The sequence below is a fragment of the Vanacampus margaritifer genome, chromosome 5, assembly GCF_051991255.1.
Source record: "Vanacampus margaritifer isolate UIUO_Vmar chromosome 5, RoL_Vmar_1.0, whole genome shotgun sequence".
NCBI classification, from domain to species: domain Eukaryota; kingdom Metazoa; phylum Chordata; class Actinopteri; order Syngnathiformes; family Syngnathidae; genus Vanacampus; species Vanacampus margaritifer.
Window position 1 is genome coordinate 7558234 of NC_135436.1, and position 72089 is coordinate 7630322.

General features: G+C 40.7%; 1 long non-coding RNA gene across 1 annotated transcript; it reads left to right on the forward strand.

Annotated features, from left to right (window-relative positions):
• Positions 1-24256: 24256 nt before the first annotated feature.
• Positions 24257-59863, forward strand: LOC144052616 (uncharacterized). The gene is made up of 5 exons (XR_013294259.1): positions 24257-24449; positions 37071-37177; positions 42713-42779; positions 42896-43004; positions 59675-59863. It is a non-coding gene; the product is annotated as an uncharacterized LOC144052616 (long non-coding RNA).
• The last annotated feature ends 12226 nt before the right edge of the window (positions 59864-72089 follow it).

Genomic DNA, 72089 nt, shown 5'->3' on the forward strand with positions numbered 1-72089 from the left:
AAGAGGCTGCTGTGGGCTATGGGTTCGACATAACATATTGACAGACCCTGCCATCTGTAGGCCTTAGCAATATATCTCATAAATCTAAACTCACAAGACACTGCTGTCAAGGACCCCATCCAATACAGGAGTTACCACCCTGCCTTCCTTTTATTGTCTCCTTCAATCACTTGAATAAAAAGGACAGCACATCCTTGGCACAATTTATTTTTTATGATCATTATCCCAACCAACCTTTTCCAATAAGGATTTATGAATGCTCAGCCAGTAATCTTGATCTTTAAATAGCTGTGCTGTATAACAACATGGAAAAGGGTAGTGACCTTTGGATCCAATTTAGTCTCCACAATCATTATTTTCAGCAAATGGTGCAGAAAGCTGTCTTTTATTTCCATGTCATGTTCAACTTAGTTGGTCGTGCGCCCACTAAGGCCATAGCATCCAAGAAAAAGAGTGAAAAAGGTATATCTTATTTGGAATGACAAGTGCACTGATGCATGTACAGTATGCTTTGTATCATTTTGGATCCAATCGTTGAGATTTTGTCTTTCCTATTTCACCATCTAACTCATATTATTGATTAGTCATTGTATATATGCACCTTGAGTTGCATTTTAATGTATGAAAGGTGCTATTTAAATAAAGTGTGATTTATTGATTGATATGATACCTGTTAAAACTAAAAGACTGTATAGAGGTAGTCCTCGAGTTACGGCCGAGTTCTGTTCCTACGCTGGCGATGTAACCCGAATTTCGACTTAATCGGATTTCACCGTAGAAGTTGATGTTTACATCAAAATACTTTGTACAGTAATTAAAAAAAACAAACATATTTTTGCGCGACCTGGAAGAGCCGGAACCGATATTTCGTGTTTCCGCACGGACATTCATTGCTGACGGACGGCAGAGCGAAGCTAATTCAAACTTAAACACGGAAATGTGACACGCCTGATGGCGAGCCGACTTGCTCGATAATGTCCGTTGCTGGAGGTAACAGCAACACAATTTTAAAATGGCGTGATTACTGTGGGAAATTAACAAAAAAGAAGGTTTCTACGGACGAGGCACGGGCCCCGTAGAGTCGAAACGACGTAGGTCGCGTACGACATAACTTGAGGACTCCCTGTATATGCACTGTAACAAATTTATGTAATGCCTATAATAAAAAATTATAGAATTATATATATTTTTTAATTTTACAGTATTTAACTGTATACCGCAATGCATTCTGGGGAAAACAAAGTGTATTATGGGTAAAACAAAGTATAGTAATTTGCTGTATAATTAGCGGTCAAATACAGTAAATGTTACAGCACTTATGTTTTGGCATGCATATATGTGGATTACATAAAAAAATACTGTAAAGATTTGGGATTTTGGCGGTAACTTGAGGAGAAGAAGCAAATAGCAGACCCTGTATTGTCACCGGAGCTAGGACAAGAATTCAGTGAATTGGTGAGTAATATTTTAGCCTCGTCTTCATATCGCATTTCTCCGATAAACAGGCAACATTACAGCAAACATTCATTTGTGCACTTGGCTGCAGAACGAGAATTGGCTTCCCAGTGCTGAGAGTGTGAGATCGAATCCGAGCTTCGGCCTTCCGGGGTGGAGTTTGCATGTTCTCCCCGTGCCTGTGTGAGTTTTCTCTGGGTGCACCAGTCTCCTCCCACATTCCAAAGACATGCATGCCAGGTAAATTGAGCGCTCTGAATTGTCCCTATGTAGATAAATGTACATACTAAGTTTGTTTTAGTTTAACTACATTAGAATAACTACTATTGCACTAACATGCAATACAATAATTCTCAAGGTAAGTCACAACACCCTAGGTGTGGATAGTTGTTCGTCTGTGTGTGCCCTGCAATTGGCTGGCAACCAGTTCAGGGTGTGCCCCGCCTACTGCCCGAAGCCAGCTGGGATAGGCTCCAGCACCCCAGCGACCCTTTTGAGGAATAAGCGGTTAAGAAAATGAATGGATGGAATTTACAATGACATTTACAGGAATTCCTGTAAATTAGAATACAAGAAACAGTTGTAAACTAGATTACAGTCAATTACTGTTTTCTTGGAAAAAAAAAAGGGTAAATGCATTAAGTAACTAATTTATAGACAGTAAAAAATTTCAAGATTTTACAAGAATTAACTGGCAAAAAGTTGCCAGTTATTTCTTGTAAATTTTGCAGTCAATTAGTTACAGTGTGGCATTTGGACTGTATGTATGTACTGTATTTATACTCACCACTGGAATGTTTACACATACATAGTAAGTCACATGTCCCTTGACCGATCACATGACCGACACATAGAAAAATTATTACTCACATTCTCAGCTGTATTTTAGTTCTAATTACTTTTTAGAGCAGGTTTGTTAGTTTTTTGTACCCCCCCCCCCCCCCCCCCACAAAAAAAAATACTTCATCTTAGTTAATTTTTATTAGTTTAAAGCCTTGTTTTCATCGCCGGTATCTAGTGTCCGGTGTCCTTGTGATGTCTTGAAACGTCATCAGTCACGGCCCAAGTACTGTTCTAATTGCAAGTACGCAAAAAGCCATAAGGGTCGAGCAAAGAACGGAAAGAATACCTGGATGTTATTCTTACGGTGAGCTTCCTGGTTCTGACGCATTGCCGTTACTGTGTACAACGTGACTAGATGTTATATAATAATGAGTAATTTATTAAAGAAGTATAATTTTAAATTATACATGGGATTAGTCCAATTTAGGATTATATTGTGTGTGTGTGGGGGGTAGTTCTGGAAAGACACCAATGTGAGTTGCAGGCTTTGATCTGATTCTCCTGAAATTGTAGTACATCTATAAAAAAATATCTTTAAATATATAGCAAATCATATTTAATATATATTAATATATTTATATATAATATTGTAAATTGCAGTTGTGAAACTAAGTTGTGTAAAAAAGGACTAGATTAAATATAGTACTTTACACGTTAAATATTTATTATTATTTACGCTCATAAAAGAGGAGGAATATTGTACGTACAAACGTAATGCTTGGTAGGGGGCAGCAATGCACATGCCGTGCCTAGTCTGCCGGAAATGAAAGAAGAAGAAAGAAGAAGAACAAATGTGATGCTCCTCCGCTGCAATTCGTTCCTTGAAGTATGAAATGCATCCTGGAGTATTTTCTCAGCCAAGCCTTCAGCAAGCAACAACCGATGCATCCTTGGTTTAAAATAGCAAAAAATCATCCGGGAATTCCGTGTGGTCTTGGTTTATGCATACTTCTGATTGGAACAATACTTGGGCCGCCACTGATGACATCTCACGAAATCACAAGGATGTAAGCAAGATTTTTAACCGATGTACGTTGTACAAACATCAATCAGAAATTCAAACATCTGTTCAAAGAAAATTAAATACACAACTGTGATAATGTCCAAAAATAGCTAAATATCTTAAATAAATAAAAACAATTGATAAGTTAACACAACATGGCTACACTTTTTGTTGAATTGGCATTTTTGTAGATACTTTTGTTGGCTTACATCCAAACACAGTGGATAACTTTAATCAAAGTTGGGGTGTTTCTGTGGGTTGTGATCCTTTTCAATAACTTGCTCCCAGCATTTCCAATACAAACATGAGTTCACTCCCTGTGGAATTCACAATTTACTTGAACTTTACTTTAATGTTCACAGCTCCATTTTCCAATCACCTTTCGGCTGGACTCTTGCTGTCAAACACCAAGCTGCGGTGTGCAGCAGTGCTCTGGTAGGGAATTATTAAGTGTTGGAAGGCAAACAATACTGTATTGATGATAAGGTGTGGAAAGTGAAAACCTAGGTTCCATGGTGAATGTGATCTTTGGAACTGTAAAACCAGTAGTTGGAATGTGAGTGCATGTTCCAAGGCAAATGTTTTCAGCTTGAGCATGGGCGGTTTTACGGGGTGGCAAGGGGTGGCGGTTACCACCCCACTTGCTACACATGTTGCCAATGACTCAATGCTAAATTCAAAATGTTAATATAAATGCTCCTTATAATTTCCCCATAGTGTGTATATAAAGTGTGTTTAGTATTTATTCCCATTCTGACACTTTGTTGCTGCGGCTGAGCGAGGAGGGAATGTCGGTGTTGTGCACCGTCCCATGGCGAGTCATGGCTGCCTATCGGTCGCTCGCGGTGCTTATTCAGGGACTCACCCTGGAGTCGTATGTCGTCAAATCACAAAAGTCGTACAGAGTTCCGCACGGGAAGCCTGCGTCTAGTGATGGAAAAATTAAGCTTCATGAACCACTTGCGATATTTTTTTACACCTCTAGATGGTGCTATTGGTTTAAAGATGCAGTGGAAGTGTAATTAATTTTCTTTGCACTAGCAATTATGTCTAAACTAAGAGCACCATCTAGAGGAGTAAAAAAAAAAAATCATGTTTCATGAAGCTTCATTCTCCATTACTATCTGCGCCTCCTCCGTGAAGCAAAACAAAATGTTTTGGATGAATAAAGTTTACAAAGATAAAAAAACATTACAAGTCTTTATTCTAGATATTGCTTTTTCCTCTTTTTATATCGTCGGACTTCACTTAATTGTTTAAAAAATGCATGTGTAATTCATCAGCAGAATGGAATATGTTTACATGCATTTCTTTTTGTATACAGTATTTTGAGAATTTCATAGTATTCATAGTGCAAGTGTGCATCCTGTGTACGGTAGTTGTTGACAGTTTTTGTATGGCCGTGTTTGACATGGTTATGTGGCAAACATGAACGGTGTTGTGTTCATGAACTCGTAAATAACAGCACTCAAAGTAACAGAACATAACATAATTGCAACGTCCATCCCTTTTTCTTAAAAGGACCCATGTGCAGTTGGTCACTTTTTTACTCGCGACTGCCACCTCTGGCCCAAAGCGTAACTGCAGCATCTGTGTCAGACTCGTTCATGGTGGGTGTGCGAGTACTTGCACGATCGTAAGTGCACGCCACATGTCCGCTACTCCGAGGGGATGCGCATGATGTCACCCTCCACCACTCCACTCCTCCCCTCCCCAAAGAAACCGTGGCGTATGCAGGGTCCGCACACTCTACTATAAAGGGAAGATAAAAGCTGATCGGCGCAGTCAGAGTAAAACAGTCAGGGCTCTTCGTACTCATCTGAGCATTGGTGGAGCATGCATGATATAGAAAAAGCTTTAATATTGCATTTTTAAACGGCTCAATGCACCTTTATTATTGCCTTTTCTGCGCCACTCCCTCCTTCTGCTATTTTACTTTACTTTTGACGAGTCCGGACACTCAGAGAGAGTGTATTGTTTGGCTGTTGTGTTAGCCAGCGAGCAATGAAGATGGTGGGGGAGGGGAGACAGAGTGAGCGAGAGAGAGAGAGTGTGACGCCTGCTGCGTATGATCTATTCTGTACAAAATAGCAGCCAAAAGGTCCATAATTCAGGCCGACCAAGCGGGAAAATACAGGCCACTCCAAGTTAGTCTCTCTGGGCCTGACTAGGTCTACCAAAAGCACTTTAATTGCTACTTTTGAAATTAACTCGCGGGCTCAAATAAACAGCACTCCCTGGCGGCGTGCAGGGATATTTTCCGCTGGTCTTGCCAGGCCTGCACATAACTCAGTTCATTGTGTGAAGGCTTTGACCGTCACGCATATGTTATTTGCAATGCAATGTTATACTGTAGTGATAAAAAATATATATGTTCCCCCTCCTAATCTTTATAGTAATATGTGACCCCCTGTTGTAACTCATTTTAATTGTGTAAATCAGTTAAATTCTTTTAAATTAAGCATACTATTGGAGCGAAACAAAACCCTTTGGATAAAGGTAAAATTTAATAAAACAAAGCCACAAGTGTTTATTTTAGTTTTCTATACCACAGTGAATTTTACTAATTGTTCAAAAGAGGACAGTATTGGTTCCATTTAAAAATGCACTAAACGTTAACAGCTAAAATGTTTAAGGCCACAGTATTGCCTTCAATCGACGTTACACCTTCATTTATAAAGAGGTCAGGAATGTTGCTAAAAGCGGCAAAGTTTAATCAAAGTTGAATTTACTGTCATTTTAGTTGTCTTTATTTTTAGTTTGTATGTACCTAAAAAAAAAAATCAGGCTGTAAGCTAATGATTGTTGCTTGAGAGGAACTGCTTGTTAACAGGGCAAGGCAATTTTATTTCTATAGCACATTTCATATAACCTAGCAATAGCCAGATTGATATTGTGATTCACTCAAGTGAGTTCTCCACAATATCAATCAGGAACTGCTGCACGGTGATTTGCTTGGGAAAGGCGGGACATGCTGTACAATACTTCGTGCTGATTGGACGATGCGGCATCTTGTACTCATTTGTTTTGACCAATCACGGCCACGGATAAAAATGTCTTCGTTTTTGTCAAAGGGGGGGAAAAGCACGAACATCTTCACCAGCTAAAAATGCACGAAGCGCCTCTCGCTGTTCAACATTCAACAAGGAAATGGTGAGTAATTCTGCAAGAACAAAATTAATTGCAGCGTCCATTTGTCCATGTTAGGTTTGTTTGCTTTCCCCCATCGTCGGCGCTGCCTTCCTGGTTTCGTCACAGATGCCTATCACGCCCCAAACACAATGTCGCTCCGTGCTTGGTCCTCGGTGGAAATCAACTGGCTCGGTACAAGATATATTCTCCGGAGTTTGTGAACTCACAAATACCGCGAGAATTCATTTTGCAGAGGAAGGTTACATTTCATATACAAGGCAACTCAATGTGCTTCACACAAGCAAAGACAACACCTACAATCATCAACAAACAACAGCGGAAGCAAAGCAGGGAAAACAAAAGTAGCTTACAAAAATTAGAAAAATAGCATACATTGAAAATGTTAAAAAAAAAAAAATCCTGCAACAACCATGCTACCCCGGGTAAAACTGTCTTGAACCGCCACTGAGCTTGAGTAAAGGTACATGGGGTCTGTATGCAATATCAGAACCTATCCTCATCAGAGCTTTATACTGCCTGTTTTTTTTAACTTCATTGGAGGATAAATTATACTTCCAAATTGTATTTATAAATGATTCACATAATCATACAGGCTTAATCTGAGTGTAGCCCCTATGAAGGCCCTGTCTTTGTTCATTAATTCTATACAGCTTATCCTGTTAAGGGTAGCGAGTGAGATGAAGCAAATGACAGCTGAATTCCCAGGGGTGTACCATGTACTGCTTGCCAGTCAGATGCATGACGGACAGTCCCCTCCAAAAGTATTGAAATGGCAAGGTCATTTCTGAGCTTTACACAATCAGGATTTTTGGGGCCGATCACGATCGCCGATCAGCAAGATGGAGCAATATGTCTGTTTAAATAATTAGTTTATTTACTGTTTATTTGGAAAAAATAATAATAATTGGCTGGTTGGCTGGCATCAGGATTTTTGGGGTCAATCAGCTGGTTTGGAAAAAGAAAGATACTCATGCCCCATTCAATCATTAGATGGAGAACAATATTAAGTTAAACAAATTGCATATTTAACTCTACATTCTAACCTATGCATAGCACAAATCCAGCTGTAGTTGACACACATTGAAATGCATCAGTGGGGAGGGGGTGATTGGGGGGTGGGTGAAACAAAAAAATTATATTTAAAAAAAATCGCAGATACACATTAAATTTACTATGCATAACATGTTTACAATATCTCTTTCTCTGACATTAATGGGGAAAAATATATGAACAATGCATCAATCATTCAGTTGGCTTGGGGTTTTGCTAAAACTAATATTAAAAACTTCTATCTTGGTTCAACAGTTGTAAACAAGGCCATACACCTACTTACCAGCTACATGGCTTCACATTATTATCTGATTCCCCCCTAACCACACAAGCTGAACTCAACGTTCGATATGACCATAGTTTATTTCGTATCCTTGTTTGGCAAAAGTTTAGCGCATCTGTATTTCCTCAAGCAACACATCTGCCTGCTCATTGCATATGTGATTGGCTGGATGTGCGTGGCTGGAAACTGATGCTACTTATGCTGAGTAATGAAAGCTATTTGGAATTAAAAAGATGTTGAAATTAAACAACACACATACTGTAGTTAGTTAGTTATTTTATTTGGGTTAAATGGGCTCTGGAGTGAACAAGGTTGTTTTTGAGTAATGTCTTAATTTGAGGATCTGATCAATGACATCTGATTAATCGGGCTTATTATGACATTACAGCACAGTCGATAACCTAATCTTGCATACAGTGCCAAATTAGTGTCTGATCATGATCCAGGCGATCAGATCACCATAAAGTCTAGTCATTTTCTTTATTTCATATTTGAAAATAAAGGTGATTCCCAAATAAAGTATTTCATGAACACAGTTCATATAACACAGAATCTGTGTCATCCCTGAGCTGTTTTTATATCTAGCAAAGCTGTAGTGAAGGCTCCATGGCCTCATTATAGCTAGTGTTCGCATGTTATACAGTACAAAGCGGGCTTAGAGCTTGTAAATCACCATTTGCAATTCATGTATGCGCCTTTGTCTGCGTCATCTGCTTCTTCAACATTTGGGCTTTCTCTTGAGCAAGATACTGATACCCCGAACTACGCCCCCGGCGGTTAACCAACACGGAGCCGTGTGGTTACAATGGAAGCATTCCTCAGAACCTAGTCTACCTGGTTCAAGAATGCAGGCCAAGAAAGGCCGTGACATCACTTTCATCTGATACTGCTAGAAACTCCACAGCATATCCACCTGTCGCCAAGTGATAAAAATACAGTATATACCGTACACATATTTTGGGGTTTACAACAATACTTAACCATATGTAAAATTTCGTACAGTATGTACCAATGTAGTGCTGGGCGATATGGAAAACTTTTCTATCACGATATAGGCTATTTTATATGATGATAACGACATACGCCAATATATTTTCTATTTTTCTATTTTAAAAAAATATATACAACTCACTATGATTGTTTACCTTTTCTCTTTATATTTTGAAGTGACATTAAACAAATCTGTATCAAAAGAGAAATGCATCCAGTACTGCTGCTATATACTGACATATTTTTCACAAATGTATTTGTGAATCTAAATAGGGGATGCAACAAATGTTTCAGACAGAAAACAAAAGAAAAGGTATTCACTTTGGTATATCCATTTTCTGAAAGAATTGCCGCATGGGATGCCATAACAATAACATCACTTCCTGTTTAGCTAAGTGTGTTGTATCATTTTCCTAAGTGTGTTGCATTACTTTTTCTCTTCAGAGACACATTAAAAAGCCAGCTGTTTTGCTGTTAAAAGTTCAACACGCTCCACTTTAACGCGGCACCAGCAAGAACTTTGTAAAAAGTGTAATCGACCACCCAAGCACTTAAATTAATGTCAGTTCCATAATAACGTTAGCTGATTAGCAAAGCAGTTAGCAAGGCTTTTCCGTCTTTTCTTCGTTAATCACGCCTTAATCTGAGGACTTCGATATTTGTAACTAAAGAAGTGTTTCTTATATACCAGCATGGAGGTTGGGATTTAATTTGGGAGCGCGAGCGCAACATGTTTATGTGCAACAGCCGAAGCTCGTTGCTATTCTGCGGCATAAGTAGTAGAACCGATCTCGTCTCGACTTAAGAAACCCTTCTTGTAGGTAACGTAAGCATCCCCACGAAGCCTTTGGGGGCTTTCTCCGCCCTTCAATTTTCAGAAAAACTTAAAAATAGCTAAAACAGCACATTTAGACCCACAAAGTGCTGTGCGTATTTCACACAGCTGTCACTAGGTTAGTTATTTCAATGAGCCGAAAAGAGTCCTTAGCATGCTTTGAGATGGGCTTTACTTCTTTTTTTTTTTTTAAACGTTAATAATTATGGGTTTGTTGTTTTAGTTACGTTTTTCAAAGTAGTAGTATTTGCATTTATCTACCTCGTTAAAAAAATAAATAAAATTCATAGACTACAAGCGGTTCAGATGGACGTTAGATTTTCAGTACTTTCGCACCGTAAGCTTGTAATGTATGATGACTATGTAACATTCACTGCCACCTATTACAGCTGTGTGTAACAAGCATGCAGAATGAATGTTTTTGTCTCTCTCTTCACGATAAATATCGTTATATCGCCCAGCACTATACCAATGAATGAAGTAGTGAAGTTTGCGGTAAAAAATGTCATTCACTTGAATGAAAGCGAACTCTCTATTCAAATGAATGAGAAGTCTCCAGGTCTCCAAAAGGAAGGCGTGGCGCGTCCTGTGGAACCTTCCGGATAGTCTTGACCGCGATGAAGACGTCTTCCAGCCTCAGCCTGCAGCCTCGGTGGTCCCCCGGCTCGACAATCGTGGCCCCTGCCTTAGAGGGTGGCTGTCGCGGATGGCTTTGTACACCAGAGTGTGACAATGATGTGCTGCCGGCAGGAGCGACTTGAAGAGATAAGAGTGATAAGAGTGAGCTCTCCATTCAAGAGAATGGACATAGCAACGTGTCCTCGGCTCATGAGTATTTTTTTAAAACACAATATGTATACTGCATAAACTATTCTTATATCTTGGCAGCAGATGTCGGAAATTGTTTTGTCTGCGTGAAAGCTTCTGTACATTTGATGGGCTGCAATTTGCGGCATCACCCCATCATGCATAGAGACTCGCCACTCGTGAAATCTTGTGGCAGAACTGCACATACTGCGTGTGTGCAGTGGAGGATTCTCATTTCAGGTGATCCAGCCTCAGTTTGATTGGTGTCTGTTTGCACTGGAGAAGGCCAAGCACACCTGAAGTGGTGCCGGGACAGGCTGTTCTGGAACCCTTACTGGGAAAAGCGGCGTAACAGTGTGTGTTTGCTGTTTTAAATATTGTGATGGGTCAAATGATGAGGTCAAATTTCGTGTACATGTGTGTACATGACGAATAAAGATGATTCTTCTTCTTCTTCTTTCTTGCATTTCAAAGAAGCTCTCTAGAGATTTGTCCTCTTTTTCTTCTCTTTTTCAATAAAAACCTTATTGGCCTTGATTGTTTTTTGTTGTTGTTTGATTTTGTGAAATAATCCAGGAATGACAGGGCTCAATGGCTACATTGTACAGTAAATACGTTTTACAATGATCATGCATAAACCACAATGACTGCTGCCGTTCCTCACAGGAGTATTTGCCTTCCATATGGTCTTGTGGTTTCGATTCCTGGTTTTCACCCATGCGACCTGGGTTTGACTCCTGTTATGGGAACTAAAATTTTCCGGGCAACAGCACCTCATCTGTAATATTCTGAGAAGACGGATGGCTAGAAAGAGGAGTAAGAAAGGCAATCATATGTTTGAGAAGCCATCTCTAAAATGAGGAGGAGGGGGCTTATAGCGTGCCCCATCTCCCATGTTGCAATGAGACTGAGAATAATTTAGCCTCGAAAAAACAACAACAACAATACAACCAATTTTGGCCTTAAGGTGCTACTACAAACATTGTAATTTGTTGCAACTAAATAGAATATTAATGATCTTAATTCTACCCAAATACTGTTGTTAGCAGACAGTGGTCAATGCATCTCAACGATTGTTGTTTGGCACCCAAAAGATTCATACTTTTGGTGGGTAGAGCATGTCTCCAATTTAGGGAATAAATACAGTAGTTGTGTTTCCACACTAATGTTCAGGTAACAGCAGCAGGCCTATCTAGTCTAGGGCTTGAAATGATAACGCCTGCTCAGAAGAGAAGCGAAATTTTTTCGAAGAACAACAGTCAAGTTGCAATCGATTCAATGCCCTCACAAAGAAATGATCTGAATGAATGAGAATATTTACTGGCAAACTCATCTGTAAGCAACTTGGGCTTTAAAAAAAGACAAATAGCTGAAAGTCAATTCCTGACTACTTTCTAAGCACCCTTGAGCAAGACGCTAAACCTTCCTTTGCTATTCAGAACAGATTAGATTTCAGTGTTGTCTTACTTTCCCCACTGGGCCATGTGGCGCTATATACAATTAATATATTTCAAAGTGCTCGAGAATGTGATTGAGGATATTGAAACATTTGTTTGAATTTTCAATGAAAACAATTTCAGTGCTGGAGGCTGGGCTCAGAAGTGGATCATTCCTTTTTTTTAAGCTGTTGAACCTCTGCCATGATAAGCTATTACAGAAACATAATGAAAATTTGATCCTTCAAACGTTAACATGCAAGCAAAAAAACGGCAAAAGTAAAGTATGCCACTTTTCAGCAGAATAAAAATCTCTCTCTCTCTCTCTCTCTCTCTCTCTCTCTCTCTCTCTCTCTCTCTCTCTCTCTCTCTCTCTCTCCCCCTTTGTCTTCATCACATTATCTAGCTTCCCCAGTTTCTGATGTTGTCACTGTGAAATGAAAATATGTGTGTGTGTGTTTGACATCTTCAAGGTATTAAATCTTTCACTGCCAGACGTTTTCAGAAACGGGATGTCGCCAGTGCCAGCCGATTTAAGCATTTTGACTGATCTTTCAAGGTCCACAGAAAATGTTGTGTTTGGACTATGGAAACAGACATACTACCAAATGAAAGATTGAACTCTCATCTTTCATCAGAAAAAAAAGTTTGTTTCTACCTTATTCCGTTCTTCAGTAATCAACAATAGAAAATGGTTAGTTTCACCGAAATGCACTTCTTTTTGTCCATGAATGATGCGACAAACACCTAAACAGTGCTTTACTTCTGCAAAACACTTACCACCAACAATGAAAAAGTGTTTTTAGATTGCAAAATACGTTTATTTCCATTCAACAGTGTAACAATTTGACAAAACAATTTCGTAAACTATTTACAAATGTGTGCAACTGTGGTACTATTTATAATTATGTGGATGTTTCAAATACAGTTTTTCTTTTTGTAACACTCCCCTGCGTGCAAGGAGAGGGAGCAGGATTTGCACAACAGAGTAGTTTCACTGCGATGGCCCCTTTCACGTGCAGACGTTACACTTTCTTGACGGCCTTTTTTTCCGGGGAATAGCAAGTAGCAGACTGTACCCACTCCTCCGATGAAAATGCATTGGACTCGGGGCACTCATCGTCGTCCGATTGAACGTCCGCCTAAGCATGCTCGGTTGTGCTCCGCGTTTTTCGGTGTTAGCATCGCTAGCCCGTGAACCTTTATGACGTCGTCATAGCCGCCGCGTCAGCGCTTCCAACTTCGGCGTCAACCTCGGAGTCACCATCATCATCATCGATGATGATTATCGTCGTCATCAATGTGCTCTTTAGCGTTTGTCGATGCCTTTCGTCTTTGAAAAAAATTCCCAAGTGCGAGCTGCTTGCAACCGGTCGCCATTGTTCGCTTCTTCAGCCATCTAGCTCCGCCTCACGTCTTCTACTGCCGCGTCAATGCTTCCAACCTCGGAGTCACCATCATCATCATTGATGATGATCATCGTCGTCTCATCAATGTGCTCTTTAGCGTTGGTCGATGCTTTTCGTCTTTGAAAAAAACTGCTCGAGCGTGAGCTGCTTGCAACCGGTCGCCATGTTCTCTTCCCTACCCCAGCCATTGTCCCCTCTAGCTCCGCCTCACGTCTTCTACTGACGCCTACCCAATCTTGTCAAAAGAGAGTCATTGCTGCCATCTAGGGGCCAAAAATAGTCATTAGGCTAACTAGATCTGCTGGCGAAGGCTTTCCTCCACCCGTTTCAAAAAAATAATAATTTTTTAATTGGATGACGTCTTTTAACGTCCATGGCAGTGAAAGAGTTAAAAAGGATTCTGCGGCTGTTTGAGTTTTGTCAATAGCGCGCATGCGTAAACCCCATTAAAAATGACTTCTGTTTGGCTTCGCTCTTTCAGTCCTTGTCTCCTCTGTTCAGCAATCTTAAAAACCTTCTTTCTTTTATGGCTCGGTGGTCCTGTATCCTTCTCTGCCATTGTTGGTTAACCGCGCTGGTAATCACTGTTACGCTAGAGGCCTACGCAAGCTACGTACTCGGGGCACATACGCAAGAAGTGTGATTGACAAGCCAGGAGCCAATCAATAACGATGCACATTTGTTATTGATTGGCTAGAATCTAACATTCCCCGCCATGTCCACAGTCTATGAATAATATATATTTTTTGGTAACCATAAGTACAAGTCTGTTACAGGTTTATAAAGCGATTTTTAGGTGAATCAGATAACTTAATTTGTAGTAAAATCTTCTCTAATAGCTTTAATGTATGACTATAATTTACTATACTATGACTAAACTTGGACATATAAAGAAATAATCATGTGATATACTATTTTTATTTTTGTAAACTTGAAAACAACAAAATAATATTTTACATTAGCATTTAAAATCTCCATCCATCCATCCATTTTCTTATCCTTGTCCGCACAATCTCATTTCAGTTAAAGAACTTCTACTGTACATACTAGCAATTAATCATTGCTGAACGATAGAAATTATTTAGTTAATTACCAATGCCATTAAACCAGAGCAGTGCCTATTTCAAAATTAGACTGCCATTGACCTGACATGTCTGCTTTTGTTCCAACATCTTATGTAACACAGTGCAAGAGAAAAAATTGATTTCCATCTGTCTTTCTCTGAAGTCAAACATGTTCCTGATAAAGTCTCTTTACAATTCAAAAATCTAAAGTTGAATGTTTGAACTTATGAGTATCACTTCCTCCTTACTATATCAGTTTTCCTCATTAAGGTTGCGGGTGAGCAGGTCCCTTTCCCAGGTGACTTTAAGTGAGAATTTCAGGGCGCTTATTAAACAAGGTAACGTAATATAGTATAATATATTGTCATGTGAAAGGTTCAAACAAAATAAAATTACTATGATATAGAATTTAATTAATCATGCTTTTCTTACATTAATTACTGCAAATTATGGACATTTATGAATGCCCTTCCTCCCTAGCAGGTCTTCAGAAAATGCTAACAACGGATTGGCGTTATTGTGTAGTTGTAGGTCTACTTTGTTGACTTATTTTATAACACGAAATTGGAAATTATTTATTGCTTTTTTTATTCAAATGTAAACTACAATTTTTCCTTTATCTTTCTTCTTGCCTACTGCTCAAGTTGATTTTCGATCTAGTTCAGTGAAAAATGGCACGGATAATAATGTAATATTATATTTCCTTCCCAGAGCCACTCTACCAGTTTAAATTTAACCACAAAGGTAATGTGGATGTACTCAAATCAATCTTTGCCTCTAACCTAATCAGTGGATTCGTTCATAGACTATATGCATGGTGGTGGCTATTGAATCACTAAAACGCATGAGAAAGTAGGGATTGGCACTCAAGCACACACTCGAGCACACACACACACACACACACACACACGCACACACACACACACACACACACACACACACACACACACACACACACACACTTAGAATAGAGATGCAGTTATGCGTACACAGTATGTTACATCCTTTCTTCCAAAATCATTGGTTCCTCTTGCCCAGTAACCTTTTAAAGTATCACATGAGCCTACTTTGCCAATTGACACTTTAAGAGACCATGTACAATAACTACAACTAATAATATAATATGTAGGCCAATGCTAGTTACTATTTAGGAATAATTACAACAACATTAATATATACATGTATAGATGTAATGTGTTTTCACAAAATCAGGCTTATGTAAAAAAAAAAGGAAATATAAAACCATGTGTATATATATATAAATAAAACGTTGCTCATACTTCAGTCTTTTTTTTTTCAATGCAAATTTCTCAGTAGTTAACCTTATTTTTTTAATTTTCAGTGTATCAACCTACCAAATAATAGTTCCTACACTCATTTTACAAAGCATAAACCCATATTTTCTCATAAGAGTGAGTCATTCATGTTTGTAAATAGCAACCTTTTAACCTTATCTTAACCATAATATCAAAATTATAGTCATATGTACAGCCATGCAACAGTTAATTCCAATCCCTGTCTTTAACCCAGCTCCTCCGCTGCCCTATACATCTCCATTTTATTATCATTTTTGTAATATTTGAACTGATTTATTGTTGGATATTGTTGAAGTTCTCCATTTAATGTATTTCATATTTTCGCTCTACAAATGGCAAGACAAAAATGTTTCATAGTACTGTAATTGGGTTTTCTAGACGGTTTTGTCCATTTGTGTATAAGGGGAAAATGGACCATGCAGAGCACCTCAAGCGCCTGAGATATACATAAAGAGATACTGTACAACTGTTTGCGGTGTCAAGTTTCAGTGTTGAAAGCTCTCTGCCACACAGACACACGTCTTGATAATGTTGGGTGTTCTGCACTACAAGCAAAGCAAAAACTAATTTGAGTGTGAACTGAGGCCGCACCTGTATAAATTGGACTTGAAAATCATCTTAAGTTTTTAGAATGGAACAGCCTCAAGTACGGGCCATCAAACTGCGTCATTTCACGTTAGAAATTTTAAATGTTAAAATTCAAAACAGTCCTCAACACACCTTTTCTCAATTTCTAAAACAAAAGTTTGGACAGGATTCAATGGATGTTAATCAGCTGCTACAGATGCACATATGATTCGTTAGAGCGTTGCAATACTCTGACAGGAACATGGATTTGAATGTACACTGATACATCAGCTACAGCTGTGCAAACATGAATATTTGCATTTGTGTACAGTATGTTTGACCTAAATTATTGTAGTAGTGGTTACTTTTTCTAAATGTTCCATTCAGCTACTTTAGCTTACCATATTTTTAGGTCTTTAATTTTGAGTTTGTGCTGATTTACTTTATATTGAGTAATTTCCACGATATTGACATTTTAAACTAAATATTTCTATTTTATCGGCCAATAGAACAAACACACTATTTTGTTGTTGAATTAAATTTGCATTCTTGATGACAGAAATGATTCACTTTAGCTCAAATAGTCAAAATCTTCAACAACCAGAATCCTTGACTTGTTGTCTTCCAGGCTACTGAACTGATGCTGTCAAAACACCGACATCTATACACTCAATCTGGGCTTTCATCTAAGTGCCACACTGCCCTTTTTTTCTATAGCAGTGCTCACAGGCTGTTTGAATTTTGGAATGTAAGAACTTCAATCAAACAGTCTGTTGCATGAGGTGCACAAAAAGCTAAGTCAGTTCAATGATGGAGTATGTGCATGCACTTCTCTTTTTTAACCAGGAGCAAGCAGGAGCGGTTCCACATACAAAGCTCAGACTACAAGAGTGATTTTGCACCAGAATTACAAATGACCTATGTTATTCTTCTGTATTATTTTTTGTGGGATAGTATATGTCATATAGATAATGGCTCATCTAATAACAGATGTACATATATTTTGAAGTATTTATCTGATAACAGTGTGAATTTTGTTTACATTGTTTGCTTTTTATCCCTTTCAGTGTGACTGGGCAGGAAAGTGGTGTCCTAGTGTCCCTTCCATTGATGAGCTGCCATTGCTCATCTTACATAGTATATTGTCAATATACAGTGCCATGAATAAAGGTAATGTTCACTCCGAAAAAATGTCAGCCTCCAAACACACAGATCGGATTCGACTGTCCTTGACGTCGCTCTACGTGACGCAAAACCCAATGCGCCAGCGCTGTCAGTATTGCATCGATTCCACCTGCCCAACTGCTTCCTCACATGCTATGGTGGTCAAATGCTTAGGCGGCTCCACTGTCCTGTTGGTTCATCACATGCACAACCGGACATACAGTGACAGTTTACATTACATTACTCAAATGCTGAAATCGGTCCCAGTGAATTATTGCCTGGTCATAGCCCATGTTATTTATTTGTATGTTTAATGTTTTGAACAAATAAATGTGTGTAAAATTAGACACAAAAAGAAGACATTTGATGTATCAATCTTGTACAGTAGGAACAAGCTGATATTTTAAAAAGACACAATAAAACAAAAAATAAGAACTACAAAAAACAATATAATAAAAATAAACCAAGGGTTCTTTTTAACCTGTATTTCTTTTACAAAATGGTCCATTCAGATATTTTGATTGTATTCAATTATGAAATCAAATACACTTGTAAAAAGGGGAAACAATATCAAATAACATGAAACAATGTGATCATCAAAAAGACATTTATTAATGTGTGAACTTTGGCATCCAACAAGATACCACACAGGCAAAGAATGCCTGTATCAAATTAAGCCTTGTCTTGAGTCCTGTTTACCGACACAAAAATAACTACATGAAATAGATTTTATCACAGGAAAAACAATGAAAAAGTAATCTTTTGGTGAAGTAAGGCATCAAGATTGTGAATTTCGCTGTTCGGTTTCCTGTTCTACTTATTGTGTACAGATCAGTAACTGATATTTGCCTAGCTAAGTGGCAGAAAGCGCCATTATAACTGAGTAACTGAGTAACATTGTCAATTGTAACAGCTCCAATGCATTGAATTCATAACATATTTTATGCAGCCCACTAGTCAGCGCTCGCAGCCCAAGGTCGGCATGCGTACGGTATGGCTGCATGGTTAAGAACCACTTATTTAGACATTTCAGGTATAAACTTATGGCCACCTCTATAAGAGTCATGGTTTCACCCTGGCCACCCCAATGAAATTTTTTTGGCTATGCCCCTGTACTTAGCCATAGACATATGGTCGGTTCTAAAAAAAAAAAATACAGAAAAAGAGATTGTTGCTGTTGCACCTGGGGTGTGATTGACGACCCAAATGCCAGGAAGCAGAGCAAGGAGGTAGAGTACAAACAAATATTTAACTCTTTGACTGCCAAAAACGTTAAATAACGTTTAGTAAAAACCTACGGAGGAGCGCCAAAGACGTTAAAAGACGTTCACCAAGTTTTTTTGTTGTTTTTTTGGAAACGGGTGGAGGAAAGCCTTGGCCAGCTGTGCTGAAAGTATCAAGCAGATCTAGTTAGTATAATGCCTATTTTTGGCCCCTAGATGGCAGCGATGACTCTCTTTTGACAAGATCGGGTAGGCGTCAGTAGTATAAAAGGTGAGGCGGAGCTAGACTGTTGAGGAGAGCATGGCAGAGAAAGCAAAAATTGCGACCGGTGGTAAGCAGCTCACGCTAGATTGTTTTTTCTAAAGAGGAGAAGCATCAACCAGTGCTAAATTGCACGTTTATGACGACGATGATGATGATGGTGACAACGAGGTTGACGCCGAAGTTGCAGCGTTGACGTGGCGGCGGCTTCGACCACGTCATAAAGCCTCAGAGGCTAGCGATACTAACGCCGGAAAACGTAGTACACGACCGAGCACTTCTGCACACGCGGACTTTGAATCGGACGACGAAGAGTACCCTGAGTCCGATGGATATTCTACGGAGGAGTGGGTACAGTCTGACCACAGAGACACTGATTCGGACAGTCTTTCATCCGCAGAAGACTGTGAAGGTAAGCACAAACTTGCTATAAGATACTTTTCCGGCACGCTGCTAGGCACCTCGTGTAACGTGGACGTGCAATTCATAGATCGTGGATCGTGCTCACAGCGACGTCCCACTGCAGTTTCAACGACAAAGAAAAAAGATAAAAAAAACGTGTTTTCAATACACCGCAACAACAAAAGAAAACAGTCTTTCGATATTATTGTAATTGTATATAATTCTTTCAGCTGTAGCTCATAGGGCTCAGAGTGACGCTTCTCACAGTGAGCATAATAAAGGTAAAAAAAAAAAAAAAAAAGATTCTCCAACACAGCACTAGTAAAATATTTGATGGTAAATGTCTTCTATAATTTACAGAATGTACATCAACCAGTGGATCCAAGAAAAAAGGTATATATATATATATATGTGTGTATATATATATATATTGCATCACACTGATCTAAAATGAATATTATATGATATTGAAATGTATATTTGCAGATCCCAAAAATTCTGGCTGGCATGAAGCATGCTGGCAGCCAAACACATTCCCCTTTACTACAAAACCAGGACCAAGGGGTGCTGCAGCAGAGCTGAATTCGACCCTGCCAGCTGACTTCCTGCAGCTGTTCATCACCGACGAACTTCTCCAGCACATTGCTGATCAGACAAACCTGTATGCACGTCAGTCTATCCAGAAGCAGGCTGAAAGTCTGCCACACTGTAGGAGTCGTGCTTGGAAGCCAGTGTCTGTGTCTGAACTAAAAACTTTTTTTGCACTGCAATTTCTTACTGGGTATATAAACAAGCCCAGTATAGAAATGTATTGGACTCAGGACGAAATAGAAACAACACCATTTTTCAGTCGCGCGATGCCTCGAAACCGCTTCCAGCTCATCTGGAGTTGGAATGATGAGTTTTCAGGGACGTCTTTCATTCAAAGTATACAACCCCCAAAAGCCGATAAAATATGGGATCAAGTCATACATCCTGTGTGACTCCCAAACCGGGTATTGCTTCAATATGCAACCCTATGTAGGTACCAGTTGTTCTCTGCCTGATACAGTGTTCAATTTACTAGATCGTCTGCCAGGAAATGGGTACACACTCTTTATGGACAATTTTTATAATTCTATCAGCTTGTGTGAACGTCTCCTGGCAGCACGTATCAATGTATGTGGAACACTGAGGAAAAACAGGGGTGAACCCAGTGAGATCATGTGCCTAACAAACACTAGTGATGTGTCGGTCGCGAACGAACCGGCTCTGAGAGCCGGATCTTTGAGGTGAACGACGGGAGCCGGCTCCTGACTACTGGGAGACGCTTTTTTTTTTCTCTCGCTCTTTTTTTTTCTCTCTAAAGCCGCATTTGATTGGTGAATATGTGTGTGTGTGTGTGTGAGACGCCTCTGTGTCTGCGCTTAGCGCTGAGCAACAGAGGGGGTGGGGCACACGACAGCACGCTGCAAGCAGTCACTCACACAGTCACACACTCGAACGCGAATGGGAGGGAGACGAGAGAGGAGGAGAGCGCTACGGAAAGGTAAAAAAAACAGTTCAAAAATGAGTGACAAGAGAAAACGCAGCAATATATGGACACATTTCAGTATAACAACTGACAAAATTAAGGCAGAGTGTAAAGTCTGCAAGACTAAAATTTCTTATCGGGGAGGCTCTACAAACAATTTACACCGGCACATGAGAACTACGCATCCTTTAGTTCAATTGAAGGAAAAAAGGCAAATAAATGAACCTGATAATAAAGGTGCTACTGCTGCGGCTGCAGTGTCTTCAGCATCATCCAGTGCACCACCACAACGGAAAATTACAACCCAGAGCTCTCTGGGCCAATTTTTGCAAAAGTCAATGACTCCAGCAAGACAGACGGCAATTGATGAAGAAATGGCCAAAATGATTGCATGTGATTTCCAACCATTTTCAGTTGTGGAGGACAAAGGATTTAGAAGGTTTATTCATTCACTCAATGTATGCACTTCCAAGTAGGAAAACACTCTCCCAAAAAATCATTCCAGGCCTGTATGACAGAGAACATGCTTCACTCCAAGAGAGGGTTAAAAAAGCCACAGCAGTTTGTCTAACAACGGACAGCTGGACTTCCAGAACCACCACATCCTACTTGTCAGTTACATGTCACTTTGTTGAAAGTTTCAAAATGGTGTCCTGTCTTCTGGATTGTTTTGAGTTCAGTGAGAGACACACTTCTGACAACTTGGCTGAGGAGCTGCTCAAAGTGGCAAAAGACTGAGTGGGGCGTGGACAACAAAGTGGTTTGCTGTGTTAGTGACAGTGCAGCTAACATAACCAAAGCAATTAAACCCCTTAAGTGGACCCACCACCCATGTCTTGCACACACAATCAACCTGATTGTAAGAGATGCTCTGAAGGTGATGAAGCCTGTTGTGGACAAAGTGGCGATAGTGGAGTTTTTCCACAGGAGCACAACAGGCACACACAAGCTCAAAGCTACCCAACAACAGATGGGCATGCCTGAGCTGAAGCTCAAACAAGACTGTGTCACAAGGTGGAACTCCACCTTTTATATGATAAAACGGATTTTGGAGTCCAAGGATGCTTCATCTCTACCCTTGCTGTTATGAATGCATCAGTTGATCCTCTGAGCCAAGAGGAATGGGAGGTACTGCAGGAGGCATGCACTGTTCTGGAGCCATTTGAGCAGGTCACTGTGGAGATCAGTGCAGACAGGTATAGTGTACAAATGTTATTACATTATTATTATTGTTTTTATTATTAGCTGTTGTTGCATTATTGGCATAAAACGCGGATTAGACATTACCAGAAGTAATAATATATGCTAAATAAAATAAAGCATAATTTTAACACTGATTGTTTACTCTTTTTCAGCTATGTTACAGCCTCCAAAGTGTTAATCATGTGCAGAGGTCTGCAGAGAGTGACAGCTGAACACCAGACCAGAGTAACCACAAGGAAAGTGACAGATTTAGTGGCTGCTCTCTGTGCATGCATGGACAGAAAGTTCCACCGAATTGAATACAACACTGTTCTCTCAGAATCGACCATTCTTGACCCCAGATTCAAGAAGCTGGCCTTTAATGACAACAGAGCGGTTGATGAAGCTCTTCAGAGAGTAACTGCAGCCACAGCAAGATCCAGCCAGCCAGCTTCACTGCCAGAGGGTCAAGAGGGAGAAGGGGCAGAGCATGAACAAGAGGAGCCACAAGCATCTGCTGTTTGGAGGTTCTTTGAAGAACGGGCAAGTGGAGACACTACAAGAAGGAATCCTTCAGCTGATTCAATTCTGGAAGTGAGATCCTACCTTGAGGAGCCCCTTCTCCAGAGAAGTGCAGACCCACTTAGCTGGTGGGAGACCAAGTCTTCCATTTACCCACGACTTGCACGTCATGGCACGGAGACTGTGCATTGTTGCCACTTCAGCCAGAATTCCCATCACTAACAAACACTGGCCTTGAGGAGGGGGGGAAACTGGTAAGACACAACACACAGGTTTTGGTTGTGGCATGGCAGGACAAACGTTTATAGAGGATGGTGACTACTTTTCAAAGATGAAATGCGGACAGTGGATGTGTGGCGGAAGGCACACAAAAAAAAAAAAAAAGAAAAAAAAAAGAATGCCTTTCCAAAAACCAGTGTGTGTTCTGGACTACAATTCCACGATGAATGGGGTGGATAAGATGGATCAAAACATCTCTTACCACCCATTCACGCGGAAAACGTTGAAAAGGCACAAAAAAATTGTTGCATATCTTTTTCAAATATGCATGTTCAATGCATATATCCTGCACAAAACTAAACATCCTGGGCAGTGTCAACACTTTTTGGAGGTTATCCAGCAGGTGGTGAGAGGGTGGCTGTTACCACAAGACCAGGAGGAGGAGGAAGTTGTTGCAGGTATAGGAACGGAAGGACATGAGGAAGCCAGACAAAACACCAGGTCACCGCATAATGATCCTGAAAGCAGACTTGATGGCAACATGGCCAAACACACACTGCAATACATACCTGCTACTCCCCGGGAAAAATAGCCGGCAAGAAAATGTAGGACCTGCACGCGAAAGGGCATTCGCAGTGAAACAAATCTGTGGTGCAAATCCTGCAGCGTCCCCTTGCACCCAGGGGAGTGTTACACTATATACACCACACAAAAAGAAAAATTGTGTAGTTCAAACATCCACACAATTGTAAATAGTCTCACATGCACAGTTGCACACATTTGTAAATAGTTTGTCATATTGTTACACTGTTGTATGTAAATAAACTGTTATTTTGCTATCAAAAAACACTTTTTCATTGTGGTGGTAGTGTTTTATAGAAGTAAAGCACTATTTAGATGTTTGTGGCATCATTCATGGACAAAAAGTGTCAAATTCACTAGAGTGCATGAAATAACATCGTTTCACAAAAAGCTTGTTTTCTCCATTTTTTGTTTCAAAACAGAGCATTTCGGTGAAACTAACCTATTTTCTATTGTTGATTGCTGAAAAACGGAATAAGGTAGAAACAAACTTTTTTTTCTGATGAAAGATGAGAGTTCAATCTTTCGTTTGGTAGTATGTGTGTTTCCATAGTCCAAACACAACATTTTCTGTGGACCTTGAAAGATCAGTCAAAACGCTTAAATCGGCTGGCACTGACGGCATCCCTTTTCTGAAAACGTCTGGCAGTCAAAGAGTTAATAAAACAAAACAAGGGAGCAAACAAAGTACCGCTGGGGAAACAAAACAACAAAGTCTAAAAAAGGGAAAGCCGTAGGGGGACCGACAGGGCAAAAAAGCAGCAGCATGACAGGAGGAAAACAATAATGGATCGACGCAGACAGAGGGGAGACAAAAGACTATATACACACACACAAATTACAAAACAAGACACACCTGGGCAAGACACAAGTGGCTAAGGGCACTGATTGGTTGACACACGAAGAAAGGCAGGGTTACACTTGACAAAACCAAAGGAGACACACAAGGAAAAATACAACAGATCATGACAGAAACTTACAAGAAACATGACAAAATCAAAAGCAACAAAACTAACAATAACGCCCAATTCACACTGACTGCGGACCGGACGCGGAACGGTTTCCGTACGGACTGCACAGACTGCAATTCACACTGCGTGCGTTGCGTGAGCTGTCAGTGTCCGGAAATCTGCACCCCCCAGACCACAAGATCACGGGGCTTCACGCTGGTGAGTTGAGTTCACGTGATAGCAACCGTGTATATAGATTCCTATTGGTATTGGCCTGTTGTCACATCGATATGCTTTTTGGAAATTATTTTGGGATTTCTACCATGGCTCTTCTACCTTGGGTAAGTGTGTTTTGTGTTTAAATAGTGTTATTTTGTTATGTTTAATTTATTCTGAGCATTTTTTTTTGTGTTTGAAATGTCTGACTCATGTCATACTATGTAGTTAGCTAATTTCCCTCCCAAGAAAACGAGTTTGCAAACGGTTTTATTTTGAAATATACTGGATCTGCCTTGATCCCGACGCCTGACTTCCTGTTCAGCTTGTGTAATTTCTTCAGCTTCATGAAAATCCGCATGCGGAATCTGGAGAAAATAGAAAGCTTGCGGAGATCTTCCGCAGCGCCGCACTCGATCCACACCGCACACGCACCGCACTGCAGCTGGTGTGAATTGACACGCAGACTCAAGTGCTTTCTATTCCTTACGGCGTCCATACGGATGCCGTTCCGCAGTCAGTGTGAATTGGGCGTAACCCAAACCATGACGGTTTGGGCTACTGTACTACAAATGGGGTAAGGGAGGAACCATTCGGGCGGTGTGGAGTTGTAAAAAGTGTCGCAAACGTATGGTGTCAAACACTACAAGTGCTGAGCGATGCCTCCGTTAAACGTCGTTGTTATAGCATCTTGTCAGATGGGTCAATAAAGTGTATAGACAGTCAGCTCTAAAAATCGGATTTGAGGAGAAATCCGATTGAACTCAGATATGCTTGCAGTCTGAATGCAGCCTTGAATCTAAATTTGTGACTGGCATGACATCACAGGACAAATAGCAGACATGCGAGGCAATCATGCAAAACATTAATGTGTCATTGCCTCTGGTTGTGTGCTGAAATGGATGCTTTTGAAAAACGCTGGCATGTGCTGCAAGTAAGGCCAGAGAAGCGATAGCACCACACAAGTGGGAGTTATCACACGTTATGTCACAAGGTCACCCAAGTGAGAGGAAGCAGTGCCTCTGCCTCATACTATTGGATTCTCTGTTCATCTTAAACACACTTGGTCTGCATAACAATGAAGAGCACCTTGGCCTCACCTGCTTTAGTGACCTGTGGATAAATTCCCAACCTCAACAGCCGCTGATAATCTTTTGACCTTGCACACATACTGATCATCAGGTGAATTTTGACCACGTTTCATCAAAATCAGCAAAATTCAGAAAATCCAGCGTCTGTGAAATATTATTCTGATGTATTAGTAGTGCAACGGATCACGGATTTGGATCAGGGATTTGAGCCATGGATCGGATAATTTTTGGGATCAGAAAAAAAAAGAGAGAAATAGTACTTTGTCTTCAATTCAAAATGTCTAATATAGCCGTTTAGGATTTAGTGTCTTCATTTATTTTGTAAAATGCTTTTCCCCCATTAAATTACATAAAAAATAATTCCAAATGTTTAATGTAGCCGTTTAGGATTTAGGAACACAATTTAAAGTGCAATATGAGGCAGAAACATTCTCATTCTATATGTGTAAAATAACAAGGTAGCCTACTAAGGGCTTAAACTATAATCTAAACGGCTATGATTCACATTTTGAGTTGAATGTTTTTCTTTTTTATTGGGCAAAAGTGTTTTTTTTTTTTTTAAATAAATGAAGACAAAATTCTATTTATCTTTTTTTTTGTTTTTGTATGTTTTTTTGATAATGAAAAGACCTCAAAGTGTAATTTAATGCACATTCTCTTCCTTTAAACATGGATGATGAATTACAAAGTAGCCTTGGTCCAGAATATTGAAAAATAATTCATGTAAGCCAATTACCAGCTGTCAAACTCATTTACAGCTGTCAGCCAAGCACCGGTAGGTAATGTAACAACTAACTGCATGCTAGCAAGTAGCCACTTACATCGGAGACTTCTGCCGTATCATACATGAATGACGGCGTAATTAATTAGCGTTTTTTTAGCATCCTAAATTATCGACTGAATATGAGTTTGGGATAGCGTTGTGTTGATGTTGGTCAGCGGTCGCAACTTTAATGTCAATCAAAACTACGAACAACTAAAAGGGAGGTTAACCTGAGCGTAACGCCCAATTCACACTGACTGCGGAACGGACGCGGCGCATTTTCCGTACGGCCGCCGCACGGACTGCAATTCACATCGCGTGCGTTGCATAAGCTGTTTGTGTCCGATAATCTGCACCCGACAGACCACAAGATCACGGGGGTTTACGCTGGAGAGTTGAGTTCACGCGATAACAAACCTGTATATAGAGTCCTATTGGTAAACAATGGCCACACTTGCCTGTTGTCACATGATCGATATGCTTTTGGACATTATTTCTGTGACTTCTACCATGGCTCTTCTACCATGCGTAAGTACGTTTTGTGTTTAAATAGTGTTATTTTGTCATGTTTAATTAATTCTGAGCTAATTTTTTTGTCCTGAATGTCCTACTCATGTCATGCTATTGTTAAATGATGATATAATTTGTCATCATTTGCGTGTTCCAAAAAATGGAGATAACCTTCTTTGTGAGAAAGACTCCTTCCAAGGATGATTTATTACAGAGAATCTCCGGTCACACACACTGAACATCACGTAAAGAGTGGCATTCCAGCGTGCGCGTGCCCCCTCCCTTTTGAAAGACAGCTCTTTATAGAATCGAGTTTGAAAGTAAAACGCCTTTTCTCCTCCCATCATGAATAGGTAAAACAGATTGGTTCTCACACAATATGTTACATAACAGAAGAAAAACAAAATTTCAGTTATTTTCGCACCTGTGTTCATCTTTGTAGACAAAATATACTCTTCCGTGTACCAGCTCGTACTTTTCCCAAAACAGAATCTCAGTCAACAGATTGAACTTGACATACAGCGTGTGTGTGTTCTCTCTCAAAGCAGAATCTGTTCTCACGAAGGACACAGAGAAGGAATTTTAGACAAAAACAAGGTACCAGATAGATTAAGGTCACGTTATACTGAGTTTAACATTATTACACCTGCTCTACACATCTATAACTAAATTCAACATGGTTAAAATATGAAATAAAGAATTAAAAATGTTAATAATGTATAACACTATGTAGTTAGCTAGCTACCCTCCCCAAAAAATGAGTTTGCAAACGGTTTTATTTTGAAATATACCGAATCTACCGTGATTCCGACGCTCGAATTCCTGTCCGGCTTGTGTAATTTCTTCAGCTTCATGAAAATCCACATGCGCCGTCCGGAAAAAATAGAGCCGCATCCGATACGCACTGCATTGACACAGACTCGAGTGCTTTCTATTGCTTGCAGCGGCCGTACGGAAAACGCACCACAGTCAGTGTGAATTGGGCGTAAGCGGTGAGTTATGTTATGTATTTTTCAGCTTCCTTGACATGTCTGAATGGTGTCCACTGTGAATGTGCACTTTGCTGTCACGATCTTTCATTTGATACGCAGTATGTTTGTGTAGTCTAAATACACGATATTCTGCCTTGAAAGATGAGTTCAAATGCTCGAAATCGGCTGCCACTGTCGGGGTTGTTTTTTGGATAACTTGTGGCAGTAAAATAGTTAAGTAAAACTGTAATTTTCAAACTTAAGAGTACAAATATATGTGTCAGGTATATGGCAAATATGTCTTGTAACTGTTTAGTGTTTATTAAAAACAGGGTTGCTACCAGTCAGTAAAGCTCAATGAGAGAAGGGTAGGTGATAAAAGTTGAGGTCTTCTCTCCTTTTATGCATGCAAATTAGTCTGTCACTGGAGTCTTAATTAAAATTTCTGATTATTATGTGAAAATTCTAAATTAATAGTAAGGAATGTCTAAGGAGAAAATGGCAGTGGCAATGAGAAGAAGAAGCGAGAGATGTCATGGGAGTGAGAAAATATTTTAATGCTTTGGCTGCAAAATAGATTTTGATCGCTACATCGCATATACTATGACTTGTTAGTTTTACAAGACGAGAAGTGAGGCGATAGTGGAACTGGGAGAGGATGATGATAATCTAAGGACTCATTAAAAGATGAGAAGCTGTGCTGTGAAGAGACTGCCAACTGCAGGGCTTGACTGTTGTCTGTTAACGAAGATCGTTTGAGACAAAAGGCTATGGAGAACACACTGAAAGAGATGTAAAGAAATGCAAATGAAAAGACCATGATTAATTGAGTGTGTATGAGTTGGTGATCTTTTGTTTCTTGAACAAAAGGTGATTGTGTCCTCTGGGTGCAGAAGGCGTGACGAAAGCTATGGGTAGTTTTTAAATGACACAGAATAGCACTACATCTACATTTTTATGCGTATTGGAGGTGGTTTGTGGGTAGCTGATGTTAGCTGATTCTTTGATGGAAACTCCCATCAAATATAAATCAAGGCTAAGAAAAGGCATTTTCCAGATATAGGGGACGGAACATATTGGATGGTGATGTACGGTTATCGGAAGGATTTTGGGGTTACTATCATTAATTCTTATTCAAATTTTGTCCATCCATTTTTCATGCCTCTTGGCCTCATTAAGGTCACACGTGTGGCAGTTTGTCAGTCTCGTGACATCAATAAACCAGATTAAAGGCTTTCAAACTACGGCAGGGGAACAAGGTATACAGCTGGGATTAATATAGAACCTTTGAACGCTTGCCTTTCTCTCTTTCACAAAGTGATGATGATGATGGCAGTGGCTGGAATGACTGCCATACAAGGTAATAACTGAACTCATTCACTGATGCCACACTATCCACAGCAATTAGGACTTTACTATATTAGCCAAGATTATACACTGCAAGTCTCAGGTGGAGTATTAAATTAAACCAGCCACATTTTTTGGTGTGCTCAATATTACTTTCCTCAGTTTCGTCATTATTTTAGCAACCATTGTGAATGTGTCTTTCTTAAACATATTTGTCCGTGTGTATTAGTCACAAAATAAATATACACACAGAAAATGCTGAAGTGTTTGCTGTGACAACGCAGAAGTAGAGGCCAATGCGTCACAAGCCAAATGTGATAAATATTACTTAAAAAAAATATATATATATATGACTTCTGGTTCCTGAAGGACAGGAATGAGGTACAATACATGTAATATTGCATATACCGTCCAGCATTGTGTGGCGTGCCCGAAGACACCACTGTCATGCATTTCGGTAGGTGAGTTTATTTAATTTTTATTTATTTATTTATTTATATCACAGTTATCCTCACTTCAACAGCCACTCTTCACAAGGCCCATATGTTTCAGTCAGGTGTCGATTCAAGCAGCACAACAAGCAGGGCAAATCCTAGAAATCGTAACATGTACCTGGTGAGTGACAATTTGGTGACAGAAAGCCGGTCTGAATTTAGAGCCACTCAGACCATTTCTAAATAATGGCACAGCTGATTCAATGTGATTTGGATGAATTTGATTGCCGCACAGGCAGCTCTATGAACATGTGTGGTGGATGTCAGACGTATTTCATTCATAAGTATGTGAATAGTGGGCATCAAACACTCTGAATTAGTGCAGAAATCAATTAATTAAACACATAATTTTATTATTATCAACATTATATTTTGAAAAACATGCCACTGGCTGCCACAGCTACTGTATGGTTGGAGGACACATTAACAATTTGGAGTGGCCTCCAAGGATCAGCTTTGATTGATTGACCTTGATTGAAGTTGCCTGTGACCACTCCCACAGTGGTGCAGCCCTCCATGTTGCATATCGGCCTGTGCTTGTCTGTGAAATTACCAATATCAGGTCTAACCCATTTCTATACAGAAATGTGCCACATGCCGCTCAAGGTTGGCAGTCACGGAAGTAGAGAAAAAACATACACATTTTTAAATATTTGTGATGACTGCGGTGCAAAACCAAGGCCTCCACAATCTTTATTTTTTATAATGAATTGTTTTCAAAATAGGCGACAAAATAGACTTTGCGGCATCCTAGTTATACAGCATACAGTATGATTATTATGCCGTTGCAAAAAAACAATTATGAATCCAATAGTGTCCCAAGACTTTTGCACCATACTATATACACAGGCTTTGCCTGATATATGTCATTATTTGCCAATATGTGTTTACAGCAGAGTTACTGTATATTCAGTCAAGACACAAAAGGGTATGTTTCCCATCTGTTGTACTGAGTGAATCAACCAAAAGGGAAGAAAATCCCATGTGATATCTGTGCTGGCAGCAAAAATACTCATATATGCTCCTCACATACCACAGATGTGTAAGTTTCCCTGCAGGCACTAACAAATAACATATTGATTATGCCGGGGGCACAAATACTAACACACAAGCTCAACACACGCACACACATTTTGTATAGTAACAGGGAAAGATTGAAACAGCTGCTAGCTATTTAATATATGCACATAATAAATGCATTATTTGCAGTTATTCAGTATTGCATGGTCTTATCACACAAGATAAACAGAAACAAAATGTAACGACCATGGTACAATATGTTAGTCACAATGGTGAAGACAAGTCAGCTCACACAAAGTCGATTACAGATTCACGCCTGGAAAATGCTGTCCTCCTCGAGACCCAAAGCGCACACATATCAATTGGCAACACTAAACTCCTCGTGTGTTTTGTTTTCAAATCATTTATTATTTTTCCCATAATGCCACGGAGTATTTACTTCCTCATTCACATACCCTGTTGTATTATGGGAAAATAATGATGAATGTAAATCATGAACTGCTGACATAACAAATCCTAAAAATTATGAATAAACAATGCTTAACGTTTACTTATTTAATTTACGAATATATTGGTACAATGTAGGCTAAATGCTGAGATTGCAAGTCAATACCTCGTGGCATTCGAAAAAATGCTATGGTTTTAGCATTTAGCCTACAAGTACGTTCGTAACGTATTGATGATTAAATGTATTTACAAGTTTAAACATCCTTATAAACTGCGGTTGAACATATATAAATAGGTACGTTTAAGAGGACCCTGACTGCAATGACATATTTGCTCCATATGATTTATTTGGTTGTTACTAATATAACTATGAGATTCATGTTTCTATTTTTTTTCCAGTTTAATGCATTTTGTAGAAACTTTATTTGTACATACGCAGCCATTGCTAATTACGGCGCAACGCATTCAGTGCGTAATGACGTAGAATGGCGGCTGTCTCTCTGCTGAGCAATGCGAAACAGAAGGTGGTGCAAGGTGAACCTCGTAGCCAGTGTTGGGAACGTTACTTTATACTTTACTAAGTAATTAGTTATAGCTTCTCATTACTTGAGTAAAAAAGTAACTGAGTTAGTAATTAAATTAGACTCGTTACCAGGCAAAAAACAATTTTCACAACTTTTTTTTTAAATATAAAATAATTTGGATATTTACATTATTATTATTATTGTTATTATATTTTTATACAACGAAGAAAAATTATGTCCAGGCTATATAGGGTGTTTTAATTTATTTTTGTTGATATTTATGTCACACATATGCCCCACTCCATAATGACATATCATATAATAATAACAATAATAATTCATTACAAAACAAAATTTAAACAAAAATACTACTGATTAAATAAAACTAATAACATATCAACAAAAGAGCAGTGTGGTTATACTGTGTAGGCGATCGTAAATAGATGAGTTGTTAAAAGGGTCAATTGCAGAGATCAGGAGGTAGAGCCTTCCAAAGCTGGGGAGCAGAGCCTTCAGCTGTTCTGCTGTTCTGCCATAGTACTGAGGCGGACTGGTGGAACAGTCATATGGATTGATGAGGAGGATCTGAGGGTGCGAACAGGAGTGGTGATGTACTGTATGTTCTACCACTGCCAATTACTACAGCAATCATAATAATAATAAATAAAATAAATACTGGATATATGGTGATTCGTGGCACATATGTCATCTATAGGTAATTTGTGGACAGTCCTGGCCAGTCCCTCCAGGATGTCGCGGGCATTTTTTTTATGATTGTTGTGGGCTAAATCAATAACGTATAAAATAAATTGCCAATGCTATTTAATATGCAGTAATTAATGCTATCATGGACAAAATCATAGCCATAATTACTACTACATTTACTCCTCAAAATTATCAGCTTCCACTTGAGCTCTCTGAAAAACGTACTTTTGTACACTTTTAATTAAGAGTATGGTGATATATCTTGAGTTTATAATTCTACACATTTAAAGACATGTTTAATAATTGATTCACGTCAGAAAACTGCCCAACTCTTGGCTTATCATTCACATACAAATGTTATATAACTGTGCACCATTTCTCACCTTAATTTGTTTGGTGCTCACGACAAACCTCGACTCCATCACCTCTGAAAGTGTGATTTGCCCAGACTGCATATTTCTTTGAACACTTTTCACATTTTTAGCACTCATGAAAGAAGAGAAATACAAATGTTGGCGCTATGAATTACACTTAACGGTATTCTTTATCGCTGTCATGGTGCTTGTGGAGTTGCGATGTTCTTGGTGGAACAGAATTGTAATCGCTCCTTAAGGCGGCCGTTTTTTGGCAAATCTCTACTGTAATTTTGATTATTGTCACTCTTGTCAAAGTTGTTAAACCCGAAGAGTTCCAAGGGAGGGACGTGGACTTTTGCTAAAATGCTAATATGTTTACTGTGAAGGTCCAGAAGGAAGACACATGGTGAAACGCTCCCCGCAGGACCTCCAAAATAAAAGTAGCTACACATTTCCGCTGTCAAGACACCTTAATTGTGACGAGGTCCGACAACAACAGTGCCTCTAACTGTGCAAATGACATTGTCAGAGCAAGTTTTCCGGAAAGTGCACACGACATGTAAGCTTACTTCGAGCCTCGAAACTAATAAATACATTTTAGCGCGCCAAATTTCACATACAGTAACAATAAAATATGGGGAGAATAATTACCGGTAGTTAGATTAGTTAGTTTATGCCATCCCACGTCACTATGCACAGAATGCGTTGCGACGTAAACAACGATGGCGGCGTACATACAAATACATTTCTACAAAACGTATTAAACTGGAAATGATTTTTGAAAAACAGATCTCATAGATATGTCAGTAGCAACCAAATAAATAATATGGTGCAAACTTGTCATTACAGTCAGGGTTCCTTTTAAACGTATTTGCAAATATAGTCAAACTTATTTGCCAGTCAGTGTTTACTCTACATTGGCAGTTCCACGCAGCGCACGTACAAGTGCTTTATTCAATATGCATAATTGAAAATTTAAAAAACCTATGTATAGTAAACCACGGCTGGAGAGCAGCTCACAACAGACTCCTCTGGTGCTCTTTCAGGAGTTGGACCCAACTCATTTGTCAAATCAGGACTCAAATTCAAGCATGTTTTCGAGGGTTTGAGTGAAACATATTTCCGAACGCGCTTTGAGAATAGAATGAATCACTTCAGTAAGTGCCGTTCACTCACGTTTGCTGAAAAGATTTATATTTCAAGGATTTTTATAATTCTATATTATTCCCCGCCCCCCAGAGAAACAAGACATGCTAGGTTGTTTTCCTAGCCTACTTGCTGAATATCTGGGGATTTTAAGGAGATTGGGTTACTTTACCTAAAGTTGGGTTAATTATTTTTGGTGCAACAGGTTGGATTAAAGATTGAATTTGTGCAGGCTGAAGAGCTGAAGCTTGTCGCCATTTTGGACAGTTTTTTGTATACGGAAGTGGAAGTAAATTTGATGTAACATTCTTAGCATGCATCTACTTCCATATTTCTCAACAGATTTCACATCTTTTCAGATTCAACACACTCCAGAAATGCACGCCAAATAGGGTGCCATATTTTCACATTCCAAATATTCAGTTTTCCGATTTTAACTTTGTTTTTTCTGTTTTTCTTTTTTTGTTTGTTCTTTTTGTCTAAAAAAATAAAATTAAACATTTTTTTTTACCAAAAATTCCTAATGGCGTCTTCAACAAAGCACATTCACATCCCCGCGACCCTTGTGAAGAATAAACGGTTAAGAAAATGGATGGATGGATATATTTCAATGAATCCTACTGAAGTGAGTTGCGAGCCATCCAGCCCCTAATAGCAGTCAATTAATCAGTTATCTCTCTCAGTTATCTGGGTTAAAACAAATAAATCTGACACATTTAGAATACAATTTAACTGCACTAAATAACATTTTGGACATGTTCATTAAGACGGATGAGTGAAGGTCAGTGTCTTTGGAGTCTTGATTCTCCCTGTCTTCCTGTAAGACCTGCACTATTACCCAGTGATCAATAGACTAGAGAATAGAGATTACAGAAGTGGGAACATAAATACTGTATATAATAAAAATAACAAAATGTTGCTGGTTGAATGTATTTTTACAATGGATGCTAATGTTAACTCAACTGTGACCATGAACAGAGTAAGAGGTATAAAATTGATGGCTGTAGTTTAAAGGGTTCCAAATTATCCTTCTACCCATTGCATTCCAGTTTACAGCCACATTTCATTGTTTTACTGCAGCAGTACAGTATAACACACGAGGGTGGAGCTAGAAAAGCCACCTCTTTGTCATGGAAAACAAAAAGCACCATGGAAAGAATTACAGCAAATCAAGGACAATAATAAGACTATTTAAAATGATCCTATTATTCCCTAATGCTCCATACACACAAACATTTCAGTTTAGGGTATCAACTGGCAAAAAAGTTCCCGGCTAATTCTTGTAAAATCTAATTTAATTACTGTGAAAATCTATTATAGTATATTACTGTTTTTTTTATTTATTTTTTTATTTTTTTAAGAAAACAGTAATTTACTGTAATATAGTTGACAACTTTTGTAACTATTTTATTATAATTTACAGGAATTTACTGGCAACTAAAGTCATCTTAATTGGACTGCTAGTGAGGTAGATTACATTTTCTGGAAAATAGCGCCAGCTACTGTGCAGGAGGGGCATAATAATTAGTAGCCGTCTGATTGGTAAAAATACTGGCAGATTGCATTGCGCCATTGCGCTGGTGCTGTGATATGTCAATCATTTGGCACCTATGGGGGTCCAATCACATTTGATGGGGGGGCCAGTGCCTGGTTTGCATAGAGAAATGGCAAGCAAGCATGCCAGAGCTACATATTGGCACAACCTGACCATAATGGATGTATTTAGCAGATACACCTGGCACAGTAAACCCAATCTGGACAACGCCAGAAATCATGTATAAATGTATAATGGGCGTGGTCCACCTAAAGGATATACAACATAATATAATATATATTTACTGTGTAAATATATAGAATATTGCCAATATTCGCGTTTTGAAAGAGTAACTGACTGCACGTAAACATGGTCATTCAGGAGCAAAGCAAAAAAATAATAATAGTAGCTTACCAAAATTGCAAAAAGAACGTACATTGACAATATTCAATCACATTAGCTTGATTTATTTATTTAATTATTTTTTAATTTTGCTAGGTTTCCCATGTCCGTAAAACATAGTGACACCTCCTGCCCTGCCATAGCTTTTGGCTTAGAGGACCAGAACTGCAAGGAAACTCTGATTTATATTCAACACCACGTGGGGATCAAAACTAAGAACATGTCTCCTTCAGTGACTTTTGTGCAGAGGTGAGGAGTGATTTCTTGGAGCTCCTGGAGAACAAGAGTAATAATTCCCATGAGGATTTCATGAGGGAAGCAAAGTGCACTTGTGTAGCCATCAGGGCAGAAGCTGCAAGAACACAAGATGTGATTTCAGAACCTCATTGGGAGTAAGGAATGATAGAAGCCAAATAAGTGGCCCATTACCTACTTTTCAATTTCCTGTTTTCATATCAAAGTGCTGTGGTACGAGAGTAGAAAAGATGGAACGTGTCATGCTGTGTGATCTGCAGCCACTAACAACACTGAGCAATATAACAGAACCAATTAGCAAAGTAGATGTGGAACACAGATATTGTTTGTTTCCCGAGCTTTTCAACCACCCAAAAACCAAGCTTGACCAAGTTTTCAAAATTTGTGGACAGTCCTAGCACAGACACTTAAGAGAAATACAATTGCTGGCGCTATTAATTACACTAGGCGAGTGTTTCACGAGTGTCGCTATGACTTATCTTTTCTTTGTCTGTCATGGTGCTTATGTTATTGTTATTTTGACCAACGTCAGTCTTATCAAAGCCCGAATCAGTTCCAGGCTAGGGACGTAGACTCTTGCTAATAATGCTTACAAGTTTATTGTGAAGCAAAACACTTTGTGACACGCTTCACGTGGAACCTCCAAAATAAAAGTCACTACATGTTCCAGCTGTCAAGGCACCTTGATTGTGACACGGTGCAACAACAACAGTGCATCTAACTACGCAAATTGCATTTTCTTAAATGGACTCGGAGCAAGCTTTCTGGAAAAGCGCACAAGACTGCATAACTTACTGTAAGCTTATTTAGAACCTTGAAACTAATAAATCAATTGCAACGCAATACATTTAATGTACACTAACAATAACGGAGTTTCAAATATAGAGGAAAATAATTAGCTAAGATTACTCCGTTTATGAAAAAAGAACAGAGTTACCAATGCCGTTAGTTTAAACACCGTTATTACCAACACTGCAAATATTAGATATATATTATTATATATTTTGATGAAAAAAAACATGCTCTGGAGAACTGTGGCTGGCTGTTTCTCTATTGCAGGTTCCAGAAGGGCAACGCCGCACCGACCTCACTTGATCCAGGCTGGCCTCCGTTGCTTTTCCATTACAACAGGCACCAGTCAATTGAAGTGGAATCAACTGAACTGTGTAAGATACACTGTGTAGTGCACAATTGCAGCTCGTCACCGCGGATTGTATCTTGGCAAAACAATACACGAATAATAATGATAAAAGGGGGAGAACCATCACCGGCTGGGATTTCCGCCCGCTGTATCTCCGGAACGCTAGGTCTTACTGGGGACATAAACACATCACCAGACTCGGCCCGATGAGAGCTTTCCAACGGTGTCAGTGCCGTTTCTCCAAGACTTTCCAGTTGCAACACAAAGGATACAGTCCGAGAGCACAAACATGACACTACCCCTCCCTCAAAGGAAGCCCCTTGGCGGACCACCTGGCTTAGACAGGTGGAGGGAGTGGAAGTCGCGCAGTAGCAACGGATCGAGAATCCAGGAGCGGGGAACCTATTGGCGTTCCTCAGGCCCATAGCCTCCCAAATACTGGATACCTCGCCCTCTGCGCCAAGAATCAAGAAATTCCCATACTGTATAAACTGGCTCACCATCGATCAGCCGAGGAGGAGGAGGAGGCACCATTGCTCAGTTCAGTGGACTGGAGACAACTGGCTTGATCAGTGAAACGTGGAATACCGGATAAACTTTGAGAGTCGGTGGGAGCTTGAGCTTGACAGAGACGGGATTGACCACGGACTCGGTTTCGAATGGCCCGATGAAATGGGGATCCATATTCCTGGACCCCCCAGCCAGATGCATATTCCTTGTGGAGAGCCACACTTACTGACCCCGGTGGTAGTCAGGAACAGGTAGCTAACGACGGTTAGCGATCTGTCGATTGTAGCCAGCGTTGCGTGAAAGTGCCGCTCTGGTCTCCTGCCACACGCGATGGGCTCTCCGGAGGTGATGCTTTATCGATGGGATGGGGCCACTTCCCTTTCCTGTGAGGGAAACAAGGGGGGCTGGTATCCATAAGCTGACATGAAGGGGGAGTGGTCTGTGGCAGAAGAGACCAGTGAATTGGGGGCATATTCCACCCAAGGTATGGGAGTGGACCAAGACATAGGGTGACGGTGACAGACACAGCAAATAGCGGCCTCCAAGTCTTGATTGATCCTTTCTGTCTGTCCATTTGTTTGTGGGTGATAGCCCAAATAAAGGCTCACTGTAGCTCCTAAGGCTGCACAAAATTTCGTCCACACGTGAGATATGAACTGGGGGCCTCAGTCCGAGACAATGTCAATGGGGATTCCGTGGACTCAGAAAACGTGGCAGTCTTAAGGGCGGATGCCAGCTAAGGCAGGGCGATGAAATTAGCCATTTTAGCGGAACGATCTACTACAGTCAGTATTACAGTGATGCCTCGAGAAGCAGGGAGGCTAATAATAAAGTCCAATGACACGTGACCACGGATGTGGTGGGATGGGTAAAAGTCGTAGCAATCCTGTTGGAGGTCGATGGGAAGCCTTACTGCAGACAGAAACTGAGCAGGCACTGATGAACTCGACCATGTACCTCCACATTCTAGGCCACCAGAACTTCTGAGCGATGAGGAAATGCGTGTGTTTCACTCCAGGGTGGCAAGCGACCTGCAAAGCATGTCCCCATTGAAGCACCTCTGTGCGCAGATGGCCGGGAACAAACAATCTCCACTCTGGACCTCCGTCTGGAACTTGAGCCTGGTGGAGGGCTTCTTGGACTTTTCTTTCTATCTCCCACCGTAATGCTCCCACCACCCGGTCAATTGGAACAATGGTCTTGTTGCTGATGTCCTCCACAGCAGGATCATGGATCCTAGACAACACATCAGGATTGGCGTTGGAAGAGCCATTTATGTAAGTCACGGTAAAGTTGAACCAGGTGAGGATCAGCGTCCAACGAGACTGTTTGGAGTAGGTTCTTGTGGTCCGTGAAGACTGTAAATTATTCCTTGGCCCCCTCCAGCCAATGCCTCCACTCCTGCAGAGCCAGAACGATTGTCAGCAACTCGTAGTTACCCACGTCATAATTAGCCTCAGCCGAACTGAGGCGTCGGGAAAAGAAGGCACAGGGGTAGAGTCCCCAGTCGACTGGGGAGTGCTGCGAGAGGACTGCTTCCACTCCGGAGTCAACAACAAATGAGAGTTCGGGATTAGGATGATTCAACACTGGTGAACATGTGAATAAATCTTTTCTCAGCTTCTGGGCTCCATTTAAACGGCACCTTATTTGACGTGAGCATTGTTAGATATTATAACATTTTTAATACTTCATTTCATTTATTAACCATTGTTAACATTTTAATTCTTTATATTAACCTTGTCGAAATGTTTTGTGGACGTGGATAACAGGTGGTGTTGATCTCGGTATAATTTGACCTTAAACTGGGACATATTATTTAGTCTAAAAAATTCCTTCTCAGCGTTTTGTGCGAAAACACATTTAGTCCTTGAACAGAATCTGTCTCGAACATACGCCCACACCTGACTCTGTTTTCGCCATCGCTCATGGAAAAGTATCCAGAGAGTATGTTTTGTCTACAAATGAAAGAGAGGCGGTCGGTTTTAACTATAAGAAGCCATTTTACACGCGGAAGAGACACATTCGGCACTCTGAAGTTCCACCTGTTATGTGATGTTCGGAGCATGTAACGATGTCCAGAGATCTCTGTTAGATTAAATTCATTTTTGCAAAGGTGTTTTTTCTTACATTAAATCTGTCTTCAAGTTTTGGAACACGCAAAGAGGACAAATAATTTTATTCCTCTTTCAGCATCGTCAGAGGTCCTGCTCTCTGGCTATAATTTCGTATGAAGCACCGATAAAAATTAGCGAACCCCAAAAACCGCTGTAACTGCTTTCTCGTGGTTGGGGTTGGCCAGTCGATCACTGCTTGGATCTTCGCGGGTTCTGCTTTTATGTGACCCTTCTCTACAATGAACCCCACTGACTCAGAATGGAACGCGCATTTCACGGCCTCCACATAACGTCGGTTCTCCAGTAAGCGTTGTAACACCATTCTGACATGGTGACGGTGTTCATTGAGATATTTGGAAAACATTAAGATATCATCAAGGTAGACGAAACAAAACTGATTGAGCATGTCTCTGGACACATCATTTATTAGCCGTTGAAAAATGGCATGGGCCTTAGAGAGTCCGAAGGGCATGACCAGATATTCGAAGTGACCTAACGCAGTTTTAAATGCTGTCTTCCACTTATCCCCCTTTTTGATCCTCACCAAATGGTAGGCACTCCGGAGATCTAATTGGTGAACACTGTTGCTGGGAGCAAATGCTGAATCCAATAGCAGTAGTGGGTATTTATTTTTGACTGCAATGTCGTTTAGGCCCCGGTAATCTACACACAGACGTAAGGTTTTGTCCGTCTTATCAATGAAGAAAAACCCGACATTCACCGGCAAAGACGAAGGGCGGATCAAACCGGCAGCTAGTGATTTAGTTATGTACTTGTGTAACGCTTCCTGCTCGGGTTGGGACACCTGGTACAGTTTGGAATTTGGTAATGGGGCATTCGGAACAAGGTTTATCGCGCAATCATATGGACGATGTGGAGGCAAGGATTGGGCTCGGTCTTTGCTGAATACCTTTTTCAAGTCACGATACTCGGAAGGAACGTTATTCAACTCAATGACCTCAAGACTACGTTTGCCTAATGGTTGACTGACGTCCTTAGCATACTTCAGGCAGTGGGAATGGCAGAAAACACTCTCACTCAATTCTCTATGGCAGGGATGTCCCAGTTAATGTCAGGATGCATCTTTAACCATGGAAGGCCTGAAACGACAGGGGCAGATTGTGATGGCATGATCAAGAAGCGACGTGTCTCACTATGGTTGCCAGAAAGTTTTAGATTAAGGGGAGCTGTAATGCAAGTTACTTCAGCCAGAAGGCGTCCGTCAGATATAACACCCGTCTAGGTTTTCGAAGTCTGAGGGTAGGACAGTGAAGGACTCCTCAAAACTCCTGGATCAATAAAACAGTCATCGGACCCGGAATCGATTAGGGTATTTATTTTAGTGACCTGCCCAAAACCCCATACTTCCCCAGCCAGTTCAAGTCTTTTTGCATTAGTGTCCGTAATCAGATCGAAACGTTCTGTGACGCGCAGGTCTGATCAAGCATGAAGATACTTGGTGACCTAGTTGACCACAGTAGAAGCAGGCCCCAGTCTGGATGCGTCGCAGTCACTCGGCCTGGCTGAGACGTAGGGCTGGGCGATATATTGATATAAAAATTATATCGATATATTTATAAACAGGATATGGAATTAGACTATTTCGTCTATATCTATATACTTCAAACTTGCGCTCTGATCCTTATGTGCTGCACTTCTGCTGTGCTTCGTCCGTATTCTGTTCAGTTGTGAGTTGGGGCACGCGGAGCGCAAGGGCTCCTTTGGGTTACTACGCGCAATTCGACAACACTGTTCCAAAATTAGAAACAGTGTCAAGTCAAGTTTATTTATATAGCCCTTAATCACACAAGAGTCTCAAAGGGCTTCACATGTCGCGGAAGCTCCGTTGAATAAGCTGCTCTTGACACTCGCAAATATTTTGCATCTAATAACGCCACACATGTACAGAGCAGTAATGCAGCACATAGGAATTTCATGATTTCCTCTTTTTCCGGGTTTGCGCTTTGCAATCCGCCCTTGTTATTTCTGTCCAATCAAATCATCACACGCGTCGATTTGATTACGTAATATAGTTCACTTGCAAAAAGCACAGTGTGAATGTCAACCGCACCAAACGAAAAAAAATAAAGTCCACTTTTGGACCGGACCAAACAAGCAGACTAAAGGACTTTTCTGGTCTGAATACAATTCATGAATTCTGTGCCCCAGGCTTGCAAGATTTGTCTGCCTTTCAGAGTTTTAGAGGGTTGATTAAAATTTTGACTTAGTAACAAATTCTTCATTATTAATAAATTATTATTTATTACTATTTTATATATATATATATATTATACGCTATTTGCAAACTCAATGTCCTATATTTTACTGAAGAGTATCACCTTAGGTGGTGAAAGTGGAAGGGACGCATTGTGGTCATCAAATATCGGAGGTGGACGTGTCCCTCCCGGCCCCAGTGCAATTTGCCCCCATGCCTTGCGCAAAGCTACCACTAACTAATCTAACCATAATTGTTACGCACACACACACACACACACACTTATAGCAAGCGCCTCTACTAATTTGATGTAGCAGTGTAGCTTTCCAGAGCCTTAATTAAGTGTATACAAACAAAAAGGTGGGAAAAGTCAATTTTCCATAACAGGCCACTTTAAGGTAATGGGCAAGGAACACCCTTGACTAATCCCCAAATTGAACAGACTTGTTCTTTTTAAGTGTCCATGGGAAACAGTTACAAACAGGGCACAATTAAATAAGAGCCTGTATAAAATCTAGTATTACAAAGACATTGATCCTGTGTTTTTTTTTTTTTACACTGAAATAACTGTACTACATTAACATTGTGTTTATTTATTGTGATTGAAGTTTGTGTGAATCAGAGATTACACTAAATAACTTTTAGTGGTTTGTCCTATGATTCTGTTATGTTTCTGTTCCATGCAGTCTGCAGTGTCATTTTTGTGTATTTCCAACAGATCCTGGTATTCTACTGAGTGGGCGGAGTCTCCTGTTGCAAACCTGAGGATCATCTTAATAACCTAGGTATTTAGGTGTAACAGAGGCTGAAGAACACTGTCGGATTATTCTCTTTGGCATTGCCCACTTTCCATGTTGTTAATTTTTGAGACCATTACCTGTTGTATTCTTTTTTTTCGTAGAGATGGCAGAAATGGAACCTTGAAACAATTGAATCATTTGGAACAAGTGATTCAACAAAAGAAGCGATCTTTTGGAACGATCTGAAACATCTCCCCACAGTAACATCAGGTGACCAATTGTAAAATATCACAGCAGTGTTGCCAACCAACTGCCCAGTAAGGAAAGTAGCTATTGGCTGTCTGTCATGATCTAATTTACACAATTAGCAATCAACATATTGTTGTATAATGGACACCATAAGAGAGAGAAATAATATCATGGGAGATAATAAGTGAATACCCTCCAAAATGTGTAAAGAAATACAAATTAAAAAAATACTGTTTTACCGACCAAGTACTGTATATACAGTACTTAGATTGTAAACATTTTACATTTAATAGAAATTTTCACATAGTTTGGCATATACAGTACAGGCCAAAGGTTTGGACACACACACACATCTCATTCAATGTGTTTGCTTTATTCTCATTACTATTTACATTTTAGATTCTCACTGAAGGCATCAAAACTAAGAATGAACACGTGGAGTTATGTACTTAACAAGAAAAGGTGAAATAACTGAAAACATGTTTTAGATACTAGTTTATTGAAAATAGCCACCCTTTGCTCTGATTGCTGCTTATCACACTCTTGGCATTCTCACCTCTGGGAAGGCCTTCAATACTGTTGGAAAACCATTTCAGGTGACTACTCTTGAAGCTCATCAATGGAATGGCAAGAATGTGCAAAAAAATCATCAGCGCAAAGAGTGACTATTTTGGAGAAACTAGAATAGAAAACATGCAGTCACATGACATTGTCCTTCTGATACAGACCTCGGAACAGCGTTTCGAATCATAAATTCCGCCTGGGTTTTGGTACGTACCAAAATACAATTTTGATTACTACTACTTGTTCGCATTCCGTTTTGAGTTTTTAAAATAACTGGGGGTTTTTTCTAACTCTCTGGTATTCGTTCTGCTTTGGGGTTCAGTTGTGCAAGTTTCCTTTGACGCTAAACATAACAGATTCATATCATGAGGAAGGCATGTATCCTTTTTTTGTAATTTGCCAATTTATCGCTGAATCGCAGGGGTTATATCAAAGTTAACTGCAACTTCAACGGTCAACTTGTTTTCAGATCTATTTAAACTATATTTTGTGTGCCCAAACAAGTTTGACATTAAATGAATTATCCAACTATGTCTATTCACTGCTTTCCATTCATTTTGCATATCTTTTCTATTCTTATGTGTTTCATGATAGTGAACAACAAGCTTGAAGAGCAGATTTCCTCCCAGATAAAATTCACGCACCATATCTTTATTGTGTCCCTGTTCGTCATATTTCTTCGCTCTTTCACTAGTGTCCCATAAACATGTCTATAAAGGGTGGATAAGAAACTTAACTCTTTTACTGCCAAGAACGTTAAATGACGTTTAGTAAAAACCTACGGAGGGCCGCCAAGGACGTTAAAAGACGTTCTCCAATTATTTTTATTTTTTTTGGGGAAACGGGTGGAGGAAAGCCTTGGCCAGCTGTGGTGAAAGTTTCAAGCAGATCTAGTTAGCCTAATGACTATTTTTGGCCCCTAGATGGCAGCGATGACTCTCTTTTGACAAGATTGGGTAGGCGTCAGTAGAAGACGTGAGGCGGAGCTAGAGGGGACAATGGCTGGGGATGGGAAGCGAAAATGGCGACCGGTTGCAAGCAGCTCACGCTTGAGCATTTTTTTCAAAGACAAAAAGCATCGACCAGTGCTAAAGAGCACATTGATGACGACGATGATCATCATCGATGATGATGATGGTGACTCCGAGGTTGGAAGCGTTGACGCGGCAGTAGAAGACGTGAGGCGGAGGTAGATGGCTGAGGAAGCGAACAATGGCGACCGGCTGCAAGCAGCTCATCGACCAATGCTAAAGAGCACAGTGATGACGACGATGATGATGATGGTGGCTCCGAGGTTGACGCCGAAGTTGGAAGCGTTGACGCCGAAGTTGGAAGCGTTGACGCGGCGGCTATGACCACGTCATAAAGCTTCACCGGCTATCGACGCTAAACCCGGAAAACGCGGAGCACAACCGAGCACTTCTGCACAGTCGGACGTTCAATCGGACGATGAAGACCCCGAGTCCAATGCATATTCATCGGAGGAGTGGGTACAGTCTGCTACTTGCTATTCCCTGGAAAAAAAGGCCGTCAAGAAAGTGTAACATCTGCACGCGAAAGGGGCAATCGCAGTGAAACGAATCTGTTGTGCAAATCCTGCTCCGTCTCCTTGCACGCAGGGGAGTGTTACAAAAAGAAAAACTGTATTTGAAACATCCACATAATTGTAAATAGTACCACAGTTGCACACATTTGTAAATAGTTTGCGAAATTGTTTTGTCAAATTGTTACACTGTTGAATGGAAATAAACGTATTTTGCAATCTAAAAACACTTTTTCATTGTTGGTGGTAGCGTTTTACAGAAGTAAAGCACTATTTAGGTGTTTGTGGCATCATTCATGGACAAAAAGAAGTGTACAATTCACTAGAGTGCATGAAATAACATCGTTTCACAAAAAGCTTGTTTTCTCCGTTTTTTGTTTCAAAACAGAGCATTTCGGTGAAACTAACCATTTTCTATTGTTGATTACTGAAAAACGGAATAAGGTAGAAACAAACTGTACTTTCTGTGGACCTTGAAAGATCAGTCAAAATGCTTAAATCGGCTGGCACTGGCGGCATCCCTTTTCTGAAACGTCTGGCAGTCAAAGAGTTAATACCCAGGTACCCCTAGCTCACTTGTTAAGAAGCCCCTAAAGACACCAATAAGAGAAGTCTGACAAAAGACAGACTGCTGCCTTGGGAGTAGATTGTGATTTAAATAAAAAACACACTACTCAAAGGCACAGATTCTTCCCAATCTGTGTTTTTTATTTTATTGGAATTAAATTGCAAATTTCTTCTGTTCTCATTGTTAGTGTGTACACCATGGATGCACGGCACTACATTTCCCCTAAGAGGCCAAAACGCGCAGGAATGCCCAGTATTTGTTTTCATTTATTTTAGTATATTATTATTTTACTTTCTTACTAATTTAACTTCTCAAAATTAAAAAATACAAATATGCAAGGACTTTTATTTTTTTGTCATAACAAAACACTTTTACACAACATAGCACAAAATACAATCCCTGAGATCCTAAATTAGCCCACTAAATCCCCAGACGTGTGAAAATAACATAAGTTAAAATAAACATATTAAAGAGGGCAATGTAATGCTTAAGTTTGAAAATGATGAATGAAAATGCAAGAGGCTTGAATTTTCACATGATATTTACAAGGTTATTTTATACTAAAAAATAAAGTGTTCAACATGAAGGGATGAATGGGCGCAAGGCTATGATCATAGTTTTGAGAGTGATGTTACGCTCGAAGCAGACGCTCGAGACAAGTGTCGAGCGCTCGCGGCGGAAGTATCACAATCGGTCGTCCCGATGTCTCGCTGGATCTGGTGGAACATCTAGTAACGTCACGCTCGAAGCAGACGCTCGGCAGGTGTCGAGCGCTCGCGGCAATAAGTGTCTCGATACGTTGTTCCAATGCCGTGTTTCATTCGGTGGAAAATCAAGTGACCGCGGAAGCGAAGCGTTGTTACGTCACACGCGTGTCGGCCGTGACTGTCGTTTGTCATGTCACTCCAGGTAGGGAGGGGTCAAGTCAATTCAATTAGAGTCAAACTCACAATCCTTCTTGGGGCAAGATTGAGAGGAGAGCTTTTGCGCGCATTGAAGTCACTGAGAATGAGGATGGGTGCACTAAAAAACAATGAGTAATATTTACTTGGGGGAAAAAACCTAGGAAAGAGTTTGCACTCCCAAATTCAATACATTTTCCAAGTAGTGTTCCGAGTACATCTTATCAGTTTGTTTGTTTGTTTTTTCCAATGAAAAAAAAAATACTATGGTTGAGGCACGAACCCATAACCTTCAGGTTGAGTGACAGGCGCAGCCACGCTAGGAGCTGAGCCACGCCACTCCTGCTGTGTTGCTGGTGTCAGGTGGAATCCTTGTATCTTCAAGCCATTTTTGGCTCTGTTTAGTCACACCAGAAATACATCAGCCCATAATGGCAAACAAGACTAATATGGCTCACATAATAGAGTGTCTGCCTACCAAGCAGAAGGGGTCATGAGTTCGCCCAAAACTCTCCTTGTAAAATGTATATAATATAAAATCAAATAAAAAAGTTTAGTAGGTTTTTTCAAGTAAATATCGTTTAAATTCTGTACAGTGTGTAAATGTAAAAAACAGAAATAAAAATTAAAATAGGAATTATCAGTTTTTGGAACTTGGGAACGGATTCATTGCATTTACATTATTTCCTATGGGAAAAAAATGTTTCGGAGGTTGAAAAATTCGGACTTTGAACACTTTGCAGGAACTAATTATGTTCAAACTCCGAGGTACCACTGTATTACACAATAGATTCATTTGCAATTTCTCATATTGTAGGCATTCATTCACACACTATATACACTGATTTATAATATAATTCAAATCACCGAAAGTATCTTCTCCAAAGCTGGAGAGGTCATAGGAACAGACTGAAACCAAATGCTGCAGAAATGATGTTTTTCGTGAAACCGTCCCAGTGTCACAAGCATTTTATTCAAATACCATCTTCAATTTTCTGTTGCACAACCATTTCTCTTTTTCATTTAAAAGTGACACAAGAGTGTCTTATTTTTTTTATGACATTTTGCCCTTCTGCTGAATGTAAATTAAATATATTTTTGTCCAGCAGATGTCACCACATTGAATTGTGTCAAATGCCTCGAAGCACTGAACCATTTCAACACAATTGTGTCAGCGTTACAGAAAGCAGTGGTGAAGCAGTGTCATGACTCACCACACGGATTCGTGGCAAATGCTTCTTAACACTGAACCATTTCGACACATTGCTTCATATTGATTCACTGCTTCAGAATGCTTCGGTTTCTCCATCACTATTTTTGAGTATTTGAGTTTTAGTATTTGACAAAATATTACGTTTTAAAACCAAATAAATAATTGTTTTATTAATCGTGATTTAAATCTCAATCAAAATAATCGTGCTTATTATTTTTTTCCATAATCACTGAGCCCTACAAAGTGGGGCATTTTTCCCCCCGCATACAACAGTGGTAACAGTTTTGAGAGGCTGTTTGGAGGTGTTTTGCAGGCGTGGTTAGCCTCAGGTTTTTTGTGGTAGCACTGCAAATTCCTTTGCATACAACTCGTGTTCACTGCGGTATGCCGTCAATTTTTTTGCAGTGTGTATAGGCTTTGTTACTTTGGTCCCAGCTCTCTGCAGATCATTCACTAGGTCCCCCCGTGTGGTTCTGGGGTTTTTGCTCACCGTTCTTGTGATAGTTTTGACCCCACGGCGTGAGATCTTGCGTGGAGCACCAGATCAAGGGAAATGATCTTTGGTGTTGCATGTCTTCCATTTTCTGATGATTGTTCCCACAGTTGATTTCTTCACACCAAGCTGCTAACCTGTTGCAGATTCAGTCTTTCCAGCACGGCACAGGTCTATAATTTTGACAGCTCTCTGATATTGGCCATAGACAGTGGAGTTTAGAGTCCTCAAACAGTCACACTCTAAACTAGGACTGTTTGAGATTGTGGACATGTCTTTTATACTAATAATGAAATCAAAAAGTTGTCATTGATACAGGTAAGGAGTTAAGGAACAGAGGAGCCTCTTACAGAAGAAGTTACAGGGCTGAGAGGGAGACATCTTGCTTGTTTGTAGGTCACCAATTACTTATTTTCTACCATGAAATTCCAAAAGGACGGTAAAATATAGCAGATAAGACAAAAACAGTTTATCACTTGCACACTATGCCCCCAGGGATTCAAATCCTGCAGTGCCAGACGTGTCCCCATGCAGTAGTGTCCAGGCCCGTCTGAAGTTTGCTAGAACGTGTTTGGATGATCCAGAAGAGGATTGGGATTATGTCATATGATCAGATGAAACCAAAATAGAACTTGTTGGTAAAAACTCCACTCGTGTTTGGGGAAAAAGAATGATTAGTTGCAACACCACATCTACTGTTAAGCATTGGGGTAGAAACATTATGCTTTGGAGCTGTTTTTCTGCAAAGGGACCAGCATGATTGCTCCAGGTGAAGGAAAGAATGAATGGGGCCGTGTATCATCAGATTTTGAGTGAAAACCTCATTCCATCAGCAAGGCCAAGGGCAGTGAAGATAAAACGTGACTGGGCCTTTCAGCATGACAATGATCACACTGCAGTGACAAAGGAGTGGCTTCGTGAGAAGCATTTCAAGGTCCTTGGGTGGTCTAGCAAGTCTCTAGATCTCCTCAACCCGATGGAAAATATTTGAAGGGAGTTGAAAGTCCATGTAGCCCAGCGATAGCCCCAATACATCACTCCTCTCGACGAGATCTGCATGGAGGAATAGGCCAAATACTTATTTTCCACCATGATTTGCAAATATATTCCTTCAAAATCAAACAATGTGATGTGAAATTATTTTCTCAACTTGTCTCTCATAGTTGATGTATATTAAAGCCTTGCACAATTTGTGGCTGACTAAATACTTAGAATAGAATAGAATAGAATAGAATAGAATACAGAAGTCCAATAACAGACCCCTTATGATGAGTAAAAATATTGGATCTTAGTTTCCCTTGCCCGGACGCGTGTCACCGGGTCCCCCCTCTGGAGCCAGGCTTGGAGGCGGGACTCGAAGGCGAGCGTCTGGTGGCCGGCCCTTCAACCATGGGGGCCGGCCGGGCATAGCCCGAAAAGGCAACGTGGGTTCCCCTTCCTTTAGGCTCGCCACCTGTAGGAGGGGCCAAAGGGGTCGGGTGCGTAGCGAGCTGGGCCACAGGCGGGAACTTTGGCGGTCCGATCCCCGGCTACAGAAGCTAGCTCTTGGGACACGTCTAGCGGAATCCCCTGTCAGAAAGAGTTTCAATACAGCGTCCGCATCACTGCAGCCGCTGCACTGATCCGCCTGTCGATCTCCCACTCTAACCTACCCTCACTCGGGAACAAGACCCCAAGATACTTGAACTCCTCCACTTGGGGCAGGGTCTCATCCCCGACCCGGAGAGGGCACTCCACCCTTTTCCGACTGAGGACCATGGTCTCGGATTTGGAGGTGCTGATCCTCATCCCAACCGCTTCACACTCGGCTGCGAACCGCTCCAGCGAGAGCTGGAGTTCACGGCTTGAAGAAGCCAACAGCACCACATCATCTGCAAAAAGCAGAGAAGCAATGTTGAGGCCACCAAACCGGACCCCCTCAACACTTCGGCTACACCTAGAAATTCTGTCCATAAAAGTTATAAACAGAATCGGTGACAAAGGGCAACCTTGGCGGAGTCCAACCCTCACAGGAAACGAATTTGACTTACTGCCGGCAATTCGGACCAAACTCGGACATCGGTCGTACAGGGACCGAATAGCCCGTATCAGGGGGCTCGGTACCCCATACTCCCGAAGCACCCCCACAGGACTCCCCGAGGGACACAGTCAAACGCCTTCTACAAGTCCACAAATCACATGTGGACTGGTTGGGCGAACTCCCACGCACCCTCGAGGACCCTGCTGAGGGTGTAGAGCTGGTCCACTGTTCCACGGCCTGGAGGGAAACCACACTGCTCCTCCTGAATCTGAGATTCGACTTCCCGACGGACCCTCCTCTCCAGCACCCCTGAATAGACCTTACCTGGGAGGCTGAGGAGTGTGATCCCTCTAACTCTTTGACTGCCAGACGTTTTCAGAAAAGGGATGCTGTGGGTGCCAGCCGATGTAAGCATTTTTGACTGATCTTTCAAGGTCCACAGAAAATTATGTGTTTGGACTATGGAAACACACATACTACCAAATGAAAGACTGGACTCTCATCTTTCATCAGAAAAAAAAGTTTGTTTCTACCTTATTCCGTTTTTCAGTAATCAACAATAGAAAATGGTTAGTTTCACCTCTGTTTTGAAAGGAAAAAAAAAAAAACGTCTTTTAACGTCTTTGGCACTCCTCCATAGGATTTTACTAAACGTTATATAACGTTTTTGGCAGTCAAAGAGTTAAAGTTGGAACACACCCTCCTGTCCCCCTTTTTAAAAACGGGAACCACCCCCCCGGTCTGCCAATCCAGAGGCACTGTCCATGATGTCCACTTGATGCTGTAGAGACGTGTCAACCACGACAGCCCCACAACATCCAGAGCCTTTAGGAACTCCGGGCGGATCTCATCCACCCCCGAGGCCCTGCCACCGAGAAGCTTTCCAACCACCTCAGTGACTTCGACCCCAGAGATAGGGGAGCCCACCTCAGAGTCCCCAGACCCTGCTTCTGAAGACATTTAACATTTTCAATTTATAGTTTTGCTGTTTTTGAATTTACTTATAGGCATATAGATGTGATAGAATCATGAGTGTTTAAAAGAATACAGTGGGATGGTGATTTTGTGAACTTTATTTGATCTTCGTACCCTCAAAGCTATTGAAGATAGGAATGTGCATGATGTTATCAGAGTCTTTTGTCATTAGGGACTGAAGGTCTGGGGTCAGATCCTGATTGCATCTGTTCCGCCAAGCAAGAAGGGGAACTGTATGTAGATGTCCTTTGTTCAACATTACACCTTTGTTCAACCTGGAGTCGACATGTCTGTATGTAAATGTCTGCTTACTAACAACATTACACCTTTGTTCAGTTAGGAGTCGACATGTCTGTCCTTTGTTCAATCAAGAGGCGGGAAGAGGAACCTTTTATCTTTTGTTTATAAATGAGTTGATGTTCTGTAGACTGTTACACACTTGGGGCTCCACATTGCATGGAGATGTGGGTGTCCTGACTGTGTCTTTAGAAGCTTCTAAATAAATGTTTTGCAAAGAAAACTTCTTCATCAGATCTCAATGCAATTATTTGGAACACGCAAAGATTACACGTAATATAGTAATCTAATAATTCCTTCAAAATGGTGACCCTGATGCCGACGGAGACAAATTGAGACGTTTTTGCAACAGATGTGATTGGTCCTGAACACCGGATTTCTAAAGCGCAAAAATATTAACAAGGTGAGTGGACATTTTATCCACGTAGAGAAATTCTGGTTGTTTAGGATCAATACAGTCGCATTTCGTCTGTGCTAAATTGTATTTGGGATCTGTGAACAAGTTAAGGGGGGTTAAAGTCGTATTTGTTAAGGAGGGACGCGAAAGTCCTCGATTTTGAAAATTACTACGACATTGAACTATGCATAGGAAGTGATGCCCCGTTGTTTACGGAAGTGATGTCAAGTAGGAACGCTCCGCCGTTTGAAACGGCATAATAGATTGAGTTTCCACGGAGGAATAGGCTGTTTTTTTATTGTGGTGTGGTATTAGCCGCTCGTGTTGATCACATGGAGCGAGTGCTGTTGAGTGTTGTGGAATTAGCCGCCCGTATTGATCACACGGGTGAGTGCTGTGAAAATTAGCCGCCCGTATATTTCTATGGGTGAGTGCTGTGAAAATTAGCCGCCCGTATATTTCTACGGTATGAGTGCTGTGTGATAAGCCGCCCGTGAAGATCCTGAATTTTTATTTATTAAGTCGCGCAAACGGTATTCAATATCTGTTTTATTTTCATCTTGTTTTTATTTTTCTGAGAAAAAAAAAATAATAATAATTTTTTGGGGGGGATTAATGAGAATAGTTTTGATCTGTTATATTGTAGTATCATAAGTGAGACGTCACTGACTTTACAAATATTAAAAACGACTAATTACTACATATTATGGACAAAAAATTCTGACCGTAACTAAGGATGGTTCGATTTGCATACGCTTCCGGTCGAGAGTCAGAATTGGTCGCTAAGCGAACAGTGAAGGCTGTAACGTTCATGATGCTGGACGCATTTCCACCACGGCGTCGAAGTAAGTTGGAAACTCTTTTAAATGAATGAATGCGCACTAATTGTGATAGTGGTTGGTTCTCACCGTTGAGAAATGTGGTGTGTTCGTGGAACTTGATTGTGTAAACAGCGGCAGACGCTGATTACCTCCGTGAAAAACACATCTATATTTTGTTCGAATGGAAGAAAAGTTAGACGACAATTTAAGGTTGTGGACCAAATGTTGGTTTGTGCTAGAATGTTAGCGTTGGGTAGCTCTGTGAAAGTTGCGCGGATGGTGGTGTTAAGTGATTTTGAGAACAAGGAGGCCGATGCTAAGCTAGCGGCTCTGCCAGCGTACGAGTTGCCATGCGCAGGAGATGAGTTTTTGGTAAGACGCTACCGCGCGAATCTGTTTTTAAGGCTGAGGATGAGTTTGCTGCGGGCAGCCGCATCTGTTAAGAAATTGGAACATAAATTGGATGAAGTGTTGGCTGTGAGAGATGACCCGCGGGGAAAAATTGAACCAAGCAAGAGCTCTTGGTTTAGAAATGAATGGTTGAGTGTACGCGTTTGTTTGTTAAGCTCCATGGTGTGTTGTGGCCACGCGTTTTTTCGTTGTTTGTCTTACAATGTGCGCGACGTGTCTGTGTCGTGGCCGTAACGTTGCGATGGATTGTGCGCGAATAAGTCGACATTTGAGCTATACGTACGTGGTGATGTTATTATTCGATGAAGTAACGGTGTATTTTACAGTGAGTCTGTGCACTTCGGAGATGTTTGTGTTCGTCTGTGGTTATTTTATTTTTTGGAGGAGAAATGAGCAACGTTGCGGTGAGAATTATGGCCTCTTGAATTGGTTCAACAAGTGAGACGCCACTGAATTAATTTGAGGAGTTTGTGTTGTGTGTGAGTGTATGCTGGGCCTAGTTTGGTGAGTTGAGACTGTGAGATATGTGTGAAGCATGTGTGAATTGTGAGTTTAAAGGGGGGATTTGATTTTTTGTTGTTTTTGTGTTTTTTCTCCTCAATGCCTTTATGACAATGGAGAGGAACTGAAGTTAAGTGAAAGGAGGACTAAGTTTGTTGGAAGGCAGGTATTTTGTGTCTCCAAAAATGAGCGAGATAAGATAGGATGTATATGAATGGCGTTTTGTAGGAAGTGGAAAAGAGTAGGTTTCAATGGAAAAGAGGTGGAAAAAAAAATCCTCTCTCTCCAGTTTATTTGTCCTCAAAAAAGGGTGAAAAAGATTGTCTGTGACAATTTTTAAAGCCCTTCCCCCCACGCTTGATTAGGGACTAAAGGTCTGTGAGGATGGGGGCCGTGAGCTGCTGTTTTAAGAAGGTGGTGATTTGTACTGTTGTCTGTTAAAATTAAATTAAACTAAATAAAAAGGACAGGGGAGTGTGTATGATAAGTTTTTCTTCGCCATCCCCCCCCCCCCTCTCCTCTTTGTCTCCTGTGGGGAGGGGGGTGTGATAAGTTTTTTTTTTTCCTCTCTCCCATCGTCTCCATTTTGGGAGTTGTAGTTCAATTTGGGAGACTTGTAGTCTGTTGTGTCAAGTGACACCTTGTTGTCATCTTGTGTGTGTGTGTGTGTGTGTGTGTGTGTGTGTGTGTGTGTGTGTGTGCGTGTGTCTGCGTGTGTGTGTGTGTGTGTGTGTGTGAATAGCAGGGGTCTTTCGATGCTAATCGGTTAGATCAAATTGTTCCTGTTAAAAGGAAAGATATAGAGGTCTAGATGATAACTACAGGCCACTATCATATTATTTTTAAAATCAGATCTGTGTGTTTTATAGTTGAATGAGTAATAAAACCAAATTTTAATATAGTTGAATAAGTAATAAAACCAAATTTTAATTGAAATAGACTTTTCATTTTTGATTTTTATATTTCCCCTGCATCTCTGATAACTTATTCGTAGGTGTGAAAATGATTTAACCTTTGTCCTTATCTGAGTCCCATTCTAGAAGTCTGGAGAGGACTTCCCACCATGTGGCCAGGGTGACTGACAGCTGTCACATTTTAAGCTTAAATTTGAGGTAACACGTAATGAAGATGTCTATGGTAGACATATGCGTAAATATAGTACTACTAGTTGCTATAGTGTAGTGATCAAATTTAATTAAAACCACAAAATAAATAAATTAATAAATTAAAAATAGTTTGAAAAACAAAATATTTTGGGGGAACTTTTTTATTTTATTTTTTCTTGGAAATTGAATGACAACAAGTTTCGAGCAGGTTCAATCTTTGACTGAAAGGTGTTTCACTTCGGTGACTCAACCCAAAAAGTGCTGGAAATGGAATGGACAGCATTCTCCTGCTCTGCTTGATGTTCAGAGTGGACGGCGAACTGAACAATGGTCACTTTCGGGGGGGAAGTGACCACACGGACTGCGAAAAGGATGGTACACTGTAAATCCGCTCGTCCTGTGACTGTTCAATGACTCTTATGCATTGTTTGAGCATAATGTCCAGCAACTTTTTGAGCAGACAGGATTATCATCGATTCTGCCATGATGAACTTTTCCTGAGAACTCCAGTGCACAAAGCCCAGTGCCCGCTTTGAACTCTGACCTGCACGGCTGCTGCCATCTGCTGGACAGGAATGGATATTGACTCCAGTTGTTGACTCAAAGTTCTGGAATCATCTGAGTTTGGTGCCTGAGGTCGTATAATAATATTACTAATATAGTATTACTAATATAGTAATCTAATAATTCCTTCACTTCCTCAAAGGAAGGCGTGTCGGTGGAATTGAGGAGGTCTTCGAAGTATTCTCCCCACCAATTCACGACGTCCCGAGTCAAGGTCAACAGCACCCCATCTCCACTATACACAGTGTTAATGGCGCACTGCTTTCCTCTCCTGAGACGCCGGATGGTGGACCAGAATTTCCTGGAAGCCGTCCGGAAGTCGTTTTCCATGACCTCACCGAACTCCTCCCATGTATGAGTTTTTGCCTCAGCGACCGCCGAAGCCGCATTTCGCTTGGCCAGCCAGTACCTGTCAGCAGCCTCCGGAGTCCCACAGGCCAAAAAGGCCCAATAGGATTCCTTCTTCAGCTTGACGGCATTCGAGGATTGCCGCGACGACAGACACCAACCACCTTACGGCCACAGCTCTGATCGCCGCCTCAACAATGGAAGCGCGGAACATGGTCCACTCGGACTCAATGTCCCCCGCCTTCCCCGGGACAAGGGAGAAGTTCTGCCGGAGGTGGGTGTTGAAACTCTTTCTGACAGGGGATTCTGCCAGACGTTCCCAGCAGACCCTCACAATACGTTTGGGTCTGCCTGGTCGGACCAGCATCTTACCCCGCCATCGGAGCCAACACACTACAAGGTGGTGATCAGTTGACAGCTCCGCCCCTCTCTTAACCCGAGTGTCCAACACATACGGCCGCAAATCCGATGACGACTACAAAGTCGATCATCGAACTGCGGCCCAGGGTGTCCTGGTGCCAAGTGCACATATGGACAGCCTTGTGCTTGAACATGGTGTTCGTTCTGGTCAGTTCGTGGCGAGCACAGAAGTCCAATAACAAAACACCGCTCAGGTTTTGATCGGGGGGGCCGTTCCTCCCAATCACGCCCCTCCAGGTCTCACTGTCATTACCCACGTGAGCATTGAAGTCCCCCAGCAGAACGAGGGAGTCCCCAGGGGGAGCGCTCCTCAGCACACCCTCCAAGACTCCAGAAAGGGTGGGTACTCTGAGCTGCTGTTCGGTGCATAAGCACAAACAACAGTCAGGACCCGTCCCCTATCCTCTCATTCACTGGGGTAAACCCCAGCGTACAGCCGCCTAGCCGGGGGGCAATGAGTATGCCCACACCTGCTCTGCGCCTCTCACCGTGGGCAACTCCAGAGTGGAAGAGGGTCCAGCCCCTCTCGAGAGGATTGGTACCAGAACCCAAGCCATGTGTGAAGGCGAGTCCGACTATATCTAGTCGGAACTTCTCAGCCTCGCACACTAGCTTGGGCTCCTTCCCTGTCAGAGAGGTGGCATTCCATGTCCCCAGAGCTAGCTTCAGTAGCCGGGGGTCGGACCGCCAAGGACCCCGCCTTTGGCTGCCACCCAACTCACTGCGCACCCCTTTGGCCCCTTCCCATGGGAAGGGGGACCCTCGTTGCCTTTTCGGGCTGTGCCTGCCGGGCCCCATGGGTATAGGCCCGGCCACCAGATGCTCGCCTTCGAGCCCCACCTCCATGCCTAGCTCCAGAGGGGGGCCCCGGTGACCCGCGTCCGGGCAAGGGAAACGAAGATCCAAAGTTTTTGTTCATCATTGGGGTCATTTGAGCCATGCTTTGTCTGGTCCCTCACCTAGGACCTGTTTGCCATGGGTGGCCCTACCAGGGGCATGAAGCCCCGGACAACATAGCTCCTAGGCTCATTGGGACACGCAAACCCCTCCACCACGATAAGGTGATGACTCACGGAGGGGTAAAATTATAATATTATTTTAAAATATGTAGGCCTATTTAGCATTAGCATTTTAACACAGCACAATATAAATTTAAATGCGTCCACACCACAGACATCAGAGACATGTTGGCGAATGGTACATTAAACACCAAACGCGGGGTGAGCAACTGAGCATTTTCTGGCGGTGCAATTGCACTTTATAGTCAATGTACAGTACTTCGCACCGGTGGGCACGGATACGTGCGGTGCGGATGACGCATTTGTAGGCTCTTTAGAGCGGGATACGGTGTGGCACACTTAAAATTGGCACATTCACATATTCCCCAACGTTTAAAAACAAATACATTTCTTCGCACCAGCCAATTGGCTTTGGGAACGGACTGCAAAGTCACACACGATGTCCTGTACAGATCTGTATTCACCCTGGAGATAGTGGTATGTGTTTACTCGTTTAAAACTGTTGATAGCAATAGTGCTAACATTATTTAAAAATTTAGCACGGCCACCAGTATGCAAGTGAAAAAGTAAAAGTGCTTGAGGGGCTCTCATCAAAGAAAAAAAAGAAGGCGATGCAGGAGAAAGAGTGGCAATATATATATATATATATATATATATATATATATATATATATATATATATATATATATATATATATATATATATATATATATATATATAATATATTTATTTATTTTTATTTTATTTTTCAGGAGAGCTCAGTATTGTTCATTCGATTTGACATCATCATTGCTCTCCTTTTTAAAAAAAATAAATTAAAAAAAAAAAAAATTTTCTTTCTTTTTTTTTTTAAATATATATACATATACACATATATATATATATATATATATATATAAATTTTTTTGTATGTGGGTGAGCATGTGCATGTGCGTGCGTGCGTGTGCGTGTGTGTATTCATCAGTTCACCTAAAGCCCATTAAAAAAAAATCCCATACTAATAATATAATATAATAATAAATTGCCAAATGCAGAAACATCAATGTAAGTTATCACGATGTAGTGGCTCTCGCTAACAGACAGAATTAAGTAACCAGAATTAGGTTAAAAAATTCTATATACGTAGACCATGTTTCTATAAATTTTGATATTTGGTTTTTATTTGAGGCAGATATTTTTTCCATTAAAATGTGATTTATGAGGAGGTTAGACCATTGGTCGATATTCAGAGTTTGTTTATTTTTCCAGTTAACAAGAATTGTTTTTTTAGCGATAATAAGGGCTACAAGTGTAGATTGAAATTGTTTATGTGGTAAGTCAGTTGTTGCTATGTCACCTAGCAAACACAAGTTTGGAGTTAAAGGTATCCTACAGTCCAAAATAGCGGAAAGTTTTTCTAAGACTTTAGTCCAGAAATACATAGCCGGAGTACATAACCATAAAGCATGAACATAAGTGTCTGTAGTGTTTTGTAAACATTGGAGACAAATGCCGGAGTCTGAGAGTCCCATTTTCTTAAGAAAATATATATATAATATTAATGCACCAAATATTCGGCCACCGAAAAATTTTGTCCGAAAATGGCAAAAATAGGTATTTTCGGCATTCGGCCGAAATAAAATTCAAGGCGAAAGAATATGGCCGAAAGAGGATGTTGTGGTGGCGCAAGCAAAAACAACAACAAAAAGTACTGCACTACAGGTGAGCCACTCTTTCTCCTGCAGCGCCTTCCTTTTCTTCTTTCTATGAGAGCCCCTCAAGCGCTTTTACTTTTTCACTTGCATACTGGTGGCCGTGCTAAATTTTTAAATAATGTTAGCACTATTGCTATCAACAGTTTTAAACAAGTAAACACATACTATATATATATATATATATATATATTAATGCACCAAATATTCTGCCACCCCGCAATTGCCCTTCTGAGCTTTACTAACAACATGAGCAGTGGCCTAACCGAGGTGAGTGGCTAGATTTGGAACGCTGTGTGTGTGTGTGTGTGTGTGTGTGTGTGTGTGTGCGTGCGTGCGTGCGTGCGTGTGTGTGTATTGTATTCACAGGCTTTGTCAACAGGGATTATGAGTGGAAAGGTCAGTACAGTCTCCTCAGCCTGCCAGCATAAATCACTTGAAGGAAGGTGAAGTGGCGTAAGAAAAAAACAAGGGACTAAGGGTCCAGTGCTTTTATAATGGGCTAAAAAGTTCATCAAGACTCCGTTATTTCTTATTTCGCCCCGCAGAAGGCGAGGAGGACCCAATTATCGTCGTGGTCAACCTCAGTGTTTCTGTTCATGCCTTTTCTTCACACATGTATTTGACATATACTGATCAATATTTCAGTAATAAAATGTTTGCCAATTTATTACATGTGTTAGCAACAGTGGTTAAATTGTGCCACCAATGAATAATTAGAGTGCTACCTTTAATTGACAAGTTTGTATTTTCCTCTGTAAACAAGCCCCTATCAATTTACCTGTTTATCAAAATTTCCCCTATTGAAATTAATTGAAATGTCATTCATCCATTCCAGCTGGAGCAGTGTGATTTCTGCTGTCCTGGCTGTGGAACCGTGGACCAGCCCTACATCCTCAATGGGGTCCTTGAGGGTTCATGGGAGTGTCTTGTGAACTTGGAGAAGACGTTCAACCCTGTCCTTCTGTGAGTTGTGTGGAGGCTGCTTTGGAGTTTAGGGCAGACCACCTGACTGCACACAGGGAAAAGGAAATCTAGGTTTCCCTGGATGCCGTGACTCGAGTCACCCAACACTGGATAAGTGGAAGAGAATAGATGGATGAATGATTAGCTTGTGAGCTTTAATGGGGGAGAACAAAAATAGGGCACTTTAAGTGCAAGAAAGACACTGAAATGAAAGTGTTATCGTTGCATCATATTTCATAACACAATATATTTTTCCTCGATCTTGTATTAGTGATGGGTGGTTTCTTTCTTTTTTTATTTGTTACTGCCCCTAAGAGATATATTTTTCTTTCATATCAAAAATATATCAGTAGTGCCACCTGGATGCTCAAACTCAAAGATGTTAACATATTTTGGGGAAAATGGGAGCTGCTTCTTGGGTACTGACTAATACAAAGGGCTAGTAGTTTAATATACCATTCTGAAATAACATATTTGCTCAAATTTCTCAAAGTTATTATTTTATTTTAATAATAATAATTTGATGTATGTGAAGACTCACATATGCATCACTGTACTTCTGTAAATCTCTGCCAGTGCTTATATTTTCAAACGCTCGCTTGTACAACATTCCTACAAAATCACAATGTCCAATCACCTGTGAGTTATTTTTTTTAAATGCCCGCGGGCTACTCATGTGGTCCTTGATGGCCATCACGCCAAAACGGCTCATGCACTGTGCAAGACTTCAGCTTAATTTATGTGCCTCCAAAAAAGAAGTGGAGGACGAAGGCACTATCTCCATCTGGCATTTAACCCAACCAAGAAGACAGTATCTAGATTTAGGACTTTTAAGTGTCCTCATAGCCAAAAGACCAGTACAAATACTGGGACCAGCAGCAGGTACCTGCTGGGAGCCGATATAGGGACTTTGAACTGCCGGTGAGCCAGAACGGCGGCCTCCAACTGTCGTAAAGCCAGAACAGGCGTCTCAAGCTGCTGTAAAGTCAGAACAAGGGCTATGAGTCCAAAACAAAGGCCTTGAGTTGCTATGCAGCCAAAATGGGGTCTTTGAACTGCCACGGAGCTGGAACAGCGGGCTCAAGTTGCTGTCGTCCTTGAATAGCTGCTGAGAGAGTACTGCAGACTTCACCTACAGTGTAGCTGCAACTGGGGCCTTTAGTTGCTGTGGAGCTAGAACGGGGGTTGCACTATCCTGATTAGCATGCCACAAAATAGATTGAAGGACAAGGGGGGTGGTGGGTGAAGACAATTGAGAATAAAGAAGGACAGTGATGATAGATGAAGTGATGGATAAAAGAAGAATTGGGGGAGCGGTGCAGAATTACATGACTTGGACACTGACATGAAATGGCAGTCACGCAAACCAGTGCAGAACAATGTGACGACAGACTGGCGTGGATCAAGGGAGGAAAACGTGTGGAATGATGTGGCGATGGAACAGGGTTAACAAAATGACAATGACCTACGTGCCTCAGTTGGCCACCACACAATATATAAATAGACAAACGTTTACCCGAGCAAAGATAAGAGGGGATATACAGGAGAAGGCTCACACACGGATATGACAAAGTTGATTAAAAACTGACTAGGAATAGATACGCAACACAGGTACAACCAAAGAAGTTAAAATCAGAAAATCATATACTTTGAAACAGATTAAAAAAAAATAAAAAGGTAGGGCACAACAAAAACCTATCACAAGAAACAATAGGAAGACTGAAGGAGAAACAGTAGATGTGAAGGACAGAGAGGAAACGAGAGAGCTTACTGGCTGAAGGTTGGCTTGGTTGGCAGGCGGATGGCGATATCTAGCAGAGTGACAGCATGCAGTCCGCCAACGTGTGTTTCCCGCTGGGTTTGGGTTTCTCTGACTGTTCTGTCATGTTTGGCGGTTCATTTCTGTGGTGTGTAGGCAAAATGTGGAGCCAAGCACCAGGAAGCAAGCAGGATTTCAGTCGAAACTTAAAAAGCCAAAAGTGTGGACTAACATTAAGCAAAACCGCTATATACTGTATAATAAGGAGGGAAAAAAACTGAAATAAAAAGCCAACAAAGACAAACTCATCACAACAGACAGCAGGACACGAAAACAAGAGGGGGGTGGGGGAATACAAACTTGGGAGAAAGGTCATTGACACAAGAGGAGCAAAGATGACAGAACAGGTGGAGACAAAGACATAAGAGTAGACTGAAAATACAGGAAAAATCACCCAAAAAGGAAACTAAAATGATCTTTACAAATGCCATGTTAAAGCAAATTAAATGAAATAGGTCATGACAGTGACATTGTTGCCTGGTACTTCATTAATGACTGAGTATTTACTTGAGTGTACAATTGAGTAATTCGATTACTTCAGTAGTTGCTTCTATATATGAGGTCAAATTAAAACTGAAGTGTGCACTGTTGCACTCATATAATTTACATTATGTGACTCTTGCCCAGTGGCCGAATTAATGCAGTTTTGTAGAATTCTCTCTAAGAACGTCCAACTAAGCCCAAAAACCGTTAACGAGTCTTACCTTAAGAGTGATTTGGGAACAATATCAGAGCATGTTACATTAATTTAATACATTTATTGTATGTTTTACAAATACAACACCTTTTTCAAGGGATACAGCAGCATTTGGGTGATTTGAGTTTGACCGTTAAAGCAAGTCTTAGCAAGCTTGGTGTTTTCTTGGACAAGACAATGTCTCTAGAGCACCACTCCAAACAGTTGACAAGAAATCGTTTTTACCATTTGCGAAACATTTCTAAACTCCGAACAATTTGAGTTGATTATACATGCCTTTGTGTCATCTTGTTTAGATTACTGTAATGGTATATTTTCATGTTTAAACAAAAAAAGTTGTTCCGTGCAACAAGTCCAAAATTCTGCAGCGAGATTACTGACTGGTGCCAACAGATGGGTTTATATTATTCCCATTCTTAAAGCTGGTCATCGGCTCCCAGTTTCTTTTCGAATACATTTTAAAATTTTGTACTGACTTTTAGATCATTGCATGGTCAAGCACCATCATATATCAGAGATTGAGACAGTCCTCCAATCAACACGACCACATAGGTAATTTTGAAAAGGTGACAAATTACGACCAAATGCTACATATTTTAGTTTAGCGACCTCTATCGGCCATGTTAAATTGCGCAAAAATCCAAAACTGAGACTATGTCACTGTCTGTGGATCTGACTCTGCTTCATCTATCCTTCCTTGCTTTCCCCAGTCTCTCCTTTGGTCTCTTGAGGTCTCCCTAATTTGTTGGAATTTAGATGTTTCTGGGGTTGGTGAAAGACTCTGGTTGGTAACCCGGCGGGTAGTAGGTGATGTCTGGTCGGTGCTGGATTTCTCTTTCCTTTCTTTTCTTTGATCCTTCCTCGGGTCTCCTGACAACCTCACGACTCTAGCTGGATTCTGAAGTATTTAGGTGAACGGTATTGGATTTTTAATAGGTTTTAGGTGAATTAATGAGTACACACTCACACGCACGCACACACACATACACAAGCACATACAAAATAAAAAATAAAAAGAGAGAGAGAATACTGAGCTCTCTCAAAAAAAAGAAGAAAAAATAAAAAATAAATAAAAAAATCTGAGACTCAAACCTGGTCCGTCTGGTTAGAAGACGAATGGTTATCTGACTGAGCTATTTGTCCAGTGATTGTTTTAGTGTTGACTACATGTTTTATTAGTGTTGACTACATGTTTTCGGTCTACAATCTCACCCATTAGTGTCACATTTAAAGACGTCCAGTGATTGTTTTAGTGTTGACTATGTTTTGTTAGTGTTGACTACATGTTTTCTAACGGTCTACAAACTCACTGTGCCTTTTCCTAATCTCAACCTTTAGTGTTCCATGTAAAGACGTAACGTGTACTGTACAATCTTGCTGAAAGACTCATCCTAACCCTAACCATTAGTCTGTGACATTCATGTCAACACTAAAAATGAACACCAAGATCATTACTGGACTGTTAGCTCAGTAAGATAGATGTTAGTCTTCCGACCAGACGAACCTTAGAGTCTCAGTTTTGTATTTTCTTGCTATTTAACATGGCTGATAGAGGTCGCTAAACTACAATATGTAACACTTGGTCGTATTTTGGTACATGGTAAAACGACCAATATGGTCGCTCTTGTTGCAGAGACTTGTGCCCTCAAATACCCCCTAGGAGTTTGAGATTGTTGGATCAAAACCTGCTTATGGTCCCACGTACTCAATTTAAGACCCGTGGTGATCGTTCATTCCAGGCTGTTGCTCCGAAGCTTTGGAATGACCTGCCGCTGTCTTCATGTTTGCTCAATTCTGTTGACGCTTTTAACTCTCTCAATACATATGACGTATCAATACATCATAAGCTTTTTTTTATTCAAGAGTGTACAGGAGGGTCTGGCGCAGCTTCTGACTGAAGAATTAGGCTTGACTGCAATGTTATTTAAAAGAAACGGCCAGCAGGTGGCAGCCCGTATAAGATCAGCCAGTATCGCGCAAGGATCTTGTTGTAGAAGAAGAGAAGCTGGAAGTGAAGATTGGGACTGGGAGTGTCGTCTGTCACCACTAGCGTGTTGTAGAGCAGCAGAGAGGAAGTAGAAAATAAGTGATTGGCAAAACAAAACAGTTAACCTTGCAGGATTGCTTTTTGGCTTTGCTTTTTGCCGGTCACCTCAACCCCTGGTCGACTGGATGCTGCGGCAGAGCTGCAGTTAGACTCGTCAATTGTTTATTTTAATGTGCAATAAACTGTTATTTTGTTATTGAAAGCACTTTTTGGAACATTGTTTTATTGTACGAAAACATTATTTAGATGTTTGAGCTGCCACAAAAGAAAAAAATAGTAGTGTTCAAATCCAAGTTGTGCTTGAAATGTTTGTTTTACAAAAAGCTAATTTTATTCTTTTTTTTTCTCAGGAAATGAAATTTTCGTCAAAACTTGGCTATATTCTAACACTGATAACTAAAGAACGGAAAAAGTTAGAAATACACTTATTTTTTCTGATGAAAGAAGAGAGTCTAATCCTTTGGTATGGTCCATGTTTATATAGTAATAGAACAAAATATTCTATGGGTCTTGCAAGATCACTCAAAATCTAGTAAAACGGCTGGTATTTGATAGTGATGCACTGAATATACGGCCACCAAAAATATACGGCCACCAAAAATTTTCGGCCGAAAATTGCAAAAATTTGGTGACGCAAGCAAAACAAAAAACAACCACGCTGCAAGCGTCTGCTTGAATTAAACACCAAGCACGGGAGTGAGTGTCCGCCTTGCTCCTCTTGACTACCGGCAGCTTCATTGTGCATTCCGGAAAAGGAGAGGGTCGCTTTTAGAAAAAAAAGAGAGCGCTGCTGAGTACTGCACTACAGGTGAGCCACTCTTTCTCCTGCAGCGCCTTCCTTTTTTTCTTTGATGAGAGCCCCTCGAGCGCTTCCACTTTTTCACTTGCATCCTGGTGGCCGTGCGAAATACTTTAGCTAATTTTAGCACTTTTGCTATCAACAGTTTTGAATTTCTCTTCATTGGCATTAAAACCACCCTCTCAAAAACAGCCAGTTTTTCAATCACTATTGACAACGCCTCTATTCCCACCTTCCCCCCAGGTAAAAAGTCTGAGCGTCATCCTGGACAGCACGCATTTTTCAATCCCACATCAATAACATCACCCGGTCCGCATACTTCCACCTATGTAACATAAATTTTCTTCGCCACTCTTACCCTCCACACTGCCGCCATCCTGGTCCACAGTCTTGTCACCTCCCGTCCTCATAAATACCTTCATAAACTTCAGTTGGCCCAGAATTCAGCTGCCCGCATCATAACCCGAACTCCCTCCACCCAACACATCACCTCCATCCTCCACCAGCTGGCTTCCAGTTCAGACTCGCATCCAATTCAAAATCCTCCTGTTCGCATTCAAGGCCATCCGCAACCTAGGCACACCCCCCCCCCCCCCCACACACACACACCGCATATCTTTCTGATCTTCTGCAAGTACCCACTCTCCCGCACTCTCAGATCATCTTCCTCCATTCACCTGTCTCTCCCCGCCGCTCGTCTTACCACCATGGAGAGCAGAACATTCAGCCGCTGTGCTCCCCGCCTCTGGAACTCACTACCACCTCAACTCAGAATTTTTTTTTCTATTTTACGCAATTTAAATCACAACTCAAAACACAGCTGCTTAAAACTGCATACACAACTTAAATGTCATTCTGCTCTTCTACCTCACCCCATTTTTTCCCCTCTCTTAACTAGCTGTACAGTGTCTTTGCGTGCTAAGAAAGGCACCTTTAAATATAATTCATCATTATTATTTATTATTAAAAAAACAACAACAAAACTTAACTCAATACAACACAGTTGTGATTTTAGTCTACCACACCATCATCATTTGAATTGCCTTTTCTCACAATTGCACAGGATGTCTGAGCCTGCAGAGTTCTCAACCATTCTGATGATCTCTCATGTACAACTACAGCAAGCACTCAAAAACTATTTGAAGTCTCTTTGTGACAAATATGCGTAGCAAAGGAAATACTGCTGCTTTTAATAATTAGCAAAGAAGCAGTCTACCTAGAAACTCAAACCAATCCATTAACAACAAAATCTGATTAGTCACTCTCACTCTTTAGCCATGGCCCTTAAATTCATATGCACAGATGTGCCCCAGTCAACATAGCTCCTAATGGATCATTGGGACACACAAAGCATCGATGCTGGACTGTTCTGTAAACTTCCAGACACCACCTCATCAAAAACACCCTGCTAATGTAATCCTCTCTTAGGCTGAAATAAAGGCTTTACGATACTATCCAAACGATTAGCAACTTTCTGAGTAACTCTGAAAGTGACTTCTCTCTCACAAGCCATTGTGTCTCAAATGCATGATGCACGTGGCCTGCAGACTTCTCAGCATTAATGATAAGTCTCCACGCTTGAATTGATACTGTAAGTGCTGCTGCTAATGTGTGTGCAAAAGATCAGCCAATCACTTAACTAGCTCAACTTCATGTGATTTAATTGACAGACCATGTAATTGTGGTGAAAAAATGGCATTATGAAAATAAATAAAAATTGACTTTGTAAAAATAAATAATTAAAAAATAAATAATAATAATAATTTTTAAAAAATCTTAGAAAATAAGTTATTTTAAAAAGCATGACCTTGTTATATAAATATAATAATTCAATCATGATGAATATTTAATTCTAATAAAATATTAAATACTTTGTTTATAAGAATAGTAAGGATATATTTCACAATAATATTAACGTATTTTACAATTTAATGGTCATATTACACATCAGTCAGTTACTTATGAAAATGGTACTTATTTCAAAACGCTGTTTTTGTTTATTTAATAGCGACTCTTTTGGGTTTCCATAGCCCTCTTCCATCGTCTTCCCTTCCTACTCGCGTCTTGAATCAAATATGTAAAAACCTCTTCCTCTTTCTTCCCTTGATTAGGTGACATTAGTGCGTTGTATTACATTAAAAGTAGCCAGTGCGTCGCTAGAGCATTAAATAAATAATAATCAGAGGCAGGAAAAAGTCCACTGACTAAACACCACACACAGCACTCATCATTTCTCATTCTATCAGTAGTCTTCTACTCCTCTTTCAGCTCACACATTCTGGCTGTTTGGCATTCATGACTTGTCCGCAGACAAACACCACCGCATACATGAAGGCAAAGGTGTCACAAGGAGACAATGACCCTTCACCTTTTTCCTAATCCCTGGTTGTCCTATCCAACCTATCCTACCTGCATGTGTTAGATGCTTTGTTAATAACCCAAATAACGCAAATGCATTCATGGTGACACATGTTCTTTGTATATTTGACATTGCTTTGTGTGCGCGTGCCTGTGTGTGTGTGTGTTTTGCTAGCACGTCTGCTTGTCAGTGTGTGTAATGAGCCAGTTTGGTGCATTGCCAAGCCTCTACTCGCATGCACAATGTAGATGAAGGACAATGCAAGGGTATTTGAATGATGGCTGTTCCCTCCCCAGGATTCAAATTCATTACCATGCCTACTTATGTATGTGCGTGTCAACACACACTCTTTGACATGAGTGAATACATCAGTGTGTGTAATGTATGCATTTTCCCATTTCACACTGTGTTAACAGACAGTAGTAAAAAATATATACATGTTCACATAATGGACATTGCATGCATACTAACACATATGCGTTTTGTGTAAGTCCATTTGGGTGTGACTCATGAAGGAATGGGTAGAATTAGTTCTGGTGAGTGTTTATTGTTCTTTAAGAATAAGAGACATGAAAAGCCACAGAAAAAAGCTAAACATATATATATATATATATACAGGAAAATAAGTATTTCACCCCCTGGTGATTTTGACCCTTTATAAAGAAAGGAACGGTCTATAATTTTCATGGTAGGTTCATCTTAACAGTGAGAGACAGAATATTAAAAAAAATCCCAGGAAATCACATTATATTAATTTTAAACATTTATTTGTCTTTTATTGAGGAAAATAAGTATTTCACCCCCTAGCAAAACATGACTCAGTACTTGGTGGAGAAACCCTTGTTGGCAAGCACAGCGGTCAGACGTTTCTTGTAGTTGGTCACCAAGTTTGCGCAGATCCCAGGAGGGATTGTGGCCCACTCCTCTTTGCAGATCCTCTCCAAATCCTGAAGATTTCGAGGCTGTTGCTTGGCAACTCGAAGCTTCAGCTCCCTCCACAAGTTCTCTATAGGATTAAGGTCTGGAGACTGACTAGGCCACTCCATAACCTTAATGTGCTTCTTCTTGAGCCACTCCTTTGTTGCCTTTGCTGTATGTTTTGGGTCATTGTCATGCTGAAACACCCATCCACGACCCATTTTCAATATCCTGGCTGAGGGAAGGAGGTTCTCACCCAAGATTTCCCGGTACATGGCCCCATTCATCCTCCCCTCGATCCGGTGAAGTCGTCCTGTACCCTTAGCAGAGAAACAGCCCCAAAACATAATGTTTCCACCACCATGCTTGACGGTGGGGATGGTGTTCTTGGGGTCAAAGTCAGCTTTTTTCGCCCTCCAAACACGGCGAGTGGAGTTGATGCCAAAGAGCTCGATTTTAGTCTCATCTGACCACAGCACTTTCTCCCAAGCCTCCTCTGAATCATCCAGGTGCTCATTGGCAAACTTCAGACGGGCCTGTACATGTGCCTTCTTGAGCAGGGGGACCTTGCGGGCACTACAGGATTTCAATCCATTACGGCGTAGTGTGTTACCAATGGTCATCTTGGTGACTGTGGTCCCAGCTGCCTTGATATCATCAACAAGCTCTTGCCGTGTAGTTCTGGGTTGTTTCCTCACCTTTCTCATGATCCGGTTCACTCCACGAGGTGAGATCTTGCGTGGAGCACCAGACCGAGGGAGATTGATGGTCAATTGGTGTGTCTTCCATTTTCTAACTATCGCACCAACAGTTGACTCCTTTTCACCCAGCTGCTTGCTAATGGTCTTGTAGCCCATTCCAGCCTTGTGCAGGTCTACAATCTTGTCCCTGACGTCCTTAGACAGCTCTTTGGTCTTGCCCATTGTGGAGAGGTTGGAATCTGATGCATTGATTGATTCTGTGAACAGGTGTGTTTTTATACAGGTAACGGGAACTTAATTAGGAATACCAATTAAGTAAGAGGACTAATGTGTGTGCCTCCTGGTCACATGACCGGTCTGTGGGAGCCAGAATTCTTGCTGGTTGGTAGGGGGTGAAATACTTATTTTCCTCAATAAAAGACAAATAAATGTTTAAAATTAATATAATGTGATTTCCTGGGATTTTTTTTAATATTCTGTCTCTCACTGTTAAGATGAACCTACCATGAAAATTATAGACCGTTCCTTTCTTTGTAAAGGGTCAAACTCACAAAATCACCAGGGGGTGAAATACTTATTTTCCTCACTGTATATGTATATATATATATATATATATATATATATATATATATATATATATATATATATATATGTGTTAGTCATAGGTGTGGTGATGCTTTACATGAGACGCTGACGTCATACATTAATAATCCAATGTTGAAGCATATTTTTTCTCGCTAATGGTTCGACTCTTTTACAAGCAATACATTGTTTGAGAATTGAGGTTCCATTGTGGCTCGTTTGAATGTAGTGCCAGCACACTTCCCTGCCAATAATTAAACACCAACACCATGACAGGATGGCTGATTTTATTAGGTGAGAGGTTGGGTAGATACTGGACTGGTCGTCAGTCAGTTAAAGAGCACATGCAGACAAACAAACTCACACCATTTAAGTCTTCAATAACCTAACATGCATGTTTTTGGGAGCAAACCAGAATATCCGCAGAAAACACACGGCACAGGGAGTACAGGCAAGCTCCACACAGAAAGGTCAGAGCCAATATTCAAACCAACAAAAGCCCTCGCTAAACGCAGAAGCTTTCGCCCGTGACGGGCCGATGTTGACGTACCACATTTTCGGCGAGTACTTTATGCCTTGAAAAAAATATGGTTGTGTATCTTTTTCGAGGGTTCGCTATTTAAAAAAAAACAAGCACTCGTGACGGGCCGAAGTTACAAGTTAAATTTGTTTACAAACACTATGTGGCTAGATAGCCTAGAGATTGAAGTCACTACCTGTGGTACCAGAGTGCACAGGTTGGATCCCCGTCGTGGTCGAGTCAACTTTCATGAGTATCTGAGGAGAGTTAAATGTCTACTCCTGCATTATCAAGTAACTACTTTGTGAGTTAAAAATGTACTCTCTCTCAGTGTGAAATAGTTTCACTATTTTACAAGTGTTGAAATCAACTCTATGAGAGTCAATTCATCACTGGGCTTTTTGCTGTATACTTTCTCTGAAAGCAGTATCATGCTGGAGTGGGAAGCTTTGTACAGATGTGTGTGTTGGACAGCATGGTGAACACCAGCATCATGGTATGGCAGAGCAGCTCACACAAGGACACGTACAATCAGGGTGAAAGTGCCCACTTTACAGATCTGTGATCTCCTTGGCCAAATCATCCATCCGTGGCGTTCTGCTTGCAATTCCTTAGGCTTTTCCGACCTCCCGCATGGACTGTAATAGGACAAAATCCACTAAGAATGCGTTTAGTCCGCTTACAGCCCCCAAAATTGCTCTACATCTGCACCTGCAGCTTGTTCCCTGTTAATGTCCTATTCACTAAGGATATTGCTCTAATGATATACCAAGGCAAACACGCCCATAAAGTTTGACAGCTGGGAGCAAATTTGCACCTGATTTACCACACATGGCAATGGATTTGTGCCAAAAACTTGGGAGTTTAGTAACAGTTGCAAAAAAGATTAAATTATCACAAAGCAAACTTGAACTGAGGAAGAGGTGCAAAAGCATTTTCCTCATTTAAGCTGTAGTGAGCAGAGAGGAGGACGCCGTTCATTCATTCATTCATTCATTCATTCATTCAATGTCCTTAAAATACAAATGATTGGGGCAATCATTTTTTTTTATTTTCAGAGGTTGATGAGGGCATAGAGTATGCATCTGTCACGTGAAAATAACGCAAAATATCCCCAGGCCCCCCATTACCCAACCCCCTGCGCCTATCAGCCCGAGTCATGTCATGTGCTGTAAACCAATATAGCAAAATTTTACCATTTATACTAGTTAGCACCGCGCAATAGCTACACAAACCTTTAGTGGATCTGGCCCTCAGTGTTTTCTCCCAGCATGTCAAGGACTGCACATCCTGCGCACAGTTTTAAAGGTCAAGTCAAGTCAACTCAAGTTTATTTATATAGCCCTTAATCACACAGTCACAAAGTCTCAAAGGACTTCACATGCCCTCAATTGACAAATATCAACAGCATCCCCTAATCAAAACACAAGAGGACGAGGAAAAATAAAAAATAAACCCCTTCAGGCGAAAAATGAGAAACGTAGACTAAGTTCAATTTCTGAAGAAATTGCGTGGAAATGCTGAAAGCTGAATGCTAATAGCTGAATGCTAAGATTTGAATGCATGTGGAATGATTTTAAAGTAAATTGAGAGATAAATTATGACCTCCCCGTTAATGGACAATGCACTTTACCAACTGTGCTACCGAGCAGTATCAGACACCTGATAATGATGATAAGTTATATGTATGGAAGTGGGCGTGGAAAGTGATACTTAGAAAAAGTTCAATGTCTGTCCCATTGAAAATGAATGGGGAAAAGTTGATATTTAACATTAAATTGTGCCAATACTGCAAGTAATGTGGAATCAGATGATATATACCCCGGGAAGCGTGAATTTTTAACC